The sequence below is a fragment of the Miscanthus floridulus genome, chromosome 15, assembly GCF_019320115.1.
Source record: "Miscanthus floridulus cultivar M001 chromosome 15, ASM1932011v1, whole genome shotgun sequence".
NCBI lineage: Eukaryota > Viridiplantae > Streptophyta > Magnoliopsida > Poales > Poaceae > Miscanthus > Miscanthus floridulus.
In genome coordinates this window covers 73,154,529-73,225,945 of record NC_089594.1, presented here as the reverse complement: position 1 = coordinate 73,225,945, position 71,417 = coordinate 73,154,529, and the positions used below count along the sequence as shown (strand labels likewise).

General features: G+C 48.6%; 3 protein-coding genes, 1 long non-coding RNA gene and 1 pseudogene across 7 annotated transcripts; 4 read left to right on the top strand and 1 right to left on the bottom strand.

Annotated features, from left to right (window-relative positions):
* The first annotated feature begins 16,741 nt into the window (after positions 1-16,741).
* LOC136508345 (uncharacterized) lies at positions 16,742-22,028 on the top strand (annotated as a pseudogene).
* A 2,414-nt stretch (positions 22,029-24,442) lies between these two features.
* LOC136506574 (uncharacterized) lies at positions 24,443-34,704 on the top strand. 3 transcript variants are annotated; one of them, XM_066501485.1, is made up of 7 exons: positions 24,443-24,735; positions 25,270-25,528; positions 25,665-25,741; positions 25,838-26,020; positions 26,114-26,185; positions 32,259-33,661; positions 33,896-34,704. In XM_066501485.1, exons 6-7 carry the CDS (start codon positions 32,305-32,307, stop codon positions 34,438-34,440), a joined length of 1,902 nt encoding a protein of 633 aa, XP_066357582.1. In that variant the 5' UTR covers positions 24,443-24,735; positions 25,270-25,528; positions 25,665-25,741; positions 25,838-26,020; positions 26,114-26,185; positions 32,259-32,304; the 3' UTR covers positions 34,441-34,704. The 3 variants fall into 3 exon arrangements, with proteins under 3 accessions (XP_066357582.1, XP_066357581.1, XP_066357583.1); XM_066501484.1 differs by having other exon boundaries at positions 32,231-33,661; XM_066501486.1 differs by lacking the exons at positions 25,270-25,528; positions 25,665-25,741; positions 25,838-26,020; positions 26,114-26,185 and having other exon boundaries at positions 32,231-33,661.
* LOC136507653 (uncharacterized) lies at positions 29,456-30,595 on the bottom strand. Its single transcript, XM_066502310.1, has one exon. It carries the CDS (start codon positions 30,593-30,595, stop codon positions 29,456-29,458), a length of 1,140 nt encoding a protein of 379 aa, XP_066358407.1.
* Positions 34,705-35,424: 720 nt separating the features above from the next.
* On the top strand, positions 35,425-43,086 carry LOC136506573 (putative disease resistance protein RGA1). 2 transcript variants are annotated; one of them, XM_066501482.1, is made up of 6 exons: positions 35,425-35,747; positions 37,417-37,581; positions 37,710-37,793; positions 37,886-37,959; positions 38,213-42,073; positions 42,503-43,086. In XM_066501482.1, exon 5 carries the CDS (start codon positions 38,252-38,254, stop codon positions 42,023-42,025), a length of 3,774 nt encoding a protein of 1,257 aa, XP_066357579.1. In that variant the 5' UTR covers positions 35,425-35,747; positions 37,417-37,581; positions 37,710-37,793; positions 37,886-37,959; positions 38,213-38,251; the 3' UTR covers positions 42,026-42,073; positions 42,503-43,086. The 2 variants fall into 2 exon arrangements, with proteins under 2 accessions (XP_066357579.1, XP_066357580.1); XM_066501483.1 differs by having other exon boundaries at positions 35,425-35,772.
* A 773-nt stretch (positions 43,087-43,859) lies between these two features.
* On the top strand, positions 43,860-65,149 carry LOC136506551 (uncharacterized). Its single transcript, XR_010771660.1, has 3 exons — positions 43,860-44,105; positions 64,541-64,894; positions 64,933-65,149. It is a non-coding gene; the product is annotated as an uncharacterized lncRNA (long non-coding RNA).
* Positions 65,150-71,417: the final 6,268 nt, after the last annotated feature.

Sequence of the window (71,417 nt, the reverse complement as noted above, 5' to 3'; positions counted from 1 at the left end):
TCCTAAAACCGTCTTTTGCCGACCGGACGCGTCCGGTCATGCTTGACCGGATACAGACTAGCGTCTGGTGCTTAACCCTAGTCACTGTGCCATCCGACAACATGACTGGACGTAGCCCTTCAGTGTCTGGTCGCTGGGTGATTCAGTGTCCGGTTAGTTTACCGACGCCAGCATCTTTGTGACCAACTCCATTTCACTTCAAACTTCTTCACCCTTGCTCATGTGTGTCAACCACCAAGTGTATCACCTTGTGCACATGTGTTAGCATATTTTCATAAATATTTTCAAGGGTGTTAGCACTCCACTAGATCCTAAATGCATATGCAATGAGTTAGAGTATCTAGTGGCACTTTGATAACCGCATTTCGATACGAGTTTCACTCCTCTTAATAGTATGGCTATCTATCCTAAACGTGATCACACTCACTAAGTGTCTTGATCACTAAAACAAAATGGCTCCTACATTTTATACCTTTGTCTTGAGCCTTTTATTTTTCTCTTTCTTCTTTTCCAAGTTCAAGCATTTGATCATCACCATGCCATCACCATCATCATGATCTTCGCCATTGCTTCATCACTTGGAGTAGTGCTACCTATCTCATAATCACTTTGATAAACTAGGTTAGCACTTAGGGTTTCATCAATTAACCAAAACCAAACTAGAGCTTTCAATCTCTCCCTTTTTGGTAATTGATGACAACCCTTTCACAAAGATATGAATTGAGATTTAATTGAATTCACATTGCTTGCCCAAGCATATCTACCATGTGTAAAAGATTATGGATAAGTTTCATGAACTCCAAATGGTAGTAATTGCTCCCCCTACATATGTGCTAAGAGTTTGGATTGTAGCTTGCACATATGCTTAGATAGGAAATATAGGAGTCAATTTCTACCAAATGATGCTAAGGTATAAGAGATGGACCTTTGAAGCGTGATACCAATCGGAGTACACCAATATACCATCCTTAGCACCATTAGTAACTAGACATACACAAAAACTAAAATACCCCATGAGATCAACATTTAGAAGCAAGGGTCTAGTTTTTCATAAGATGAACATAGGTCTAATTACTTTAGCCTTTGCATGCTAGTTTTTCATTTCAACATTCAAACCTACAACTAGCATACACCACACAAGCATGGATATTGAATTTTAAAACTTATGCCATGCAAGCAAACATATGTAATGCACATTCAAATGCACCATACAAGTTCATGAGCTTGCTCCCCCTATTTGTATGCTCAAAATTTTAATTTATCTCCTTCCTTTGTCATATTTTATCTCTCCCCTTTGTTTCTTTGTTGTCTTTTCACTATCTTATCTCTCCCCCTTCACTATCTTTGTACACTATTTCTCTCCATTTGTCATCAATGATCACAAAGGCTTAAAGTATAGATAGGGTAGGATTATCAATGTCAACAATTTGCACAAAAGGTGACCTCAAATTATAGATAGGTTGGGGTGAAACCAAGTGAAATGAGGATCATTTTTCTTAAATTGGTTCAATCTAGATTACTTGCAAAAGATATTTAACTCGGTTTGATCCAAGGACAAGCTTCTTCACACGTCCAAATAAGGGTTATCTTGTACCATGTTGAGTTAAACACTTATAGCTCATTTTCTAAATCAAACACTAGGTTTAAAAGCCCACAAATATGTCATATGTACCACTAGATCATTTCAAACATACAAGCAATAGTGATACCATACAAGCATCAAATTCATTTGATTTTTATGAATGAGCCTAGGACATGATAGGAATGACTAGATGCACTAAACAAGTCCTTAGCAATGGATGGATGGATAACATGTTAATCAATTTTACCTTGCTTTGCTCGAAGGAGAGGCATGTCATATAGTGGGGGTGCATCAACACATATTGGAGAAGTCAAGTATGTTTAATTCATTCCTTAGCTTGCAAAACCTCTTCTCATCAAGTGGCTTGGTGAAGATATCAGCAAGTTGATCTTCGATGCCCACACTCCCAAGGCAAATGTCCCCTTTTTGTTGGTGATCTCTTATAAAATGATGGCGAACATCAATATGCTTTGTTCTTGAATGTTGCATCGGGTTGTTGGTGAGCTTTATGGCACTCTCATTGTCACATAGCAATGGCACTTGCTTGAATCTAATTCCAAAGTCACTAAAAGTAGCCTTCATCCAAAGTAATTGAGCACAACAACTACCGGCCAAATACTCTGCTTCGGCGGTTGAAAGTGCTACACTATTTTGCTTCTTTGATGATCAAGACACAAGTGATCTTTCCAATAGTTGACATGTGCCCGATGTGCTCTTTCTCTCAACTTTGCATCCCGTATAATCGGAGTCCGAATATCCAATCAACTCAAATCTTGCTCCTTTGGGATACCACATGTTGTGTATGCTTCAAGTACCTCAATATTCTCTTTGTTGCTTTCAAATGACTTTCTCTTGGTGAAGCTTGGAATCTAGCACACATGCATACACTAAACATCACATCTGGCCTTGATGCGGTCACATAGAGTAGACTTCCAATAATGGACCGATACATCTTTTAATCCACCATGTTGCCACTAGCATCACTATCCAAGCTTCCACTTGTCCCCATTGGTGTACTAATAGCTTTACTCTCATCCATTTCAAACTTCTTGAGCATGTTCTTGATATACTTGCCTTGACTCACAAATATGCCATTCTTCATTTGCTTGATTTGAAGACCAAGGAAGTAACTAAGCTCTCCAATCATAGACATTTCGAACTCACTTGCCATTATCTTGCCAAACTCCTCACAAAATTCTTGATTTGTTGATCCAAAGATGATATCATCAACATAGATTTGCATTACAAACAAGTCATTTCCAAGCTTTTTGGTGAAGAGAGTGGTGTCAACCTTTCTCGTCTTGAATCCCTTAGAGAGTAGGAAATCCCTCAATCTATCATACCATGCTCTAGGTGCTTGTTTCAATCCATACAAAGCCTTTCTCAACTTGTAAACATAGTTGGGTTTCTTTTCATCTTCAAAACTGGGAGGTTGCTCAACATACACAAGCTCATTGATGTACCCATTGAGAAATGCACTTTTCACATCCATTTGGTAGAACTTGATATTGTGGGCACAAGCATAGGCTAACAAGATCCTAATTGCTTCCAATCTTGTAACCAGAGCATATGTTTCTCCAAAGTCAAGACCTTCAACTTGAGTGTAACCTTGAGCCACTAATCTTGCTTTGTTCCTTATTACTATCCCATCTTGATCTTGCTTGTTCCGAAAGACCCACTTGGTTCCAATCATATTATGATCCTTAGGCCTCTCAACTAACTCCCATATATGATTTCATGTGAAGTTGTTTAACTCTTTATGCATAGCATTGACCCAATCAACATCCCTCAAAGCTTCATCTATCTTCTTAGGTTCAATAGATGACACAAATGAGAAATGCTCACAAAATGAAGCCAATCTTGATCTTGTTTGCACACCTCTTGAAATATCACCAATGATAGTGTCCAATGGATGATCTCTTGCAACATTGGTTGGTTGAAGCACTTGCACTTGATTGCTAGCATTTGATTGATCACTTGGTTGAGATGATGAACTAGCCATTTGTTGATCTTGCACATTGCCATCACTAGTGCTTACTTGGATTTGATCATGAGAACCACTAGCTTGCACATTTGAGTTAGAGAGCACTTGATTCTTGTCATCTTCAATATCAATCACCTCTCTAGGCCTTAACTCACCAATGTCCATGTTCTTCATTGCATTGATCAATTAAGTGCCTCTTACATCATCTAGATTCTTATCTTCCTCTTGGAAACCATTTGTTTCATCAAACTCCACATCATGAACCTCCTCAAGAGTACCACTAGCTAAATTCCAAACTCTATAAGCCTTGCTAGTAGTAGAGTAACCAAGCAAGAAACCTTCATCACATTTCTTTTCAAACTTGCTCAATCTAGTGCCTTTCTTCAATATATAGCATTTACAACCAAAAACACAAAAGTATGCTATGTTGGGCTTTCTTCCATTCAATATCTCATAAGGTGTTTTCTCCATCATGGGGTGACAATAGAGTCGGTTGCTATAGTAGCAAGCCATGTTGATTGCTTCGGCCCAAAATGAATGACTCACATTGTACTCACTCAACATTGATCTTGCCATGTCAATCAAAGTTCTATTTTTTCTTTCAACTAAGCCATTTGATTAAGGAGTGTACTTGGCCGAGAATTGATGTCTAATTCTAAATTCATCACACAACTCATCAATTCTAGTGTTTTTTTAACTCACTTCCATTGTCACTTCTAACTTTTTTTTATTGTTGTTTCAAACTCATTGTGAATACCTTTGATAAATGATTTGAATGTTGCAAACACATCACTCTTGTCAACAAGAAAGAATACCCATGTGTATCTAGTGAAATCATCCACAATCACAAATCCATATTTATTTTCTCCAATGCTAGTGTATGTGGTTGGTCCAAACAAGTCCATGTGCATTAACTCAAATGCCTTAGATGTGCTCATCATGCTCTTCTTAGGATGTGTATTACCAACTTGCTTTCCAGCTTGACATGCACTACATAGTTTATCCTTCTCAAATGTGATATCTTTCAAGCCTTTAACTAAGTCATGCTTAATTAATTTATTCAATTGTTTCATTCCAACATGACCAAGCCTTCTATGCCATAACCAACCCATGCTAGACTTAGTGATCAAACATGTTGACAATTGAGCTTCTCTAGCATTGAAATCAACCAAATATAGATTCTCATATCTAAATCCTTTGAATATCAAGTTAGAGCCATCTACACTTATAATCTCTACATCATCCACACCAAATATGCACTTGAAACCAAGATCACACAATTGAGCTACCGATAATAGGTTGAAGTTCAAGCTCTCTACTAGTAGCACATTGAAAATGCTCAAGTCATTGGATATTGTAATCTTACCAAGCCCTTTGACCTTGCCTTTGCCATTGTCACCAAATGTGATACTATCAATCCCATTGCTCTTGTTTTCATTGATTGAATTGAACATTCTTGAATCACCAGTCATGTGTTGTGTGCACCCACTATCAAGCACCCAATGCTTTCCTCTGGCTTTATAATTGACCTACAAAAGAAAGTCAATTCTTTTTAGATACCCAAACTTGCTTGGGTCCTTATAGGTTAGTTATCAAGGTCTTTGGTACCTAAATGGCCTTCTTCTTTGGGCCTACAATTGGTGTACCAATGAACTTAGCCTTCACACCATTGGCACCCTTATAAAGCATGTAACAAGAATCAAATTTGATTGATGATACATTAGGTAGCTTGTTCTTGTTAGTCTTACAATTTTGCTCTATATGCCCAACTTACTTGTATCTATTGCAAAACCGACCATTGCCCTTCATAAAGCTAGTTTTGGGAGTGACAAAGGCCACCTTGTCTTTCTTGGGGGTATAGCCTAATCCCTCTTTGTTGAGAGAAAATCTTTGGCTATCCAAGCACTTTAGCAAGTGGGCTTCTCTACCATAGGCATTGCCTAAGGCACGAGTGAGCTCATTCACCTCCTTCTTGAGGTTCTCATTTTCCACCATAAGTGAGGCATCACAAGTGAGACCATCACTCAAAGGTGAAGTGAAAGTAGTAGTGCTACAAGAAGTGTTAGTGGAAGCAACTAAGATGGACTCATGAAAAGATTCATCAATAAGATCAAATGTTAGTCCCACATCACATGTTATGATCACTTGCGCCTTCTTGGCTTCTTCTATTTTGACTTGCTCAATGAGAGAGGAGTGAGCCTTTTCAAGCTTAGAGTGAGCTTTGCCAAGCTTCTCATGGGCTTCCATTAGTCTCTCATGAGTGGCATTAAGCTCATCAAGGGATTGCTCAAGAAATTTGACTTTCTTGTTTAATTCCTTGCACTCCTTTCTCTTCATCTCAAAGCAAGTATGCACTTGCTCACACATGTCCATGAGCTCCTCCTTGGAGCACTCCTCATCATCATCATCACCACTCCTACAAGCATCACTTTCACATTCATCATCATCACTCACATCATATTTTACCTTGGTAGGTTTTGCCATGAGGCATGTCGATGGAGTGTCGAAGATGGAGGGCTTGTTGTTGATGGCAATGCTTGCTAGTGCTCTCTTGATAGATTTCTTATCATCATCACTAGAGCTATCACTATCTAAAGAGCCATCACTATCCCAAGTGACTACATAGCCTCCACCCTTCTTCTTTTGGAAGGTCATTCTCTTCTCCTTCTTCTCCTTCTTTTCTTTCTTATCCTCCTTGTGCTTCTTCTTCTCATCCTCATCATTGTCACTATTGTATGGACAATTTGCTACTACATGATCGGGGCTCTTGCAATTGTAGCATCTTCTCACATACTCTTTCTTCTTGGTGTGATCTCTTCTCTTTCTTGCACCATAGCCCTTCTTCTTCATGAATTTTCTCATCTTGCGCACAAAGAGAGCCATAGCTTCATCATCAATATCACTAAGATCATCATCACTTGATTCTTTCTTGGACTTGCCCTTGTTCTTTGATGATGATGAGCTAGCCTTGAATGCTATGCTTTTCTTCTTCTTGTCTTCTTCTTCCTTCTTGTCATCCTTGTCATCCCCCTCTCTTTCCACACAGTATGTCTCTTGTGTCATGACATCACCTAGTACTTGGTTGGGGGTAATATCCTTCAATCCTCCTCTTATGATGAGTAATCTCAACATCTCAAATCTAGGAGGTAGGCACATCAAGAACCGATGAGAGACATCATCATTCTTGATCTTCTCTCCCAATGCCTTCAAATCATTGACAATCACTTGCAAACGATGGAACATCTCCGGAATACTCTCATCTTCCTTCAGCTTGAAGCTTGTCAATTTATCCTTGAGGATATACAACTTGGCACTCTTCACCGCTGGTGTACCCTCATATGTTTCCTCCAATCTTTTCCACACCTCATTCGCTCTTTCACAATCCTTGATTTGCTTAAACACCTTGGAATCAATGGCATTGTATATGGTGTTGAGAGCCATTATATTGCATTGCTTGTTGATATTATCTTAGTTGGTTGGATCATCGGGATCAATGATAGCATAGTCATTCTCAGTCACTTCCCATACTTGATCATTGATTGAACCAAGATACATCCTCATCTTTCTCTTCCAATAATCATAGCATGTGCCATCAAAGAATGGTGGTTTGCCCCCCAAATGGTTAAACACAACTTGAGTCATAATTTGACACCGAGGTTATTAAGCCTTTAATCAAACGGTGACCACGGCTTTGATACCACTTGAAAGGTTCTAATATGGCTAGAGGGGGGTGAATAGCCTATTTAAAAATCTACAAATGAACTAGAGCAATTTGATTAGTATGACAAATAGCGAAATGCAAACTTGCTCTAGCTCTACAAGGGTTGCAAGCCGCCTATCCAACAATTCTAGTTGTAATGATTACTAGACACACAACTTGCTATGATACTACTCACTAAGAGCTCTCAATCTTGCTACACTAAAGAGCTCCACTAGATGAACTTAAATAATAAATCAAGCTCTCAATTCTAGTTACACTAAAGAGCTTGCCACAACTAGTTTGCAAGAATATAAAAGAGTGAGTAAGATGATTATACCAACGTGTAGAGGGATGAACCAATCACAAGATGAAGATTAAGCCAATCACCGGGAGAATGCAAATGACAAGAGACAACTAATTTTTCTCTCGAGGTTCACGTGCTTGCCAACACGCTAGTCCCCGTTGTGTCGACCAACACTTGGTGGTTCGGTGGCTAAGAGGTGTTTCACAAATCTCGTCCACACGATTGGACACCGCAAGAACCTACCCACAAGTGAGGTAACTCAATGACACAAGCAATTTACTAGAGTTACCTTTTGGCACTCCACCGGGGAAGGTACAATTCCCCTCACAATTACCGGAGATGGCCACGAACAATCACCAACTCGTGCCGATCCTCCACCACTACACCGAGCCGTCTAGGTGGTGGCAACCACCAAGAGTAACAAGTGAAATCTGCAGCGCAACACGAATACCAAGTGCCTCTAGATGCAATCACTCAAGCAATGCACTTGGATTCTCTCCCAATCTCACAAAGATGATGGATCAATGATGGAGATGAGTGGGAGGGCTTTGGCTAAGCTCATAAGGTTGCTATGTCAATGAAAATGTGCAAGAGAGTGAGCTTGAGCTGGCCATGTGGCTTAAATAGAAGCCCCCACAAAATAGAGCCGTTGTACCCCTTCACTGGGTACTGATCAGGGTGACCGAACACTCTGGTCCAGTTGATCGGACGCTGGATCCAGCGTCTGGTCGCTCGATGTAAGCCACATGTCATTTTGAGTTAAACCTGAGCCATCAGATCTCAATGGTTATTAACTGACCGGACGCTCTGGCACAAGTGACCGGACGCTCAGACCCCAGAGTCCGGTCGTTTCCAGTAAGCTCCCAAAACTGTCTTTTGTCGACCAAACGCGTCCGGTCATGCTTGACCAAACATAGACCAGCGTCCGGTGCTTAACCCTAGTCATTATGCCATCCAACAACACGACCAGACGCAGCCCTTCAGCGTTCGGTCGTTGGGTGATCCAACATCCGGTCAGTTGACCGATGCTAGCATCTTTGCGACCAACTCCATTTCACTTCAAACTTCTTCACCCTTGCTCATGTGTGTCAACCACTAAGTGTATCACCTTATGCACATGTGTTAGCATATTTTCACAAATATTTTCAAGGGTGTTAGCACTCCACTAGATCCTAAATGCATATGCAATGAGTTAGAGTATCTAGTGGCACTTTGATAACTGCATTTCGATATGAGTTTCACTCCTCTTAATAGTATGGCTATCTATCCTAAACATGATCACACTCAGTAAGTGTCTTGATCACTAAAACAAAATGGCTCCTACATTTTATACCTTTGTCTTGAGCCTTTTGTTTTTCTCTTTCTTCTTTTCCAAGTTCAAGCATTTGATCATCACCATGCCATCACCATCGTCATGATCTTCGCCATTGCTTCATCACTTGGAGTAGTGCTACCTATCTCATAATCACTTTGATAAACTAGGTTAGCACTTAAGGTTTCATCAATTAACCAAAACCAAACTAGAGCTTTCACTGGACCACTTGTTGCCCTTCGCGTCTCGCTTTACTAGAGTTGCTCTTCGCGGCTCGCATGGGGCAAGCACAATGCCCCTCACAAAGCTCTTCTCTGGAGCACTGCACAAGCTTCTTGTGGGCTTCGACGGAGGCCATGAAAGGTCCTAATGGCTAGAGGTGGAGTGAATAGCCTATTAAAATTTTTTACAACAATACTTAACAAACTGGTTAGACAATTATGAGGCGAAGCAAGTATTGCGCTAGCCTACTAAAAAATCAAGTCACCTATCACAATTTTAGTTTAAGTAGTTTCTATACACACAATAACTATGTCACTACACTAAGTTAGTGTGCTCTCAAAGGCTAACTAAAGAGCCACACTAACCAAACTAACAAGCTCTCACAACTAGCTACACTAAAGAGCTTGACAATTAGTTTGCGGTAATGTAGAGAGAGTGAGCAAGATGGTTATACCACTATGTTGAGGAAAGAGCCAATCAATCACAAGAATAAATATCAATGAAAAACAATCACCTCAGAATCAAATAATGACACAATGATTTTTTACCGAGGTTCACTTGCTTGCCAGCAAGCTAGTCCTCATTGTGGTGATTCACTCACTTGGAGGTTCACACACTAATTGGCATCACACGCCAAACCCTCAATAGGGTGCCACACAACCAACACAAGATGAGGATCACACAAGCCATGAGCAATCCACTAGATTACCTTTTGGCTCTCCGCCGGGAAAAGGTCAAGAACCCCTCACAAGCACCACGATCAGAGCTGAAGACAATCACCAACCTCTGCTCGACGATCCTCGCTGCTCCAAGCTATCTAGGTGGCGGCAACCACCAAGAGTAATAAGCAAATCCCGTAATGAATCACGAACACCAAGTGTCTCTAGATGCAAATACTCAAGCAATGCACTTAGATTCACTCCCGATCTCACAAAGATGATGAATCTATGATAGAGATGAGTGGAGGGCTTTGGCTAAGCTCACAAGGTTGCTATGTCAATGCAAATAGCCAAGAGAGTGAGCTAGAGTTAGCAATGGGGCTTAAATAGAAGCCTCCATGAAATAGAGTCATTGTACCCCTTCACTGGGCACAACTCGGGGTGACCGGACTCTCTGGTCAGATCAACCGGACACACCCTGCCAGTGTCCAGTCAACGGATGGTTGCCACGTCATCCCTCTCTTCAAATACTGAGCACCCAATCCCAATGGTCAAGTGATGACCAGACGCAGCACAGTGCCACGACCGGACATAGGACCCCAGCGTTTGGTCACTTCTAGTAAGGTTCCAACTACGACCGAACATGTCAGTTTGATCACGACCAAATGTAGGACCCCAGCGTTCGGTCAATTCCAGTAAGCCTCCACTCTCGACCGGACGCGTCCGGTCATGCTTGACCGAACTCACCCAGTGTCTAGTCACACTCTATCTCCTCTGTGCGCTACCATGTCAGTAGGACCGGACACACCCTGTCAGCATCCGGTCACAAAGTGACCCAGCGTCCGGTCGAAGACCGACGCCAGCATCTTCACTGCTTCCACTGACTAGATGTGCCAGTCCAGTTGAGACCAGTGTCCGGTCCACTCTGTGAAATCTGGTATAGGGCGTCGGTGAAGTTTCTTACCCTTGCTTTCAAGTGCTAAACACAATGTGTATCACCTTTGTGCATGTGTGTTAGCATAATTTTCACAAACATTTTCAAGGGTGTTAGCACTCCACTAGATCCTAAATGCATATGCAATGAGTTAGAGCATCTAGTGGCACTTTTATAACCACATTTCGATACGAGTTTTACCCCTCTTAATAGTACGGCTATCGATCCTAAATATGATCACACTCGCTAAGTGTCTTGATCACCGAAACAAAATAGCTCCTACCATTTATACCTTTGCGTTGAGCCTTTTGTTTTTCTTTCTCCTTTTCCAAGTGCAAGCACTTGATCATCACCATGGAATTTCCATCATCATGTCATGATCTTCATTTGCTTCACCACTTGGAGTAGTACTACCTATCTCATAATCACTTTGATAAACTAGGTTAGCGCTTAGGGTTTTATCAATTTACCAAAACCAAACTAGAGCTTTCAGACCACCACCAAGCCATCTAGGAGGTGGCAACCTCTAAAAGTAACAAGCACCACTGGCTTGCAAGACGACCACCTAGTGCCACTCGATGCAACCTCATGATACAATTGCACTAGAATCGCTCACTCACGTAATCGGATGATCACTATCAAGCATATATGAGATGCAGGGCTCCTAAGCACTCTCAAGCATGGACACAAAGTCCACCGAGGTGCTCAGCACAAGCCATGGCCGAGACCACCTTCTATTTATAGCCCCATGGGCTAAACTAGCCGTTACCCCTTCACTGGGCAAATTTTGGGATGACCGGACACGTAGATCGTTTGGACCAGGCGCGTCCGGTGGTGACCGGACATGTCTGATCTCCTACGTCTGGTCACAGCTGACCCACCATATGTCCCATTCAAACTAGTCGTTGCCGCCAGTGGCTCTCTCTGACATGTTGCATCAGACGCACTGTTCAGAAAGACAGGACGCTGAGTCGCAGCGTCCGGTCGAGTCCAGTAAGCTCCTAGGGCTGACCAGACATGTCCAGTCACTTCGTACTGGACGCAAGAGACACAGCATCTGGTCGAGTCTAGAGAGCTCGCAAAGCTGTTCTAGGCCGACCGGACATGTCCGGTCACTCCGTACCGGACGCTCCCAGCGTTCGATCAACTGTTAGCTGAACACCGACACTCGCTGATTCATATCGAACGCGTTCAGTATGGCGACCGAACGTGTCCAGTCGCTAACACTTAGTCGCTCACCTCAGGTCTAAATATCGAACGTGTCTGGTCACCATACCAGATATGTCCGGTCACTTCCGTCTGACAACTTGAAGTCTAGATAGAATACCGGACACATCCGATAGACACACCGGACCTGTTCGGTCACTCTGTGACCAGCGCGATTAACTCCTTTTCTTTACCAACTTATTCTCCTTTGCAAATGTGCCAACACCACCAAGTGTACACCACCATGTGTATGTGTATTAGCTTTTCATAAACATTTTCCAAAGGATTAGCCACTCAACTTGCCACGCCACTCGATCCTAGCGATGATGCAAAGTTAGATCACTCAAGTGGCACTAGATGATCGATATGCAAACAAGTTTGCCCCTCTTGATAATACAACCATCTATCCTAAACCTGGTCATCAACTTCTCTACACACCTATGACCGGTGAAATGAAATGCCCTAGGTTATACCTTTGCCTTGCGCATTCCATTCTATCTCCTTCAATATCGATGCAACACATACACCAACACGATCAACAATGATATGATCCACTTCATATCATCATGTGATCATATTAGTTCATCGATCTTGACTTCACTTGCTTTTCACCGTTGCCTTCGTCCATCGGCGCCAAGTCTTGCTCAAGCTTCACCGCCACGCGGTCCATCGCTCCACAGCCTCCGACTTGCCCTTCACGCTTGCAACTGGTCCATCAAGCTAAGTCATGTCTTGATCTTCTCCACCTTGATCACATGACTCAATGTCATGTCTCATTTGCAATGAGCTCCTTCATCATCACATGTTTGAGCTTTGCAACATCTCCGAGCCATTTCCACCTCTATGGCATATGCTGCTCACACACACGTACCTATAGGCTAATCACCTATGTATCTCACATAAACACAATTAATCCACCTAGGTTGTCACTCAATTACCAAGACTACACAAGGACCTTTCATCCCACCAAACCCTAATTCACTCTCTCCCTCCCCCTTCTTTCTCAATGCTGCAAGCAGTAGTGGCAGCCACCCATGGTGGCCGGAGGAAATGGTAGCATCGCCGTCGGTCCCCTCGATGATGCGCACGCTCGCTCTAAGTGGAGCGCGTCGTCATCAAGCGGTCTAGGGACAATGCCCTAGGTGCTCACACGTCGAGCATCGAAGCGCCATCGAGCCCACAGCTCTGATGGTCTTCCCACGCGCCAACGAAACGGTGACACGATCTTTCTTCTCGCTCGGTGTCGACGACAGCTGGCGGTGAGGGAAATCAGGTAGGTCCCTTCCTTCTCCTACTTTTCTGCTAGGGCTAGGGTTAGGGTTTGAGGAATTCCCGAATCAATTTGAATCATCTCCTTCTAAATTCTTCCTCGGTCTAGATCTACACGCTAGGTAGGCAAACTGATACCATTGATAGAACTTAAGATCACTAGGAGTAGATCTAGCGGGCGCCGCATGGGTCCTCGTCGAGCCCCACCACCCCGCGAACAAATCACGCCCCCCCCTGCGCGACCTACCTCTAGCCTGTGTCGGCGCCGACGGGCAACCACGACCTATTGTCGTGCGTAGTCCCGGCGGACGTGGGAGCACACATCTCGCCATGGACGCGAGCGATGCGATGCCAGTATATGTTGGCGGCGGCCGCGGCGCTCGCCGCGCTCTGCGACGTGCTCATCGTGTGCTCCGCTTCGCCTGCGCGTGCGCGCCTTAGCTCCAGCCTGTGTTGGCGGCTGCAGGCACCTGCAAACGCTCGCCTCGCTCGCCCATCAGTGCATGCCCGTGCGCGTGTGCCCACGCGTCTGTGCCCCACTCGCCTTGTGTGTGTGTGGCCGCGCGTCTGCACCCCGCTTGCCCTCCTGCGGGAGCAGGAACGAAGGAACGACGTGCCGTGGGACGAACGGACGGACCTCCTGGCCCCACGTAACAGACGAGTCCGTTGCGTGGTGATTCGCTTGATGCCCACACGTAACAACGTGGCCCATTAGTCTACCACGTCCACATAGAAGAAGGAAAACCTGGAGCATTTAGAAATAGTTTACGGGTCCAAAAGCAAAAGTATTTATTAAATTTTGAAAATGTAAAAAATAAAACACACAAATAATTATTGAAAAACGAAACCAATTTTATTAGGTTCTATAAACCAAATCTACACGATATAGGTCATAAAGATCATAAAATATGCTTTATGTAATCAAATTTGTATATTTCTTAATATGTTCGTCGAAAACATAAGCCATGTGCATCGTGGTAGACATGGATAAAAATTTGTTAATATGTTCGTCTAAACCATAAGACACGTGCATCATTATACACATGGATACAAATTCATTACCCCGTGCAATGCACGGGCATATATATATATATATAGTAAGATACTATTGTCCTAGGTGATATAGTTTTAAAAATAGTTTCTTAGTAGTAGTTATGGAAACTATCAATAGTTAGGATTATGACTGTCATTATATTGGAATATAAAATAGGTGGCCACCCAATCTTCAACAATTTGGACGAGTAATTACTCCATCCGTTCTAAAATAACTGCACACTTTATTCTTTGTAGTCAAACATTTTAAAAATTAACCAAATATAGATATAAAATATTAATGTTTATGATATGTAACAAGTATCATAAAAATGATGATGGGATATATTTTATAATGATTTTTTAGAAATATAATTACTAGCAAATGTGCCCATGTGTTGCAATGATTAGTTATTTTCACTCTTAAGTTGTTAACACCTTCCTCACACTCACGGCTCTATCATCTTTAAATCCATCAACAATAATATATATCGACACTCTTGAGGACAATATGTATTGGTACCCTTGAAGCATCTTACAAACATATAGGTTAGTGGTGCATCTTCACCGGAATAGCCATGAACAGGCCACGGGTGGTTCTGCATTATACGGGGCGCGTGCGGCCGGCGGGGCCAGAGAGTCTAGGCCTCTCGGCGCATGCATAGCTGGTAGGGCCCGGAACCCGTGTAGTTGAGCGGCATGCAGCCTGTTCGTTTGGCTGTGGCTTGTCGTAAACGATCGTAAATTTTCAGCCGGAACAGTATTTTTCTCTCACACAAACCAGCCAGCAGTACTTCTTCACGAACCAGCAACGATACGGACCAGCCAACCGAACAGGCTGATGGTGAGGGCACGAAGCCGACAAGGTGCGGACGTGCGGTGCACAGGACTGACACAACGGACTTTGAGGAGCGTGGTGCGAAGGCGGGTGGGGGGTGCGCTGCTGGCGAAACACGTGAGGCCAACGAGATGGAAGTGCGGGTAGGCTCGGGAAAAAACGAGACGAAGAAAAAGCGGAAGGAACTGTGGACTGTCTGAAAAAACCGGTGAAACACGATGGAGTCAGGTGACGTGGGTAACAAACCGAGTTGGATAGAAGAGGTAGAAGAAAATTACTTCGACAGAAATATTGACTTTTTAAATATTAATAAGGTGTATATGTATATATATTCGTTATTATATTTTTATTCGTCTTTCTATTTCTATTATAATATTTATTACTTGAACATGGAAAAAAGAAAAAAAAATCATGAAAAATCCAAACACGAGTTTATATACTTAGCTTGAGAATTGAGATGTGCAATTATTTTTGAAATGAGGGAGTACACGAACCTATACGAGGTGGTACTACCTTCCTGCTACAAAAAGAATGAAAATCTTAGTTTCCGAGGAGTTAAAAAATCTCAAGTTTGAACATATATACGCGAAACGACAGTGCTCTATCGAGGACGGACGCGGCTTCCCACTCACTAGGGCGCTATCCGTTGGCTCCCGTCCATGCCCCTTAAAAAAAATCTCTCTACCCAGCGGTGCTCGCCAGGCAGGGGTGCTCGCTAGGAGGGGGTGCTCGTTGAGCAGGCCGCTGAGCTCGCCCGTCGCGGCCTCGTGCACGTGCTCTCCCAAGCCACCGTGCTCGCCCAGGGTGGCGTAGTGCCTCCGCTAGATCACCGGTGAGCTCTATGCGCCGCCATCGCGAGCTCCGCAACGACGAGGCCTCCATTCATCCAAGCAGCCTGGTGACATTGCGCTGAAAGCGTATGATGCAACCGTATGTTTCAAGTGTTTCAGATGTTTCAGTCGTGTGTTGCAAGTGTTTTCACATCGATATTACAAAAGTAGATTGAGATGTTGGATATGTGTTCCATATGTTGCAATGGTCATACACACATGTGCAAGCGCATGTTACAAATGTTTTATCTGTTTTTTCAGAATCATGTTGCAAGTGTGTTTATTTATTTTGGGTGTTGCTATCTGGATATTGCATACGTTTTGCGGTGGTTTTTTCAAAGTGTTTTTTAGCAGTTCCCTAAAAGGAACGAAAATCTCATTTTCGAAGGGTCCAAGAATCTCAAGTTTGAACATATATACATGAAAAGAGTGGTAATGTTTTATGATATGCACTAAGTATTATTACTAGATTAATCATAGAATATACTTACTAGATTAAGTATAGAATATGTTTACTAGATTAATCATAGAATATACTTACTAGATTAAGTATAGAATATGTTTTAATAATAAATCAATTCGAAGATACGATTGAAATTGGCAGACTAATCGTGAAGAGCGAGACTCCTATTTTTTTTTTTTACACGGAGGGAGTGTATTTGAAATTTGGTCTTGTTGGAGGAAGATTGCGCCGTCCAACGGTCTAAGAAGGACTACGCGCCAACATAATGACATACCCCGCGGCCCGCATCGCGAGGGCAATCAAGGCAAGTGACCTCTCGGGAACAGTAGCAGAGCGCAGGAGCTTCCCAAACGGCCAAACCCCAACCCAAACTGGCCTGGCGTCGAAGCGAAGGAAGGGGCTTGTTTCAAAAAAAATCACCGCAGCAGCTTTCTCCCTCCCTCCGCCCACGCCACCGCACGACCCCTACCTCGCCCTCCTCCTCCCACCCCGTCTGGCCGTCGCCCCCTCCACTGCCTCCTCTTCGTCGAGACGTCTACCATCGCCCCTGCCTCCTCCTCCTCGTCGTCGGCCGAGCGAGATCTGGGAGAGGGGCCAAGATCCATTCCAGGCGGGGGGAGGTCGCCGCGCCCGCGCCTCGTCCTCGTCGTCGGCTCCCGAGGAGAGTAGGGAGGCACTTCCTCCTCCTCACCGGCACGGCACGCCCCTTCCTCTGTTCCTCTTCGCGGCGAGTCGAAGCGAGCAGGCAGCCCGCGCCCCTCCGGCCGGCCAGGATCCGTGCGAGGGGTCGGTGGCGCCGGCGCCGGCGCCCCCTCTTCCTCCTCTTCACTGGAGCCCGAGCAAGGACGGCGCAACCTCTTTCTCCTCTTCGCCGGAGCCTGAGCAGGGACGCCGTGCCGCACCCGCTGCCGGTGTGTGTGGCGGTTCTCCTTGGTTCTTCTCCCTAGAACTAGGTATGCCAAACACGAAACTTCTTCTCCCCGTGATTCCTTTGGAAGCCAGTTGCGGGAGAATACTAGCTTTGATTCAAAGCGTGGTACTAGCTTCGGAGCTTTGAAGATTTTCTTCTTTGTTTTTTTTTCCTTTTTTCGAGAATAAGATTTTTCCTGCTTGTTGCCCAGAACCAGAATGGTGAGGGGGCTCGGCCCTCAACGCCGCTACTCGGCGGGCCCTTATCCCGCCGCAGCCCGTGGCGATGAGAATGCGCCGCCGGATGGATTCAACGCCGCGCCGTTCACATGGGGCCCCACGGGGCCCGGCGCCGTCTCCCGGCACCCCTTTCACTCCAGCGCCATACGACCGCCATTGGCGTCGTCCTCGTCCATGTACAACCGGAAACCCCAGTTGCCAGCGCCGACGCCCAAGAAGGTTTCTGGGGTTAGGACGGCAGGCAACACACCGTCGCGGCTGAGGGTGGCGAGGACTTCCCTTGAGCTGACGAAGAAGCCTTCGTTGAGCTTGGGGGCGAGGTCTGCGGATGTGCCACCTTTCAGGGTCAATGAGAGCATCTCGTTCTGGGAGGGGGAGGTGAACTACAAGGTACAGGTCAAATACATATACTGATCCCTGTCCTATTTTTTTCTTTCTAAAATTAAATTGAGGTTGTCCATTGCAGTTTTCAACTCATATATGACCTCTAACACTCTTTGAAAGACTGCATAACTTAACCCTACAACACCGTAGAATAGCTATATAAAAAACAGCAAAACTCATATAGGCTTTGGCTTCCATTACTATCCCTGCAAATCGCACCTCCATATTGCATCTGTTAAGTTTTTGCTATGAGAAATATGCTAACATTATGCTATTTGATTTTATCGACAGAATTCTTTGTCCAAATATGTCCCTGTTACACCTGCAAATCTAGAAGCCTGTTCTGATGAAGGTTTCATGAGGAATACAGAAAGTAAGTTAAGCCTGGAGCTGGAATGGGACATACTTAAAACCATTCTCGTGGAAGAATTGAAACCCCGTGCGAAAGTTGAGGACAGGACAGCTGCTTTAGGCGATGAGCTGAAAGCAGCAAATTCTCGTATCCTTGAAGCTTGCAGGCAGAAAGAAGCCATACAAGAGGAACTGAATAACACAAGAGAAACTCTTGAATCTAATCTGTTTGATTTGATACAAGAATCAAATAAGCTGAAGAAGGCTAATGACAAAAGCCTAGAGCTTCTCCTGGAGAGGGATATGGAAATCCAGAGACTAAACAGTGAGCTTGAGAAAGCAAACTTCAATAGCAAGTACCAACAAGATCATGTATCTTGCAGTTCTGCTGAGCAAGAAAAGAATGTCGCTAGGCAGGTTGAGGTTCAAACTGAGCTGATTGCATACTTAGCAACAGAGCAGTCATCAATCCAGCTGCAGCTAGAAGCCAGTAAGAATAATGAGTTGTTGGCCAAACAAAACCTTGGTGAAATTGAGCTTTTATTGGATGAAGCCATTGAAACGATTGTGCAGAAGAAGGTTCTTGCACAAAACTATGCTTCATTGTTGGAGTCACAACAAGAGCAGTCAAAGAGTTACTATGAAGGTAGACTTAAAGAACTGGAGATAAGGATGCAAGAAATGAATGATCAGGTTGCTGCATCACTTATTTCAAGGAATAAAGAGGTAACCCTTGAAAGGCTATTAGGCTTACTTTATTGAAACTTTTGTCTTTTCAAATATTTGTTTGATTTCATTGAACAACAAACTATCTTGTTTCTCAGCTGCATTGTAATTTAGGATATTCACAGTAGAACCTACTTGGTTGCTGGCTTATCATGTTTCCCTAATATTGCTTATAACCTTTATACTTATTATTATTTTTCAGATGAGGAAGACACATGCTGAAGAGAAGAATGAAATATTGAAAAAGAATGAAGTGCTGGAGAGGTCTATTGAGGACTTCAAGGATACTATGTATTTATTGGAAGAGGAAGTGAGTTTGCCACTGCTTTTGTTTTATTAGTGTTAACTAGTCATTTATTGCTCTTTCTCAACAATGAATTTTGCCATTTCTCCATAGGCTAAGAAATTCGAAGAAGAAGCACAGCAACAAAGAAGGCAGCGAGAAAAACTAGAAGTGGAGCTGCATAATCTCCGACAACAATCGCTAGTTGCGCGATCCTCTGGGAAAACAGAGAGCTCCTTGAAAGATGGAATGGCTGATCTAGCTGACTCAACCAGGTTTGCATGGTCATGAATTTTGCTAACATGCATCTATGTTTACAGCTGTAAGGCAACATTTTATCACTCACACACTCTGTCTCTCTCTCTCAGGGTCCTAAGTTATAGAAATAATGAGCTGCTGTGTTCAGAAGAGAGTCGGAGAATATGTCGAAAGGAGGTTTCTGATATGGAATCAGTGGTAATGACATATTTTTCTAACCATCTATGAGTTAACATGCTTGTATTTTTTTTATCATTGTGACTTCCGTTATTATTATTGGTGATAGTGGTGCTTTGCAACATGTTCATCACAAAACGGAAACTGTTTGCATCTAATTATCAAGGAGCTATACCTCCTGGGATTAGTTTCACAAAACCACAACTATTTCTACATGCAGGTTGTAGGCCTGTGAAACTTAGGGCAGAAGTAGTTTTAGTTCCACATAACTGATCCTCGAAGTTGTGTTTCCTTGATAGTTAGGTGCAAATAATCTTCTATCATCTATGAAATTATCTTTTGCCTCATCTAATGGGCACATTGTTCATTTTTATAGTTGTTAGTTCATTGATCTCATAGAATTTTTAATGCTGTTTATAAATAATTTACCAAAAATATCTGTCTGGTATTCTTCTTTGCGAGTGTTTTTCTTTTTCATCCATTTCTTTGGGTGCAGGGTATGTTAATATCTCACATGTTCCACTATGTGCATATTATATGTTTCCATTCATGCAGGTGGCTGAGCAGTTAGAGGGGGAGATGTCGCAGCCGCATTTATCACATGAGGAATACCAGCCAGAGAGCTCACAGTTTGAGCACCGCAGCCCAACTGAGCAGCCTGAGTTTTACAGTAATGGCGCTGACAGTGATCAGGCACCCTCAGAGTCTGAGTCAGGGGAGCAAGTGCCACCTCAAGCCTTAAAGCCAATAATAGAGGTTGTGGAGGAGAAGGAGTTGCCCCCAGTTGCTCCAGTGCAGGACCGAAAGCCCTTTAACTATGCTCTGGCACCTTCTGATGAGCTTAAGAGGCTCAGAAGTATTAATCACTATGAGGGGCAGAGGACAGCGACAGACAGGAGATTCTGGTCCATTGAGCAGCAGGACTTGTACACCTCCATGTATAAGAATGCTAAGATATTTGAAATGAAGTGGATTGACTGGGAGCATATTCGTAGCATAAATCAGTTTGCTGGTATCAGGGAGCGATGTGCCTTTCTGGGGCTTGAGCAGATCATGAGTTATCCCTGTGCTTGGGACGCTGAACTAATTAGACAATTTTACTCTACGGTTCATATCAGCACGGACAAGAGCTCCATAACTTGGATGGCAAATGGCACAAAGATCACTACCAACAAGAGAGCATGGGAGGAAATGTTTGGCATTCCTGGCGGTGTTCATACTGAGATTCACTCGCAGTTTTGGCTTGATGATGATGACAAAAGGATCCTGTACACAACTGCAGATTGCACACCTGGCCAAATCAGTGGTCTCTCTCCTTTGACAATCATAGCCAAAAAGATTGTCTGGTCGACCATATATCCCAGGTCTGGAAATAATATTGATGGACATAACTGGAACCTCTTATATCATATTGTGAAGCAGCATCCATTTGACATCATTGCTTTGCTCTTCGGTGAGATAGATTTGATTATTTCAGGTCGCAATGGCACTAAGGACCTGCTGTTTTATGCGCCATATATCATGGGGATGATTATGAGCGCTTCTGAATATGACGGGCCTAGAGAATCCAGGCACAACTCATACAAGCCCAGGCCTTCCTATTCCTACAAGCAAAAACGGAAGAACATATTTAGTTGTCCCCCAGCACCTGCAGTAGCTGCTCCATTTGAGCCACTTCAGCCAGAGATTGTGGTCGATGTTGATGCAGACAACCACCACCAGTTCGATGCAGCTGGACATCAGCCCCAGGGAGAGGCAGTCCATGGGCAAGCTGAGCAAACCATCACACAAACAGATCTTCAGGTTGTGGAGGACGGACTCAGGCCTATAAGGCACTCACTAGCCGATGTTTCAGCTCAGCCAGCCGTTGTGAGGCCAAGTCCGTTTGGGAGATTTCCTTGGTATCAAAGGGAGAAGTGATGGCTGTAGGTGTGGATAGGGCAGTAAGTTCCTGTGCTATTCTTGATGTCTATCTTGCACTCATTTCTCAGTTATTTTGTGTATATATCACTGACTTGCTCACCATGCACATTCAGAGCTTCAGTAATTTTCACATGCAACTTGTGATGTGAAACATTGGGGATTATGGTGTTCCTGTGATTCTGCATTTGTATAATGACTTGATTTTCATTCAAGTTACCAGATGCTGACTAGATTAAGCAACTTCATGTTTTTTATAATGTTTGACTTTCTGGCATCACTTATAATATAGTAAGATGAGATGAGACCCACTTTTTAACTACTTAAAGTTGAACTTATCTGTTTATGATCATTTTGTTTTGTTACTCTCTTATTTTGAATCAGATTCCTTGAAATTCATTTAGTTTCAGTTCTGTGGGCATGCATATTTTTTGTTTGGTTTGAGAGAATAGACATGAAATTTTTTTCCTCACCTGCTCTGTGGACACAGCGACCTGAGCACAATGAACAGGCACTTGAGTCCCATGGCCTCCCCTGTGCGCCGGTCGGTGGTGGCTTGGCTGGAAAACTGGATACCACCAAGGATGAAAATTGTCTCTGGATTGGGATTCGAGAGGTGAATCCCAGTTTTCACAGCTTTTTTCTTAGTTACTGCCTACTGGCAACACTGAAACTCTTATCTGCAGTATATGGCCATATGGGTGTTAGTATCCAATGCTTGTTTTACAGATTCTGGTGACACCTGAAGGTTGTACAAAATGAGAAAGGCCTTATTTACAGGAGGAACATGCATTTTGCCATATGTTTCTGGGTTCCGTACATATGCTTCTGGAGAGCAATTTTCTTTCTTATTAGAAAGAATGATACCAATAGAAGATGCTGCTGCCATTTTGAACATCTACGATTTCTTATGGCAAATGAAGTCCCCTGTGCGAGGTGTGGCGCCATGTAAACCTGTTTCAGTTTCAGTGTTTGAAATCTTGTTTGTATGTGTATGTCTGATGATAGTTTCATAAATCGTGTTCACTACCACTACCAGTATGACAGTCTCTAGTCACAGTTACAGTATTTTCCCTGTTTGATTGACCATGCCTGGCAAGAGAGATCTGTCAAGGCCGGCCCGCCGCCCTGCTCTCTCCGGCTTCAGTTCTGCTGGTGCTGGCTCCACCCGCCGCTGCCGGAGGTGGACGGACAGTCCTGGGGTCGCCTTCAAGGGCACCTGAATACCTGATCCATTGGCCTTCTTGAGCTGGCCGACGCACGAGAGGGCTGCTGGTGTGGCTATAGGATGTCTTTTACCTTGGTGACGGACTGACGGCACCATTGACGTGTATGTAAATTTGCAGCCGGCCCACCTCCGCAATGCTGGCGCTGGCCATCGTTATGATCGGTGCTGTAGAGTCCATGAGCGAGCAGAAGTTTTCCATGAATTTAGCCATCTAGTCGTAGACTTGTAGTTGGTGCAAGGAAGACAGGTAGACCCCAACCCAAGGCAAGCAATGTTGGGTGTTAGGAGCAATTGGAAGTCTCATGCCGTCATGCGTGAGGCACGGCATGGCGCCGTTTTTGAACTTTGAAGTCTGCTTGGCGCACGAGTCTGCGCCTAGCCTCGGATCATCACCGTCAGCTCTGGCTTCTGAGCTTTGTGTTGAGTCAACAGAGTGTATGCATGAATGATGGAACCAGTTGCAATGGAGATGACAAAGACGCGATGCCAACGGGTTGTTCGGCAGATGGTTTCTGCGGCTAATAAATCGGCTGATGCTGTTTTGTTGTGAGAGAAAACACTGTACTATGGCTGATAAGTTGAAGCGAACAGGGTGCTAATTGCGGAGGAATCATCGATTTATCAACTCGTGAATGTACACTGACACGTTGGTAATCAGACTCTGCTCCTAACTTTTTCAGCTCGACACCTGGATGAGCTCTGCTCCAGAAGAAGGGATGAAGCTGGTTTCAGCATTCTTCGTTCAGTCCCAAACAGGCCTTAAAAATATGTACGGTTCCATTGAGGTGGGCTGGGCCGTTTTATCATTTATCACTTGTCAGGGCTGTTTTGTCTTGTTCATGGGCTGGGCCAACTCGATCACCGTTGTTCACGTTAGGATTTTTTTATATTTTAAATCCTTTTTTTATTAAATATTTCAATAATAATCACGTCTATTTTTTTTTAAGATCTAACTCTTTTGGTCACGTCAGTCGTCCAGTCCCGCTGGCGTGACCAAATAACGTTGTCGTGCCACATGCGTTGGCGCGATAAGATATGCCACATTGAACGGCGTTTCCGACGTGGAAAACCTTATCGCGCCACTCCCGTTGCCGCATAACAAGACTAAACATTAGAAAATTCATAATTTTTTGATGCGACGTTGGATGAAGATGATTTTTATATAAAAATTGTAGAGTTTGATGAGTTCTATAACTTTCTAGTTTTGAGTTTTTTTTTCATTTAAGGACGGATGAAGATGATTTTTATATGAAAATTGTAGAGTTCGATGAGATCAACAATTTTCTAGTTTTGAGTTTTTTCATTTGAGAACGTTAAGATGCTCAAAACGATAATACAAAATTTCAGCAGCATAATAATCACGTACTCGCGCTTGTCACACTAGAAAAATAATATCTTTTTTTTGTACGAGGTTAAATGAAGATACTTTTATATCAAAGTTGTAGTTCTCATTGAGATCTACAACTTTATAGTTTTGAGTTCTTACATTTGAGGTTAAATGCTCGAGGAAATAATACTTTTTATAAAAAGGTTAAATCTATAATTTTTTTTGACGCTATTATTATTAAAATATTGAATAAAAAAGATTAAAATATAAAAATTCTCCTTCAAGTTACGAAGCTGCCTGAGTAGGCCGGACAGAGCTAGTGGGCCAGACTCCACTGGACTGAGACGCACCACCTAGAGCCTCCTCGTCACGTGGAGCGGACAGCGGAGGCCGGACTGCCGGAGGCCGGCCGACCCTCCTGGCTCCAGCAGCTCTTCTTCCTCTTCGCCAGCGATGGTGGGCAGCGGTTCCCTCCTGGCTCCAGCACCAGCAACTCTTCCTCTTCGCCGGCGATGGTAGACAGGGATAGCAACAGGCGCTGGCTCCGCGAGCGTTGAATCCAGATTCAAGGCCGACTACTGCTCCTGTCAAGCAAAGGTGAGCGAGCGGCTGAGCGCTTTCTGTTCCTTCTATCGCGCGTGCGTCCTCGAGACGGTCTTAATTACTGCCGGAGCGGTGTGTGCGAGTGCGACATAGGGGAATAGGCACGCCCGTGCTAGTCTAGTGCCATGGCATGGAAAGAACGCGGTCGATCGTGCCCAGTGCCCAGTGCCCACAGCCTGTTCGTGGAAATGTCCTCAAGCAGAAGCAGTCGTAGGGATGAACGGCAAACGTGTTCGACGTTGACCTGCACGTATTGCTGGAGGCTCAGTGGTGCTGTTGCTGAAGAACGGCGCCTGTAGTTTCAACTCTCGTCATTCCCCTTTGGAAATTCCTTGCTGCTTACTTCTGGCTTAACAAGAATTTGCACCAACCGAGCACATGCGGACATTTCCTCATGTCTGGCATGGGTGATTGTGGTTGAGTTCTTCAATTTGTTTTAAACACGATATACCTTCTGGCTGAGATTCCTCATTTAACTTGCATTTCTTATTGACTGGGACATCTCACCCTCTTGTTTTGTCCTTTTAGTTGACCTGACTCGTCTGAGTCATCGCCCATCCCTTCCTCGAATTCTCGTTGAGGATAATATATACCTGTTTGAGACAAGCCTATCATTTCAGCATGGGTTCAAGCGAGAACATATAGATGTCAACGAGGCGTTACAACTACTGAAGCACCAAATTTTCAGTATGCGCCTAAAAAGTTCCTTTAGCCCAAACCCTGCAAACTCAGTTTTCCATTGAGAAGATGTCTGGAGATTGCAGGGTACACAGCTGCTGATGAGGAGGTATCTACTGCCTTTTAGACCAGATTATCCTCTTCATTTATTTGTTTTTTGCTCAGGTCATGCGCGTCTGTTCTTTCTCTGGCATCAGCCTTTTCCTTCAGCAAGTAAATTTACATTCGTTTTGCCTCTTCTCTAGGAGGACTGTACGACGTACGGAAGACCCAATCAGTAAAAAATAACATAGATTTTTATCCTTCTGTTCTAGAGGCTTTGGTATGTCAGTTTCTCTATCTTTAGAAAGTACATTTTCATGTAACTGTCACAGCTTTCCTTTCCTCTCACATGCATATTGCTTCCTGTTGATGTTAGAAACAACAAGAATAGAGGAGTTTGCTTGGAAAGAAGCACTTTAGGAGCCCAAAAGTTTGTCCTGTCTATTTTTCTGCCTCTTCTAAGTGGGACTCTATATGTACTGAAGGTTGAACACACGACCAGTAGAAGGACATAACTTCTTTTTCTTCATTCTTCCCTGTCAGTCTGTCAGAGGCTTTGGTATGTTCCTAACCTTCAAATAGCTCATTTGCATGTATATAGCATATCCTGTGTTTCCTCGATCTCACGCACGTTGCTCACTGGTCATGTTAGAAACAAGAAGTATATAAGAGTTGCTTGCAGAGAAATACTTCAGGATCACAAAAGAAGCCCAATTTTTCCAAGGTCAGATGCTGTGAATACTACCTCCCACCAATCTTGCACATCCATATCCATGCCATGAGATTGTTGTCGGCATGAATCATACATGATAGCAAGTTAGCATCAACAGGATAATTAAATAAATAATCCATGAAATCACCGTGTTTCTTACTATTACTAATTAGAGACTTCCTTTGGAGCCTCCACGCTAAAGCTTATGAGACAAGCTAGAAAAAGAGATAAATCTTAGAAATTCTTGCAAAAGAATAGAAACATCCAGCCATGAGCCATCTATTCGATAGCCATTGAATCTATTATGTATTCTATCTAAAAAGTTATCCACCTCTGTCACTATGAAAAATACTCTAGAGTAACCCCCTAAATTAGAAACACCTTCCTTTGATTTACTACCACTGTCCCAAAAAGAATGCAAATTCTAGATATGGTCTGAGTCAAACTATTCAAGTTTTACTAAGTTTATAGAAAATAGTTTCAACAGTTATGATTCCAAATAAGTATACTAGGAAAATATATTCCATTCCAATTAGATATACTAGGAAAATATATTTCGTGATGAATCTAATGATACTTATTTGATATCATAATTTTTTTTGTACAAAGTTTGTCAAACTGAAGATGGTTTGACTTAGTACTGTAGCTAGAATTGCATTTTTTCCTGGGACAAAGGGAGTAGCAAGTTTAATTCCACCCACATTATATTCCTCCAAAGAACAACCAAGGAGAGTTCAGTTCTGTATTAGAACTCTCTTGATACGGAAAGCATTCTTGAAGCTCAAATATTGCATTTAAGCTAGTTTTATTAATGTCTAGTCCTTGAATCCTAGGATTCAACTCTACAGAGTTGTTTCGACTTGAGGCCCACTTTGGATCCTTGCATTGGTGAAGCCCAATTTTTCTCTTCAAACTGACTCATTCTGTCATACTATTATACTGGTTATGCTTTATTTCCTACCATTTTACAATGTCAACTGCTCTTGATTGTAACTGGAAATTGACATCTTAATTCTACAAGAAAATAACCTGTTTGATAATTATCCAATATTTTATTCAGTCGTCAAACTTCTTAGCAATTGAGGACTATGTAAAATTTGAAATCTCTGCTAGTGTATCCTTAGTCCTGTGGGGGGTACGACCCCGGATACCCACGACAGACTACATGGGCTGTGCCGCCAGGGGTGGTCCAGCCCACAAGACGAAGACTTACGGTGCACGGTACTGCTCGGCGTGTACCGCAGGACATCAAGGGCGATATCCTGAAGATGCTACGAGATCTGTTAGGATATGCTCGATCCCGTGATTCCTGTAATCTGTTATTACTTACCGGTTATCTCCTAGATCTAACCGACTTGTAACCCTACCTCCTGGCTATATAAGGCGGGTAGGGGACCCCCTCAAAACACACGCAATATCATACGATAGCCAATACAAACCAACATACCACAGGAGTAGGGTATTACGTCGTGCAGATGGCCCGAACCTGTCTAACTCTTGTGTCTCTGTTGCATTCTTGTTCTTGATTACGTGCACCTCTGCCGATCAATCTACCTTCGTGGGATACCCCTCGGAGGACTGCCGACGATATTCCGTCGATAGTTGGCGCGCCAGGTAGGGGTGTGCGTGCTTTTTCCAAGACGAACAAGATGGTACACTTTTTAGGCTCTTCGTCCTCCTCAAAGCCCGACCATATCTTTACGGTCGGATCGATCTCCTGGGTCATCAATGCTGACGGAGACGGAGAGATCATCGAGCCGGTGTAGATCATTTCTGCGCCAACCACACCAACACCTGCAACGGCAGATCCGATCTCGGAACCGCCTCCGAGGTCGTCTTCACCAACAACTCGCCGCCTGCTGCCCCGCTACTCGAGGAAGCAGGTCGACAACGACGATCTGATCGCCTCCATTGATCAGGTCGGCCAGAAGCTCGCCGACTGCCTCTCCCTCGTGGAATCAGCTCTGAACACTCTGGTTCGGCGCCCACCACCCTCTGGTTCCGATCTATCGGAGGCCGATCCGGAAACTCCAGGGGTTACGGCTACCGTCCATCAGGATGCCCTAAGGGACAAATTCACCGACCAGATTGGAGACATCTATCCTCTCGCCGACCTGATCGTCGATCAGCTCTCGCCGACTATCAACATGCTGCAAATCGGCCAACATCCCGAAGAATCCCTCCACACCATCCTGGAAGAAAATCCAGACTCTGAGCCCCAGGGCTCTACGGAGATTGTCGTAGAAACCGCCGCCGTCCAACCTCCCTTTCCACCCTTCCGTGGAGGTGGGATTTTTAATGTCAGCATCGACAGCCCTCCGCGGGATGGAGAAACCAATGAGGACCGCGCAGCTCGTGTCAACAGAAACGCCAACCGTGCGCTGCGCCGAGCGGATGAGGCCGCCATTGTGCTAGCCGAGGTTGCTCACAACGGAGAACAACTCGACTCGCAAGGGAGGCCACGCCCGCTCCGCCGCAACCTCTACGACGAATTCGTCCGTGTCGACGGCCACGATGTCTACAAGACCCCAAGCGCCAACTTGGCCGTGGCTGATAACGAGCTCGCTCGGCTCGAACAAACGCCAGAGGTTGCCATGGTTGCCGCAATGCTTAAAGTTACGCACTGCCAGGTCAACGAGATCCGCCAGGATCAGGGACCTTCCTACTCGACAAGCTCGAATCGTCGATCCGCTGCGCCAAGATCCAATCGCCGCCCCGACAGAAGCCGTTTCGCCGACCAACATCGTGTTGATGGACAACCCCTCCAGGGGGAGCTAGGGGGAACCGTATCAACAACCCTCGCCAACACGACCAAGAAGTCGATCAAGATGTCCGAGCGCACATCAACAACCTCTGGGATGCACGACGTCATATCAATGGGCGCCGTTTCTCTCGGCATGAGGAGGAAGTACGCTGGTGTCAAGAGTACGACCAAGAATTTGGTAATCCGGATGCAGCCCTGCAGCCACTTAACGCCGGCAATGCCCCCGATCCCGACGGTGACGATCCCGAAGGGCCCCGAGCATTCACGAGAGCACTTCGAATACTCCAGTGGCCCCGTGGTTTCAAAATCACCGGAGTCGAGCCCTACGAGGGGCGGATGAACCCCACACAGTGGCTACCAGCTTATGCCACCGCTGTGCGTGCTGTCGGGGGAGATACCAGTGTCATGGCGAACTATCTTCCCGTCATGCTCACGCCGACCGTAATGAATTGGCTCACGAGCCTCGCCCCAGATTCCATCGAATCTTGGGAACAGCTGAAGAAGGTCTTCACCGACAATTACATGGCCCAGAAGGAGAAGTCGGAGGGGGTGAGGTCTTCTACTCCAAGGCCCAGCTCCTGTAGGGCTCCGGCGAAGAGGAGATTCAGGGCACTTCCGCCGTCGACGAGTACTTTCCTGAAGAGTACTTTCTTGACGGTTGCATCGAGAACGAGGGGGAAGCGCCCTGTATAAGGGATGTCCGCCCACTGGTCGTCCCTGCTGAAGGTGATGGGGACCTCAGACCAAGGGCGATGGCTGGGTTCGGCGATAGCGTCTTTTGCGTTGACGGCGAGCACCCGGCGGGCGGTGAGTTTTCGATCTCTTCTGTTCTCGGCGGCGGCGAGACCCCCGAAGATAGTGGCGACCACTTTGTCGTGATCCTGGAAGGCGTTATTGTTGTGCCCTAGTGGTCGGCGACCTCTGGCTCCGTCGTCGTTGTCGTCGTCCTTTTTTTTGTCCTGGAACTCTTTAGCTAAGCCGAGGCAGTCCTTCATCTTATGCTTGCTGTTCTTGTGGAGGGAGCACGGGCCTTCGAGGATTTTCTTGTACTGCTCGTCGTAGTTACGTTTGGCGCGAGGTTCGTCAATGATGGCGACGATGTTGTCTGGTCGGTGGCGGCGATACTGACCAGCTTTAGACCCTTCCGGCCGGTCGCGGCCACTGTCCTGATGGTGGCCGCGGTCGTCGTAGCGGCGGCCACTGTGGCGTCGTTCGTTGGGGTGCTCGTCGCTGCGGCGAGTTGGGCGGTGAGTGCCCGCATCCTCGTTGAAGCGAACTTCGGCCTCTTCAGCGTCGGCGTATTGATCGGCGGTCATGATCATCTCGCCAATCCCCATTGTCGGCTTACGATTGAATTTGGAGCGGAGGTCGCGGTGATGGAGTCCTCTGACAAAGGCGGTGATGACTTCTGCTTCCGTAATGTTGGGAATAGAATTTCTCATCTCGAAAAATCGTCTGATGTAACTACGGAGGAGCTCGGACGGTTTCTGATAAATGCGATTCAGATCGTGCTTGGTGCCCGGCCGAGTACACGTAGTCATGTAATTGTCGGTGAAGACCTTCTTCAACTGTTCCCAAGATTCGATGGAATCTGGGGTGAGGCTCGTGAGCCAGTTCATTGTGGTCGGCGTGAGCATGACGGGAAGATAGTTCGCCATGACACTGGTATCTCCCCCGGCGGTACGCACAGCGGTGGCATAAGCTTGTAGCCACTGTGTGGGGTTCATCCGCCCCTCGTTGGGCTCGACCCCGGTGATTTTGAAACCACGGGGCCACTGGAGTGTTCGGAGTGCTCTCATGAATGCGTGGGGCCCTTTGGGATCGTCACCGTCGGTATCGGCGGCATTGCCGACGTTAAGTGGCTGGAGGGCTGCATCCGGATTACCGAATTCTTGCTCGTATTCTTGACGCCGGCGTACTTCCTCCACATGTCGAGAGAAACGGCGCCCATCGATATGACATCGTGCATCCCGGAGGTTGTTGATGTGTGCTCGGACATCTTGATCGACTTCTTGATCGTGTTGGCGAGGGTTGTTGATACGGTTCCCCCTAGCTCCCCCCCTGGAGGGGTTGTCCATCATCACGATGTTGGTCGGCGAAACGGCTTCTGCCGGGGCGGCGATTGGATCTTGGCGCGGCGGATCGGCGATTCGAGCTTGTCGAGTAGGAAGGTCCCTGATCCTGGCGGATCTCATTGACCTGGCAGTGCGCAGCTTTAAGCATTGTAGCGACCTTGGTAACCTCTGGCGTTTGTTCGAGCTGAGCGAGCTCGTTAGCAGCCACGGCCAAGTTGGCGCTTGGGGTCTTGTAGACATCGTGGCCGTCGACACGGATGAATTCGTCGTCGAGGTTGCGGCGGAGCGGGCGTGGCCTCCCTTGCGAGTCGAGTTGTTCTCCGTTGCGAGCAGCCTCGGCTAGCACAATGGCGGCCTCGGCGCTGCGCACGGTTGGCGTTTCTGTTGACACGAGCTACGCGGTCCTCATCGGTTTCTCCATCCCGCGGAGGGCTGTCGATGCTGACATTAAAAATCCCACCTCCACGGAAGGGTGGAAAGGGAGGTTGGACGGCGGTGGTTTCGGCGACAATCTCCGTAGAGCCCTGGGGCTCAGAGTCTGGATTTTCCTCCAGGATGGTGTGGAAGGATTCTTCGGGATGTTGGCCGATTTGCAGCATGTTGATAGTCGGCGAGAGTTGATCGGCGATCGGGTCGGCGAGAGAATAGATGTCTCCAATCTGGTCTGTGAATTTGTCCCTTAGGGCATCCTGATGGACGGTGGCCGTAATCCCTGGAGTTTCCCGATCGGCCTCCGATAGATCGGAACCGGAGGGTGGTCGGCGCCGAACCAGAGTGTTCCGAGCCGATTCCGCGAGGGAGAGGCAGTCGGCGAGCTTCTGGCCGACCTGATCGATGGAGGCGATCAGATCGTCGTTTCCGACCTGCTTCCTCGAGTAGCGGGGCAGCAGGCGGCGAGTTGTTGGTGAAGACGACCTCGGAGGCGGTTCCGAGATCGGATCTGCCGTTGCAGGTGTTGGTGTGGTTGGCGCAGAAACGATCTGCACCGGCTCGATGATCTCTCCGTCTCCGTCAGCATTGATGACCTAGGAGATCGATCCGACCGTAAAGATCTGGCCGGGCTTTGGGGAGGACTGTCGACGATATTCCGTCGACAAGTCCCCTAGAAAAATACATTATGAAGTTTATTTAAGATGTTTCATGGGTGCAAGTACTATATCAATTTGTTTCCTTTGAAGTACTGGTCTGTAACTCTTTCCTGCATTATGTGCCTTTCAGGTGATAATTATCATCTCTTCTGTATCAGATGTTATCAAGATTTCTATAGTCGGTGTTTTTACTACTGGAATAACATGGATCTGCCTGAAAATGAGCTACGAGGATACATTGAGGATAATGGCAGACCAATGTGGACAGCACATAACAATCACAACAGAAGGTATTTCAAAGAAGAAGAAATAAGAATAATCACTAACAACTATGACACTCTCCTTGGGAAAGGGGGATTTGGAGAAGTTTATAAAGGGATTCTTGATGATAACAGTTCAGTTGCTGTAAAGAGGTACATCCATAATGTAAAGGAGAACTTTGCCAAAGAAGTGATTGTCCATTCCGAAATCAATCACCGGAATGTAGTTAGACTCATTGGCTGTTGTATCGGTGAAGATGCACTAATGATAGTGACTGAATATGTCTCTAGAGGAAACCTCAGTGACATTCTTCACTGCAGTGAAATTTCCATATCTTTGGAAACACGATTGGATATTGCTATAGGGTGTGCAGAAGCTTTAAGCTATATGCATTCGCAAATGTATGGGCAAGTCATCCATGGAGACATTAAGCCTGCCAACATACTTCTCGATGACAACCTCAATGCAAAAATATCAGACTTTGGGATATCAAAGTTACTTTCAACGGATAATACCTTATACGCCTCACATGTAATAGGGAGTATTGGGTATATGGATCCTTTGTTTGCTCGAAACGGGCGTCTCACCTCAAAGAGTGATGTTTATAGTTTTGGAGTTGTTCTCTTGGAACTGATTACTAGAAGAAAGGCTGTCGATGATGGTAAAATTAACCTTATTGAAAACTTTACTCAAGCTCTAGCAAAACGAAAGAAGATACGGGAATTTTATGATGTACAAGTTGCAGATGAGAACAATTTGAGGATTCTTGATGGAATTGGGAAGCTAGCAGCAAAATGCTTAGCAATGGACCTAGAGAAACGTCCAGAAATGAAAGATGTTGCAGAAAGCCTTCGGATGTTTAGAAAAGCTCAATATCAGTCACAAGAGAAAATACTTTTGTTTGGCTGGGTACGGAGAAGCAAACGACCACCCCAAAATATGGTTCCTACTGACAAACACTTACATGGAATGAGAGAAGGGAGTCCAAGACTTTACAGCTTTGGTTCATCGCAAGGGATAGAATTAGAAAAGCTGTTGGTAGCATCTTCCGAGGTTCTTGGGAAAGGCAAATATGCATCGACTTACAAGGCTGTACTGGATGATGGTTTCACGTTAACTGTAAAGAGACTGAAGAACACTATAGATGTGCCAGAGGCAGTGTTCAAGGAACGAATAGCAGCAATAGGAACAATTGAGCATGAGCTTGTAGTCCCACTACGACAGTACTACTACAGCAAGGATGAGAAGATACTGGTGTATGATTATTTTCCCAATATTAGCCTAGCTTCAATTCTTCACGGTAATATACTGTTCATGAGTTGAATCCACAAAAATAGGCTTTGGTTTTTATAACTATGCAGTAGGTCATGTCAAGATTCATAATAAAAATCATCAAGAAAATTTGTGTCTATTACATAATGAATTTGTTTTCAGCAAAAGGTTCTGTTGCAAAATATTGTCTATCTAGTTTATGTTATGCCACGATTGTACTTTGAAGATTATGCTTTATTCACACTGGAATAACTTTTTCCAGGAAAACATCATCCTTTGGTGCCGGTACGCTGGGAGACTCGGTCAGCCATTGCACTATCTGTAGCTCGTGCTGTTACCTTCATCCACTCAACCAATGCTGCTGCAGCGTCCCATGGCGACCTCAACTCCTCCAACATTCTTCTTACAGGGAGGAGCTATGAGGCACGGGTCTCAGAACACGGCCTCAAAACTCTTGTCAGTGACCCAACACTAGTTATCGACAACAACATTACACAAAAGGATGATGTGTACAGCTTTGGTGTCATACTGCTTGAGATGCTCACAGGCAAGTCACCAGAACTCAAGCCAGATTTGCTCGAATGGGTTTTAGCACTCATCCGTGAGGAGTGGGTATCGGAAGCATTCGATGAGAAGCTCCTTACAGAAAACACTGCGGTAGAAGAGCTGGTTCAGTTTCTCAAACTCGCAATTCATTGCTGTGACAAGAACCCCACATTGAGACCAACAATGTCAGAAGTTGCTCAACAGATTGAACCCCACATTGGGGCCTGTTCGTTTGGAGGAATTCTGGAGGAATTTGAATGATTTGGAGGAATGCTGGAGGGATTTGTGAGAAAAAAACACGGTTCCGGATGAAAAAAGAAGCAGATAAGCCGGGTTTAAGGGCACGCGAACGGAGCAATGCAGGGCGAGAGGAACAAACTTTCAGCCTAGGAACATGAGGAAACAAATTGTATTGTGAGCACGCACTACTGTACAAGCATTTTTCGTCGTCTGAAAAAGATATTCACGTTCCATCACTTGGGTTGTTTCCGATACCATTTGAATTCCGGAGCTCTATTTTTACCATCTTTTTATTTGTTCATAGCACACATGCTGTATATTGAGGATGCTATTTTGCTGCAATTACCGTCTGCTGTTAAATTGGTGCATTTTGGTTGCCTTCTGAATGTTGTTAGAGAATGTAACTCAATGTATTCCAAAGCCCCAAAGAGGAAGTAGTATGTAAAAACTGCAGAGAGCACCCTATAATGTAGGTAAATACACATACATGTATATACATCTAACAAAAGTAAGCAGTCTTCTTTAGAGAAACTATTGCTGTCAGCTCTGCAGTCTGCATACCACTTAACCTTCAGAGGTTCATTGTAGAATGGCATACCTTTTAGTGGCCATCAAAATTCTGATTTCAGTTCTTGTGTCATGAAGATTGTGCCTCTTTATCACAGTAACTGTAGATGAAATATTGGCTTGGAAATATTCAGTGGTAAGCTCTCTGCAAAAAATTGCCTAGGCACAGGGAGTCTGTACACTTAGCCCATGTAATAGAAGGAACCACCATCCAGCCCATGATCTGCACAGTGGGAGTCTGTCCATTACCACTTAGCCCATGAGCGGCATGTGGATTTCTAGTAAATGGGCCATGACCCGAATCCATTTGAGTCCACGCAGCTGGACCATGTAATAATGCATTCACTGTCCTGACTCCTGGGGAGAGGCAACGATTATGACTGAACTATCGAAGCTGTTCTTCTTTCCCAAGCCGTCGCTGCCGCCTGCCAGCGACGCAAAACTCTGTCCGAAGCTCGCCGGTGCCGCCAGCATAGTTAGGACCGCTACAGTGAGGTGCTTGTAGTTGTCGACATGCTCTTAGTTACCAGAGCCACGGCGAGGTGGCCGGGACACGCCACGGCGCGTACCCACCAACTGTTTGCGACAATGTCTCCAACAACATTTTAAGGAGAGGGGCGGCCGAGGTGTTCGACGCAGAGCTGGTGTGGCTCTAGCACTTCTTGGCGCTGATGCAGGAGAACCAGGCGCATCAATTTGCTGACGGGCGGCAGCTAGTCCACCTCCCCCTCCGCAAGGTTGGGCACGAGCATGGCCGCAGGGTACGTTTGGGTTGCAGTCAAACAAGTATGTCGTTCAGACTTACTCCCTCATTTACGGATGCTAGCGGGCTTGTACTCGAACTTGCAATCAGAGAAAAAGTCATATTTTCCCCAAAGTTTAACCAACAATTAGTCAATTTTTGCATGTTTATATGGTCTATAAAAGTTGCATCAATATGTTTGTGCATAAAGTGCCTATGAGATAATATTGACATATTATAAGAGAAGTTAGGGGTCAAAGTCTAATTTATATGATTTTTCCTCTCGTAAAATATCTTTATCATTTCTGGACAGAGGGAGTAATATAGAGAGGAGGCACAATTTTGATGCGCTTCTTTTCTTTACAGGAATGGATAATATTAAGCCTGGGCGTTCGGGTTACCCGATTTTTTTCGGGTCGGGTAATTCAAAATTCGGGTAATGAAAATTGCTACCCGATATTACCCCCGAAAAAACACTACCCGCAAATTTGGGTACCCGATAATTCGGGTTCGGGTTCGGGTATTACCCGATATACCCAAATTTACAGAAAACAACAAACTACACTAAATTTCAGTAGCGATCTATACATAATTTCAGCAGCAATTTGTATAGAATTTCAATAGCAATTTGTAGAGAATAATATATTACAGTCACTCATTCAAATAGAGAGAATTATATTCTAATAAAGTGATAAGTTAAATGGTTCAGCTAACAACACATGATAAATACAAAGACAAAAACAAATCTTTGGGTAGTTCGGGTAGTTTGGGTACCGGGGGATATTACCCGAATTACCCAAACTAATTTCGGGTAATCAAAATCGCTATTCGAATTTGGGATCGGGTACCTCGGGTTCGGGTAATTCGGGTCCGGGTTCGGATAATTCGGGTACGGGTAATGGGTATGGGGTATTTTGCCCAGGCTTAGATAATATCATTGTGTCCAGTACTGAAGTGTCAACGAGGGAGCCTAGTTTTTATGGAGCAGTCCAAGGTACAGGTCCAGCAAATGGGGAAATTTCAGGAATCGCCCTACTACCAAACAGCCATCACCCATTTAACACCCTCCCAAAAGATTTCACAAAATTGCCACCCTCTCAACACTTTAGTGCCATGTCACCCAGTTTTTGGGTCAAAATCACCCAGCTTTTGTACTAAAGCTGGGTGATTTAGCACTTACTTTATCCTAAAAGCTGGGTGACATGACACTAAAGTGTTTGGAGGGTGGCAATTTTGTCAAGTTTTTTGAGAGGGTGTCAAATGGGTGGTAACTATTTCATAGCAGACGTCCCCACAACTTTCCACCTAGTTCTAAATCCTTGCTATTGTCCCTATTGCGCATACCCTGAAGATGGCTTCAAAACCGTGACATTTTTCAGCTAGGCATGCAGTAATGGCAGTATTCAAATTCCAAGTGGTACTTATAGTATGCTTTGAGTATGGGTTTCCAACTCAGCTTGTGGTACCTTAAAGGTTTTTAAGTCACTAGTGGTGGCAATCCTTTTCAATGCAAGTAATTCAACTGGCAACCGCATTGCAACGAAGGAACATTAGTGTCATTTTTTTTTGTATAAGTCTCTGTTCGATGGGGACATTTGGCCGTCCAGTTTTTACTTTTTTAACAGTAGACCTGGCAATTTTAAGTGCACATCTCTTTCTCGATAGGTGATAATATTTCTTATTGACAGTGACAAGCCATTGAAGCACCAAAAATTACGGAAAGTTCTCTGCAGGCCTGCAATCTGAGTTGCATTCCTTGAAAGTTTCGGCAACCCAAGCCTCGCATGCTCCGATCTGCATGGACAAAAACATTTGGAGATTGCACAGCACATGTCATCTGATCAGATCCCAAGGTATCTAGTATCCTCAAAACCAGAATAATTTCATTTCCTTGTTGCTCTTTTCATGCTTATCAATTTCTTCCTTGGCATATGCTATTTTCTTTGGTGGATAAATTTACTTTCCTTCTGCCTCTTCTCAGGGGAACTCTATTTACAGGAGGCTGGCAATCAGTCTGTACAAGAACGACACAGTTAATCTATTCTTCTCTGATGCCAGCGCTTCGGTATATTAACCTCTATCTTATACAGCTGACTTTCATGTATGTGTCATACCCTGTGTTTCGTCTCATTCATGTTAATTTCCTGGTGATGTTAGAAACAAGAAGAACATAGGAGTTTGCTTGCAAAGAAACATCTCAAGAGCGTGAAGTCTAAAGGGTGTTTTCCCAGGTCAGATGTCTATCACTATTAGCACCCACTAATTCATGCACACCATTTCTATGACACCAGAACATTGTCTGCACGAATCATACATAACAGAGAGTGCAAACAGAGAAAATAAATAAATAATCAGGCATTCAGGTGCATACGCACTGTGTGTAGCAACGAATTACAGTGGTTATAAGTTCTAACGCAAAGATTATTGTAGCTCATTTATACAAAATTTTTTAAGGTTGCAGCTCTTGGCAAATTTAATTTGCAGGGTACATGCAAGGGAGACACTTCGATAAATACGGGTGGGATGGAAGTTGCCTTGGTATCAGCTGTATTGAAGATTGTGGGGACGAAGTTAGCTCCTCTTGCAATCAAAGAGTTCAGATCTAAAGCAGATGTAGCCAAAGATATTCAGGAACTCCAGGATCTAGTTGAGGAGATCAACGATTGGTTGCATACAGTAGGTGATAAAGCAATACGAAATGGCCGATCATCTAAATGGCTCAAAAGATTGAAAGAAGCTGCTTATGATGCTGAAGATGTAGTCCATGAGTTCCACATCGAGGCTGAAAAACAAGACATAAAAGTTACTGGTGGCAAGAATACCATGGTCAAATACTTGTTGACAAAACCTAAATCAGCTGTGTCTGGATTTAAGATAGCTCACAAGATCAAGGCAATAAAGAGCAGATTTGATGCAATTGTGAAAGGAAGGAGTGACTATAGCACAATAGCAAATAGCATGCCAGTGGATCATCCTGTTCATCATACAAGAAAGACAATTGGAGAGGTGCCATTCTATACCATTGTGGACGAGACATCAGTATTTGGCAGGGACCAAGAGAAGGATCAGATTACATCTGAGCTGATGGAGACTAATAGCCAACAAAGAATAAAGATAGTTTCAGTCATTGGGCTAGGTGGATCTGGTAAAACTACTCTCGCAAAACTAGTGTTTAATGATGGTAACATTGTAAACCATTTTGAAGTTCTATTGTGGGTTCATGTGTCAAGAGAATTTGTTGTTGAAAAGCTTGTGGAGAAGTTGTTTGAAGCTATTGCTGGTGACATGCCTGAGCACCTCCCATTGCAGCATGTGAGCAGAACTATCTCAGATAAGTTAGCTGGAAAGAGGTTCCTAGCTGTCTTGGATGACGTTTGGACAGAGGATCGTGTTGACTGGGAGCGATTCATGGTACATTTAAAGAGTGGTGCACCTGGCAGTAGTATTTTACTCACTACTCGTAGTAGAAAAGTTGCAGAAGCCGTGGATTCTAGTTATGCATACGACCTACCATTCTTGTCTAAAGAAGATAGCTGGAAAGTGTTCCAGCAATGTTTTGGAATTGCCATGAAAGCTCTAGACACTGAATTCCTACAGGTCGGGATAGAGATTGTGAACAGATGTGGTGGGGTGCCCCTTGCAATTAAAGTTATTGCAGGAATCCTCCATGGAATGAAAGGAATTGAAGAATGGCAGTCCATAAGCAATAGTAATTTATTAGATGTTCAGGATGACGAACATAGAGTATCTGCGTGCTTATGGTTAAGTTTTGTTCATTTACCGGATCATCTAAAGCCTTGTTTTGTATATTGCTCTATCTTTCCAAGAGGCTATGTAATCAACAGGTGTCATTTGATTTCTCAATGGATAGCTCATGGCTTTGTTCCGACAAACCAAGCTCAACAACCAGAAGATGTTGGAATTGGCTACTTTGATTCTCTTCTTAAAGTGGGGTTCCTTCAAGATCAGGATCCAGACCAAGATTGGTCCACAAGTGATGAAGTAAGATGCAAAATGCATGACCTGATTCATGATCTCGCTAGACAAATTCTACAGGATGAATTTGTGTCTGAGATAGAAACAAACGATCAAATAAACAGATGCAGATACCTATCTTTGACTTCATGCACTGGGAAGCTTGACAACAAATTATGTGGCAAGGTCCGTGCACTCTATGTTTCTGGCCGTGACCTCACATTCGACAAGACAATGGACAAGCAGTGTTGTGTCCGTACTATTATATTGAAGTATATAACTGCTGACTCATTGCCTCTGTTTATTTCAAAGTTTGAATACATGGGACATCTTGAAATATCCAATGTTAACTGTGAGGCACTCCCAGAAGCTCTTTCGCATTGTTGGAACTTGCAGGCCATTCATGTGTTAAAATGCACAAGACTTGCAGTTGTACCTGAAACTATCGGTAAGCTTAAGAAGCTTAGAACTCTAGAATTGAATGATGTTTGGAGTATCAAGAGTTTACCACAATCTATCGGCGATTGTGATAATCTTCGAAGTTTATACCTAGAAGGTTGTGGTGGAATCAAAGATATACCAAATTCCTTGGAAAAAGTGAAAAATTTAAGGATCCTTAGTATTGTTAAATGCAGTGATTTACAAAAACTTCTGCCATCAGAATCGTTTGGGAAGCTTTGGAACTTACAAACGCTCACCTTAAAATGCTGCTGGAGTCTCCGAAACCTACCTCAGTGCATGACTTCTTTGAGTCATCTAGAATCATTGGACCTTGGATATTGTTTCGACCTTGTTGAATTGCCTGAAGGTATTGGGAATTTAAGAAACCTTAAAGTTTTGAATCTGAAGAGATGCAAAAAATTGTGTGGACTACCAGCTGGTTGTGGGCAACTAACTCGTTTACAACAGTTGAGCTTGTTTGTTATTGGAGACAGTACTAAGCATGCAAGGATCTCTGAGCTTGAAAGTCTTGATAAGTTAAATGGCGAACTGCGAATTAAAAACATTAAATATGTGAAAGATCCAGGTGAAACAGACAAGGTTCATTTGAAGGAAAAGAATGGCATACTGAAATTGTCATTGGATTGGTATTCAAGATGGGAGGTTCAGCCTAATGATGTGGAAGAAGAGTTATCATTAAATATGGAGAAGGACCTGCATTTGCTCAACAGTCTTGAACCACCACAAAAAATTGAGAAGCTGGGAATTTGTGGTTATCGGGGTTCGCAATTGCCACGTTGGATGACAAAGCAAAGTGATTCTTGTGGTCTAGCCGACAATAGGCATATCGTAATGCAAAGAAATCCACCTGAATTCTCCCATCTAACCAAACTAGTATTGGACAACTTACCAAACTTGGAGCATCTGGGGGAACTTGTGGAATTGCCACTGATAAAGATCCTTAAGCTCAGAGGAATGCCTAAGTTGGTGGAGCTGCTTATGACCACACGCTGTTTCGCAACTGGGGAGGAAGGAGTGGAATGTCGTTTCCCTCACCTATCCACTCTAGTAATAAGCGACTGCCCGAAATTGGTTGTGAAGCCGTACTTTCCGCTGTCTTTGCAGAGTTTAAAACTAGAAGGAAGCAATGGGCAGTTGGTTTCTTCAGGATGCTTCTTCCATGCACATCATCGTCATGCAGCTCATGCTCATGGTGATGAGTCTTCATCTTCCTCCTGTATTGTGGATGTGACGGGTACTCCCCTCAAGAGACTAGACCTTGGTCGATTGATAGGATCATCATCTGGTTGGGAGGTGCTGCAGCACCTCACTGGGCTTCATAACCTGCACATATACATGTGCACAGACCTTACTCATTTACCTGAGAGCATCCAATGCATCACCAGCCTCCGTAGACTGGGGATATCACATTGTGCTAATCTTCGTGTGCTGCCTGACTGGCTTGTGGAACTGAAATCTCTACAGAGTCTGAACTTACAGTCATGTAATGCTCTCCAGCAGCTGCCTGAACAAATAGGAGAACTCTGCTCACTCCAGCACCTCAGCATAATTTCTTTGCCTTCCCTGACTTGTCTTCCCGAGAGCATGCAGCGCCTCACCTCACTTCAATCTCTCAACTTGTGTATGTGTGGTGCGCTGACCCAGCTTCCAGAGTGGCTAGGCGAACTCTCTGCACTTCAAAGACTCTGGCTCCACAGCTGCGGTGGCCTTACATCCTTGCCCTGCTCCATACAACGCCTTACTGCTCTTGAGGAATTATTTATAATCAACAACCTTGAGCTGCTTAGGCGTTGCAGGGAAGGGGTGGGGGAGGATTGGCACCTTGTCTCACATATTAAAAATTTAAGGCTATTGGACTAGGGGCTTCAGATCATTGCATCATATTATAAGGCAGACAATGATGGCCAGGTGAGACATTTCTGTTCCTCTCTGGCGTGTGAGCACACGTTCGTTTTTTAAGGAACCCACACTTATTTTCTTCTGCTTGGGAAAATTGCACAGCTTAGATATTGGTACATGATTATATGCTGCCTTTTTTTTTCTCGGAAAATCGTATTACATGTTGTCGTGTGCTCGTGTTATATCACCACTATTTACTATATTGGTTCACAAGACCTACACTTTTCCTTTTTCTTCTCCTCATCTCTATTTGTTCTCAGCTCGGTATACATATATGCATTTTGCATTCTCTCAGCATACATACTTGTACAATAAAATAGCTTACTAGATAGAAATGTGGAACAGATGCACAGTCCCAAAAGGCTTGATACTAGTAATGTTTGTTGCACCGCTTCCCTGTGAGTCCTCTCGAAACTAATTGTTTCTCTTCTTTTTCAGACTCTGCAGTGGTTACATATATATGCATCAACTTTGGAAAACAGCCGCTTGCAGAGCTAAAGAACTTCAACAACGTATGCGCCCACTCTGTGTCTTCGAGTTAATGGAAACTTGTCTTTTGCCATTGCGGAGCTAACCAGACAATATGAAGGCAGATGCCACGGCTGATGTGCTACTGAAGAATGACAAGGCTGTCAGTTGGGTGGCATGCGCTGGGAGCTCAAGGCAAAGCGCTTACAAGAGGAAATTACAGTTGTTGGAGCAGTTCGGGGCTTAAGGCTGAAGCCATGCTAGCAAGAAGACAATGATCAAGGAGAACATTCAGAGAGGGGGATTGGTGTCTGAACTCTGAACCGGTTTTCAGTTTCTCTCTAAGTGCAGGTTAGCTGACTCCATTTCAGTTTCAGTCTCCCGTGTTAGTGTGAGGCAGAGCTGCTGTGTTTTGAATCATGTTATTACTCGTATAGAAGCTTGATCCTTTTGTAAATATCGATTTCTGCTTGCTACACACAAAGGTAGAGCTGGGATTATCGACCAGCTATGGATTCTGCGTGTATGTAATGCACTTGATCAGTTGATCTTAATTCTTCTTTTCATTGTAACGCGAATAGGAATAGCTAGCTACAGTCACAGCATTCCCTGTTTGAAGATGCTGGTACTAATATTCCTTGTATGATTGCGTTTACCATGAACAGCATCAGCATCAGGATGAAGTGTGTGTTTTTAGTGCTGCTACACCTTTCTGTGGATCACGCTGGGTAGCTTTGGATCACGGTCATGATCTGATGAAACCTGTACCAGCTCTGAACTTTGAGCTTCGAGTTGAGTCAACAGATTGCACGGCAGCAGCGACAGAGTAAGCAGAAGCAGCTAGACATAAACAGAAGAGATCGCAGAAGATTCTTGGCTCTGAAGTCCTGGTGCATTCTGCCATTGGCAGTGCACCCTAGATGGTTTGAGCGTGCAGTCTTAGCTCCGTTGAACAGGCAGGGAGAGAAGGCGAGCCTGCAGCCGGTTTTCCCAGCGTCTGTCCGGTGCCAGGCTTGTGTCGCATACAGCTCGCTGTTGTGTGTGATCTGGGACAAACTGCCGACATTTTGGGCCCAGTTAGTCGCGTATCCCGTCGGCCCGTGACGAGCTCAGGCCAGTATTCTCAGTTGTTGGGCCAAGATATTCATAATGGGCCACAACCTAACATGTGTTCCATGTTCAGAAAGAACTGTGCCCGGAGGTCCTCTATCTGGAGAAAAAAAAAACTGGGCCCGAGGCCTGGTGCAGCCGTGTCGATCTGCAGCTATTGCGAAGGAGCAGTAGTAATCCGTAACCCGGTCCAGTGTAAACTTGATTTAGGGGCTGCCACGGAGAGCTAGGCTGATGTTTGGTTCTCTGCCGCCCCAAGCCACGCCACAGATTGCGGCGTCCACCGGTTCCGCAGCTGCTGCTTGGTTCCTGTTATGCTGCCACTACTACTACCAGTACAAAATCACGCCACACCTGTGGTGCCAAAATTCGTCGCCTAACCTTCGGCGCTGCCGTGGTTGCGGCGTGGCGAGCCATGGCCAGAAACCAAAAGGCTTCGGCGGCGCCACATCTGGCGTGGTAGGCTTTGGTGGGCAACCAAACAGCCTCTTAGAACACAAGCAGCTAAACACATGTACTAGGAGTTTTTAGATAGTGATCGATCGGAGGAAATTGCTTAACTGGCTGAACAATAGCATGAAGCAACTAAAACATGATGCCAGTTATCTATCCAACAAGTGCACCAGTACTGTAGGTGGCGATGCATCGCAGCCTAGCTATAGCTAGCCGCCCCCCGGGTTAGTGGCTCAGACGCACAGTGCAGCTGCATGCAGCCAGCAGATAGGGACTGGCCACTTAGGCACTGAGCATGTTGTACTCCCTCGCGTACCAATAAAGCAGACATGTACTGTACTAAACACGCCAAGCTCACGTGATTTTCCAATTCTCATGGTTTTTTTTTTCGAAAGGCGGCAAAAAAGCTTTTGCTAGATTTTTATTAGACGATAGAAAGAAAAAAAAAGGGTGTTACAACGTTTTTACAACCTCAACAATAGACTCAACTCTACTAAGGCGTACAGACCAAACCATTCTACTGAGGAAAGAAAACAAAACCTGTAGAAACTCTTAAAGAGAAAGGGAATAGAGGAAAAAATAAACGCTACCGATGAGCTTCTGCATTTGATCTTGTGGCCAACCGGAATTGATCGATCTCCTCCTTGCATAAGAATGCCACCTCCCTTGGCTGCAAGCTTTTGTTTTGGAAAGTTCTTCTATTTCTCTCTTTCCATATGTTCCACCAAAAATAGATCATGAGGCCATCAAAGTTTCTCCTGTGAGGTTTATCTATCCGTAGACTGCATCTGCGCCAGTAGCCATGGAGCGACCCATTGTCTCCCACTGTGTCGATTGCTGAGAGCCCAAACCAAGTTTTCAAGATGGACCATACTTGTTTTGAGAAGGGACAACCCTTGCACAAATGCGTGGGGTTTTCTAGATCAACTCCGCATAGTTTGCATATAGGGTCATTTGGCCAATTTCTCTTTATCAAATTGTTCGCCGTGAGAATCTTCTTATGTAGCAACGTCCACGCGAAAAATCTGCATTTCGGCTCAGCCCTAGCCTTCCATATCGATATGATTCGTAGCTTGCTGTATGACCCTTCATATTGAATGCGGTATGCGCTCTTGGATGTATACTCTCCATCTGCCGTCAAGCGCCATATTAAGCTGTCCTCCCTACTAGCTTCAAGCTGGACTTGCTGTACAGCTTCCCACAGTCAGACGTGCTCCTGAATTTCGGCAGTTGTCAGGATTGGGGTGATGTGAAAAATCCACTTATTGTCCTGTATTTCCTTTTGCACCGTGACGTTCTTCCTCTTGGCTTTCTTGAATAAGGTTGGCGCAAAGCTCTTAGGCGCCATTCCTTGCACCCACGATGAAGTCTAGAATTTGGCCATTTTGCCATCGCCGATCGTTACTATCGTCGATGCAGCGAAGAAGTCCCTGTCGCGGCCATCACACGGTAGTTCTAATTTGTTCCATGCCCTTTCCTTTTGGCGCCATTGGAGCCATAGCCAACGTAGGCGAAGCGCTCGTGCGAAACATTCCAAATCTAGAATTCCTAGCCCTCCCTTAATCTTGGGTTGACAGGATGTAGGCCAGTTGACGATCGAATGTCCTCCATAGACCTTGTCAGGCGTCTCTCCCCTCCAAAGAAAGCTTCTTCTCATTCGATCAATCCTTTTTATAAGCCATTTGAGTTTGGGGAACACCGTCATGTGGTAGATTGGTTGAGAGGAGAGCACCGTTTTTACCAACGTCTCTCTCCTAGCTGAAGATAAGAATCTCCCCTTTCCACCCCGGCCATCGTGCACCAATTTTATCCAAAAGGGGTTGCACATCTATTTTCCTCAGTTTCCGCACATGGAGAGGGAGGCCGAGGTACTTGCCAGGGAAGTTGCAAATTTTGCCAGGGAAGTTTTGAAGTAATTGCACGACTGTGTTGGTGTCTAATCTGATCGGGTAGATTTCTGTTTTGGAGATGTTGATTTTGAGTCCCGGGCATTCTCCAAAGAAACTAAAGATTCTATGTAAATGATCGATTTCCAGGTTACTGGGGGAAGCAAAAATTGCCGCATCATCCGCATATAGTGAACACCGAAGGTTCGCTGCCCTTGGTAAAACTGGATTCATAATGCCTCTATTCGCAGCGACCTCGATGATGCGCTGTAATGGATCAATAGATAAGATGAACAACAGTGGTGAAAGGGGGTCCCCCCTGCCTGAGCCCCCTCTCATGTCTTATCTCCTTCGCCAACTGACCATTGATCAGAATTCTTGAGGTTGCCGAGCCAAGTAAAGCCGCGATCCAATCTCTCCATTTTGTGCTAAACCCCAAGTTTTCAAGTACCTCTAGCAGGAAGCTCCATCCAATGGAATCTAATGCTTTGGATATGTCAAATTTTATGAAGAGGGCCGGCTTCCTTCTCTTATGTAGTAGTAGGATCACCCGTTGCACATAGATAAAATTATCATGGATGCACCTCTTCTTTATGAATGCATTCTAAGCGTTAGACACAAGGTCATTCATGTGAGGCGCCAATCTGTTTGCGAGTAATTTCGTAATGATTTTCACAAAGCTGTTGATTAGGCTTATAGGTCTGTAGTCTGAAAGCACGGCTGCATACTGGGTTTTAGGCAACAGAACAATGTTTGCAGTGTTGATCGGGTGTAGTTTTGATGTTTGGTTATTGAAGAAACTCTTGATCGCTTGTATCACATCGTCTTTGATGACTGACCAACATTTCTTGTCGAAGCATCCTATAAATCCGTCAGGACCGGGCGCCTTTTCAGATGGCATATCTTTGATTACAACCTCAATTTCTTGCGTGGTGAAGGGTGAGTCGAGATCCTCCAGATCATGGTGTTCATAGCCTAAATCCTCCCAATTAATTACTCTGGTTCTTATACTCGGAGAGTCCATCAGGTTTGAGAAATGGTTGAAAGCCAGAGTTGATTTGTTTTCCTAAGAGATGACCGGTCCCGAGTCTCCATTCGGGGTGGCAATGAATGATTTCTTTTTCCTCATGTTTGCATGCAGTTGGAAGAAACGCGTGTTGGTGTCTCCCTTCCGAATCCAAGTTAGCCTTGAGTGTTGGCGAGCTCGTGATTTCTGTATAGCTGCGATCCCCATGGATTTTGTTTTGAGATACTTCTTGAACTCCCATTCTTCCTGTGTGAGGGATCTTGCTTCTTGTGCCTTTTCCAGGTTTGCCAGGGTTAGAGTTAGAATGGCCCAACTCAATTTCCAACCACCAAGGGATTTTCGCCGCCAATTCTTTAGAGCTTTGGCTGTCCATAGCATTTTGACATGGAGCCAAAGGATGGCGTCTTGAGTGTTCACCAGTTTGATCCATGATTCTTTAATTGTATCCAGGAAATCGGGTCTATGCGCTCAGTGAGACTCAAATCTAAAACCTCTGTAAAAATCCATGCTAACATCCCCTTGTAAAAATAAAGCGCTATGGTCCAAGCCAAGCGAGGCCAACGCTCGAAGGTCGGTTCTTGGAAACAATTCAAGCCAATCCGCAGATGCAAAGAAATGGTCAATTCTTGTCATTGTCGGAGATTGCTGATCGTTGCATCAGGTATACTTCCTCCCCCTTAGATCAATCCTAGCGAGTTCTAGATTGTCTGCTGTTGATCTGAATCTATTGATCATTGGCAGGTTAAGACGTGCATTGTTTTTCTCTCGCGCATTTAGGATTAAGTTGAAGTCTCCCAGCACCAGCCAGGCTGGTAGGCAAAGTGTGCACAAATCCGTGATCTCCTGGAGAAACAAAAGTTTATCCGCATCACTCTATGGTCTGTAGACCCAGGTTATGGTCCAAGTTTTATTTTCTGCTAGCATCGTTATCGTATATTGTGTGGGCGGTGTGGTGCGGTTGGCTTATGTTGAAAAAAATGATCGGATGCAGCAATAAGTATTCCTCCGCTGGCACCCACGGAAGGCAGGAACGCTACGTTGTTCGCCAATTCTGCCCCGATTGTCTCCACTAATAGACTATGTGTCCAAGTGCTGATTTTTGTTTCGTGTAGACAAGCAATTGCAACACCATAGAAAGGGGTACCCTAAGCAAGAACCGAAAAAATTGCTTAGACCTTGTAAATATCGGAGCCAAGAGACAACCCCGAGGCCTCGGCCGATTCTCCGATTCACCCGAGGCCCACGCCACAAGGCCTCGGACGAGGTACCAACTCTCTACCTTGCCCGAGGCCCCCTCGCCCGAGGCCCTGCCCCGCAAGGCCTCGGACGAGGTACCGATTCTCTGATTCGCTCGAGGCCCCGCGCCACGAGGCCTCGGACGAACTCTCATTTACCGACTCGCTCGAGGCCGGCTCGGCATCGACCCCATCACCGCTGCCTTGACCAATTTCCCTGACAGGATGTGACACCCAACCAACACGTCAACCACTCCCGCAACGTCAGCCACATGCCGGCGTAGTACAGCGGAGTGGCCGACGGGACGGGAGTCACATCAGCGCCATGCAGTCCGGGACAGGACGGGGCAGGGGTTACCGTCCGCTGTGCTCGGCACTGTGCCCACGACTGACACCCATGCGGCACTGTGCTGCCTAACCCCACCTGCTCCAAGGACAGTGCGGCGTGGAGAGTCAAGTCCAGGTCCCTGTAGCCTCGGAATCAACGAACAAGACCAACTGCCCCCTCCGAGCCTCGGCTATCCGCTTCCGGGCTCCTGTAGCCTCAGGACTCGCGCCCGCCGAGCCCCCACGATGGTCCAGCCTCTGCATCGACTAGGCCTCGGCACATCGCCCGCAAAACGCGCCATACCCTACGTCAGGCTACAGGAGCTCCCACATCACGCACAGGGCCAAGCTCCTATATCCTCGGAGTCAGCACACCCGCGCCATCGCATCAACCCGGCCTCAGCACTCTGCGCCGGTCAAACATACAGCAACCAGCATGCTTCCAACACGCCTGCCACCACAGGAGCTCCCACATCGCACAGGACCAGGCGTGACCGGCACGTCGCTCCAGAGTACCAAGGACAAGACCGCTCCATCGACCATACCGCCACAGTAATGAGCTGTAGGACTCGGACATACCACCTCCGCTCACAAAACACCACGTAGCGAACGCATGTACCGCCCCTGTCCTCTCCTTCAACTATAAAAGGGGGTGACCGGGGCCGTTTCTAGGACGATCAGGCACTCACGGAGACATCGCTCAGATACACACACATGCGCAAGCAACGAGCAACACTCTATAATACGCACGCTCCCTCACTGCAAGAGATCAACATCTCAAGCAACCCACGCCGCTCCACGTAGAGACCTGGGACAAACTCCCTCTCTCGCCCTGCTTGTAAACCACTACTACAAGCACCTCGGTGCAAGGAATACAAGATCACTCTCTCAGACTGGACGTAGGGCACCTATTGCCTGAACCAATATAAACCTTGTATCTCTTTGCATCACCATTCCGGATTAGGGACACGCAGCACACTTTCACTAGTTGGTTGAGGATCCACCGATCCAAAACACCGACAGTTGGCGCGCCAGGTAGGGGACATACTGCGTGTTAGCTTAATCATCCCAACAAGTTCTGGATGGCAGACCCCGTGCGACCACTGTGTCTCGGCACGGTGATCTGGTTTGGGAGCCTAGAGTTCATGTCTCTAGGATGTGAGCATGATATGGTACTCCTCACACCTAGAGCCCCACCAACCGACGACGACATCACGTACCAGCAGCCCAGGTGCAGACGGTGCCTGGGCCACCGCTCGCGTCACCCTCGCCAGGTACGATGCGGGCGGGACCACCCTGACACCCTGCGAGCTCAAGGCGGTGCACCACGCTCTACCGGTATCCCACACCCGGCTGTTGGTACAGAGTCCCTGGTTGGGGACCTGTCCAGCTTAAGCCTGGGCAAGGGAAAGATGTCGGTGGCGTGCAACAACGCCTTGTCATCAAGCTTTGCCCCATCACCTCCTGAGGAATCGACTCCGATGGAGCGGAACCCGGCGATGGCACCATCCCCGTACCCCTTCGGGTTTAGCAATGCCACCGCCGCATACGCTTCCACCTACGCTTCCGCTCACGCGGAGCCCTCAGGACGCCACCAACGTTTCGCCCTCGTCCTCTTCGCCACAACCTCGACCCACACCCACACTGACTCCTTGAAAGAGGACGAGGCGTGGGCCAAAGCGGACTTCTCTAGGCTTCACGACCCTGAAGCCATGCGCCGCTTCATGGCCGTAAGCGACTATTGCTTCGGCTACTCCGACTCCGACTCCGATGATGAAGGCACTTACGATCCCACTCGTGAGTGCTTCCACGTTAAGCTCGGGATGCCGAGAGCGGGCGATGAGGACGAAGGGGCAGGCAATCTCTCCCCGCCCCGCAAGGGGGCAGGCGATGCCACACCCCCTTGCGTCAAACCCCCGACAGCGCAAAACGAGAACCCCGCCCATGAGGAACTTCGACGCCTAGACCTGGAGTAGCTCCGTGAGCTTCAGGCCAAGGTCGAACAAGACCGACTCCTTCTGCAGCAGCTCCGAGACACTCTCGAGCGAGAGCAGCGGGGTCGCGGAGCAGCCCGGCGGAGGGCTCGCGATGTCAACCACCGCATCAACAACGATGAAGGGGGCGAGCAATCCCCTATCTTCAATCGCGCTAGCCAGAACATCGTGGCAGCAGCAATGCTACTCCGGACAATGCCCGGGCCCTCTACCTCGGAGGGGCGACGAGTCCACGGTGAGCTCTGAGACCTCCTCGAGACTACCACGGTACAGCAGGCCGAAAGTTTCGCCTCTCGACGGCGTGGGGGCGCCTCGGAACTACCCACAGCACCGCATCGACAGGATCGAGAGGCCTCGGTTCGTCCCGAGCCTGCTTGGGCACCAACTGCCAACAAGGCCCCCTCGGTGCACAACCGCCTCGGCGACCGACGCGAGGCGTAAGGCGACCATGATGTGGTCAGCAGGCGACGGCGCCACAACAACAATGGGCCCGCTCGAGGCTACCACCTGCACTAGGGCGGCCGCTATGATAGTGGGGAGGACCACAGTCCTTCTCCTGGGCCACCGGGCCCTCGAGTCTTCAGCAAGGCCATCCGCAGCGCTCCATTCCCTGCCCGGTTTCGGCAACCGGCCAACCTCGCAAAGTACAGCGGTGAGACCAACCCCAAGCTGTGGCTGGCCGATTACCGCCTGGCTTGTTAGCTAGGTGGCACGAACGATGACCTGCTCGTCATCCGCAACCTCCTGTTGTTCCTGTCAGACTCGGCGTGAGCCTGGCTCGAACACCTCCCTCCCTTGCAGATCCACAACTGGCGTGACTTGGTAAAGGTCTTCGTTGGGAATTTCTAGGGCACATACGTGCGCCCCAGGAACTCCTGGAACCTCAAGAGTTGTCGCCAGAAGCCGAACGAGTCTCTCGAGACTTCATCCGATGCTTCTCCAAGCAATGCACCGAGTTGCCCTGCGTTGGTGACTTAGAAATTGTCCAGGCTTTCCTCTCTGGCACCTCCTGCCGAGACCTAGTTCGAGAGTTAGGCCGGAATGTACCGACCACGGTGGCCGCACTCCTCGACATCGCCACCAACTTCGCCTCAGGCAAAGAGGCTGTCGGGGCCATCTTCCCCGACAATGACTCCAAGGGGAAGCGGAGGGACAAGGCCCCCGAGGCCTTGGCCCCCCACCTCCCCAAGAAAAAGAAAAAGGGTCACCAGGGGAAGCAGGAGGTCCTCGAGGCCGGTATAGTCACAGCCGCAGATCGCAAGAATCCCCGAGGCCCCACCAGAGGCCCTGGGCTCTTCGACGACATGCTTTAGAAGCCCTGCCCTTACCACCAGGGCCCAGTGAAGCATACCCTCGAAGAGTGCACCATGCTCAGGCATTACTACGCCAAGCTCGGGCTCCCCAACGATGAGGCCAAGAAGAAGGACGCCAGCGATAGGGACAATGACAGGGACGACGGGTTCCCCGAGGTGCACAACGCCTTCATGATCTTTGGCGGGCCTTCAGCGTGCCTCATGGCGCGTCAGCGAAAGAAGGAGCGCAGGGAGGTCTTCTCGGTTAAGATGGCCACTCCCCGATACCTCAACTAGTCTCGGGAGGCGATCACCTTTGATCAAGATGACCACCCCGATTATGTCTCGAACCCCGGGCAGTACCCACTCATTGTTGACCCAATCATCGGCAACACCCGGCTCACCAAGGTGCTGATGGATGGAGGCAGCGGTCTCAACATCCTCTACGCCAACACCCTAGAACTCCTGGAGCTCGACCAGTCACGGCTCCGGGGCAATGCCGCGCCCTTCCACGGCATCGTGCTAGGAAAACGCACGTGACCCCTCGGGCGCATCGTACTTACCCGTCTGCTTTGGCACTCCCTCCAACTACCACAAGGAGATCCTCACCTTCGAGGTGGTTGGGTTCAAGGGGACCTATCACGCCATCCTGGGGCACCCGTGCTACGCCAAGTTCATGGCAATCCCCAACTACACCTACCTCAAGCTCAAGATGATGGGCCCCAACGGCATCATCACTATCGAGTCCATGTACGAGCATGCATATGACTACGACGTCGAGTGCATCGAGTACGCCGAGGCTCACGTGGAGCCCGAGACCCTCATCATCGACCTCGACCGACTTGGTAGCGAGGCGCCTGACACCAAGCGTCGTGCTGGGACTTTCAAGCCCATAGAGGCCATCAAGCTTGTCCTGGTTGACCCCGCCTGCTCCAACGACCGGGCATTGAGGATCAGCGCCACCCTCGATAGCAAATAGGAAGCCGTGCTCATTGACTTTCTCCATGCGAATGTCGATGAGTTTGCGTGGAGTCCCTCAGATATGCCAGGCATACCGAGGGAGGTCGCCGAGCACGCCTTGGACATCCAGGCCGGCTCCAGGCCGGTGAAGCAGCGCCTGCGCCGATTCGACGAGGAAAAGCGCAGGGCTATCGGCGAGGAGGTGCAGAAGCTTTTGGTGACCGGATTCATCAAGGAAGTATCCCATCCCGAGTGGTTAGCTAATCCTGTATTAGTTAGAAAGAAAAATGGGATGTGGAGGATGTGTGTAGACTACACCGATTTGAATAAAGCATGCCCAAAGGTTCCATTCCCATTACCTCGAATCGACCAAATCATCGACTCCACTGCGGGATGCGAGACCCTATCTTTCCTAGATGCGTATTCCGGTTACCATCAAATCAAGATGAAAGAGTCTGACCAGCTTGCGACCTCTTTCATCACTCCATTTGGCATGTACTGCTATGTGACTATTCCATTCGGCCTTAGGAACGCAGGGGCCACATACCAGCAGTGCATGACCCAGGTCTTTGGCGAGCACATCGGGCAAACCATCGAGGCCTACATGGACGACATTGTGGCCAAATCTAGAAAGGCCAATGATCCTATCGACGATTTGGAGATAGCATTTAGATGCCTTAGAGAGAAGGGCATCAAGCTCAATCCCGAGAAGTGTGTCTTCGGGGTCCCCCGAGGCATGCTCTTGGGATTTATAGTCTCGGAGCGCGGCATCGTGGCCAACCTAGAGAAGGTCTTGGCCGTGACCAACATGGGACCAATCCGAGACCTCAAGGGAGTGTAGAGGGTTATGGGATGCCTTGCGGCCCTGAGCCGCTTCATCTCGCGCCTTGGCGAAAAAGGCTTTCCTCTGTACCACCTCTTGAGAAAATCTGAATGCTTTTCTTGGACCCCCGAGGCCGAAGAAGCCCTCACCAAACTCAAGGCACTGCTCTCCAATCCTCCTGTCCTAGTGCTGCCGACCAAGGGTGAGGCCCTCTTACTCTATGTCGCCGCAACGACCCAAGTGGTCAGCACGGCCGTAGTAGTCGAGAGGCAGGAAGAGGGGCATGCTCTACCCATCCAACGACCTATTTACTTCATCAATGAGGTGCTCTCAGAGACTAAGACACGCTACCCCCACATCCAGAAGCTGATCTATGCCATAGTCTTGGCTCTACGCAAGCTGCGCCACTACTTCGAGTCCCACCCGGTGATCGTGGTGTCGTCTTTCCCTCTGGGGGAGATAATCCAAAACCGAGAGGCCTCAGGTAGAATAGCCAAGTGGGCCATCGAACTTATGGGGGAAGCACTGTCTTTTGTGCCTCGGCAAGCAATTAAATCTCAGGTCTTGGCTGATTTTGTGGCTAAGTGGACCGACACCCAACTGCCACCTGCTCAAATCCAGGCGAAATGCTGGACCATGTACTTTGATAGGTCCCTGATGAAGACCAGGGTAGGCGCATGTCTGCTCTTCATCTCACCCCTCAGAGTGCATATGTGCTACATGATTTGGCTCCACTTCGCCGCCTCCAACAACGCAGCCGAGTATGAAGCCCTCGTCAACGGCTTGCAGATCGCCATCGAACTTGGAGTACGGCGTCTCAACGTACGGGGCGATTCGCAGCTCATCATCGATCAAGTCATGAAGGAGTCGAACTGCCATGACCCCAAAATGGAGGCGTACTGCAAGTTGGTACGTCGCCTAGAAGATAAGTTCGACGGTCTCGAACTCAACCATATTGCGTGAAAATTCAATGAGGCCATGGACGAACTGGCAAAGATGGCGTCGGCGCGGGCCCTGGTCCCCCCGAACATCTTCACTAGAGACCTCCACAAGCCTTCCGTCGACTACGCCTCAGCAGCGGTAGAGAGCCCATCGGTCGAGCCCACCGCAGAGCCTGAGGCCCCTTCTGTCACCGAGACCCTCGCGGCCGAGCCCGAGGTCATGGAAATCAACGCGGAGCCTCCCGAGGCAAACCAGGGCACGAACTAGCGAGTCCCGTTCCTTGATTGCCTCATTCGAGGAGAGCTTCCTGCAGATAGGACCGAAGCCCGACGGCTTGCGTGATGAGCCAAAACTTACGTCCTCAGCAACGGCGAGTTGTACAGGCGAAGCCCATCTGGCGTCCTCCAACGATGCATCACCACCGAGGAAGGCCAAGCCCTACTTTGGGACTTGCACGCGGGAGCCTGCGGGCACCATGTAGTGCCTCGGACGCTCATCAGAAACACCTTCCGCCAAGGGTTCTACTGGCCAACGGCGGTTGCTGATGCCACCAAGCTGGTACGCTCCTACGAGGGATGCCAGTACTATGCGCGGCGGACGCACCTCCTGGCCCAAGCCCTCTAGACCATCCTCGTTACATGGCCATTCGCCGTGTGGGGGCTAGACATGATTGGGCCTCTGCAGAAGGCCCCTGGGGGCTATACCCATTTGCTGGTAGCGATCGATAAGTTCTCCAAGTGGATCAAGGCTCGTCCGATCGTTCGAATCAAATCCGAGCAAGCGGTGCTGTTCTTCACTGATATCATCCACAGGTTCGGGGTTCCAAACACCATCACTGACGATGGGACACAATTCACCGGCCACAAGTTCCTAATGTTCTGCGATGACCACCACATTTGTGTGGTCTGGTCAGTCGTAGGACACCCTAGGGCAAACGGCCAAGTAGAGCATGCCAACGGCATGATCCTACAGGGCCTCAAGCCAAGAATATACAACCGGTTGAAGAAATTTGGCAAGAAATGGCTTGCCAAACTCCCATCGGTCATTTGGAGCCTGAGGAACACTTCGAGCCGAGCCACGGGGTTCACACCATTCTTCCTGGTCTATGGATCCGAGGCCATCCTCCCCACTAACTTAGAGTACGGTTCCCCGAGGTTACAAGCCTACAACGAGCAAAGCAACCGCACTGCCCGCGAGGATGCCCTCACCAACTGGAGGAAGCCCGAGACGTTGCGCTGCTACATTCAGCCAAGTACCAGCAAGCCCTACGACGCTATCAAGCCTGGCACATTCAAAGCTGAGACCTGAAGGTAGGCGACCTGGTGCTGAGACTGAGGCAGAGCAACAAGGGCCGCCACAAGCTGACCCCGCCATGGGAAGGGCCGTACATCGTCGCCCAAGTGCTAAAGCCCGGTACCTACAAGCTGGCCAACAAGAAGGGCGAAATCCTCACCAACGCTTGGAACATAGAACAGCTACGTCGTTTCTACCCTTAAATTTCCAAGCATTGTATACATTGTTTCTCGAAATACATTAAAGAAGCGTTCTTTTGTTGTTCTAATTTTTCGAGAAACCCCCCGAGCCCATCGATGGGGGATCGGCATTACGATAACGCTAAAAGGGAGACTCGGCTCTGCCTCTACAGAGGTGCCCACCGTGGGGCTTGAACAAGACTCGGCTTTGCCTCTGCAGAACCGAGCCTCCCTCGGGGGCTAAAAGGGGGGGACCCAGACCCCCTAAGTCCCAGGCACCATTTTTAGTCGCTTTTCGAAAAAAATTCTACGCCAAACTCTCTCGCGTACTCTGACAAATCGATTGTAAAAAACCTAAGGACCGAAAGTGTGCCTCGAGGCCAAAAGGCCGACCAAGCCGTGAGACTACCTACGCCTCTGGGCTATGGCAACTCCCTCACCACCTTTTGCCCGAGGGGCAGCTTAGGCTCCAAGGAAGTTTTTTGCAAGTGATATGTTCAGAAACGAGACAGAGGGCAGAGGCTCGGAAATACAATAAAAACAATTAAAAAGCGTATACACACGAGTACTTTAAAAGGCCTCGACGGCCACAAGCGTTATGATAGGGTAACATAAGTCCTAATCTGTTTACATGACCCCTTTGGCCTAGGTCAAAACTCAGGGTCGCCAGCGTCGGCAGACGGCGTGGGAGGAACCACCTCCTCTTCGAACAAACTGGCTAGCGCCATGCCAGGGGCCTCAACCACCTCCTCCAGCTTCATGACCTCCTCCTCAGCTTCCTCGTCATCCTCAGCCACGACGTAACCGTCGCTGATGGCCACGAGGTTGATGCTGGCGTAGTGCGAGGAGACGACGGCTAGGGCATGTTTGACGCCCGTATGCAGTGCCCCCCGGAGTCGCTCGTGGACTCGGCTGCTCAACATGATCAGGTGGCTCCTGAGGGAGCTGCTCGGCTCGACCCCCCCCAACCTCCAGGGCCTCGTAGGCGGTACGGGTGGCACTCTGCAGCGCGTTGTGCTCCCGGATCTCGGCCTCGAGCACCGACTGCACTTCGACGAAGGCCTCGGCTGTCTGGGAGACCTCCTTCTCCAGCCCTGTGCCCAGATAGGTGGGATGGGGTTAAGAATGAAAGAAAAACAAATAAAACAAGGGGCGCGGTTTAACAGGACTCACCCTCGGACTTTTTCTTCCAGGCTAAGGCCTCGACCCGGGAGGCCTCGACCACCTTGAGGGCCTCTGCCAGGGCACCTTTCATCAGCGGATGCGCACCTTGCTCCGCACCCAGCTGCCCAGCGATGGCCTTGGCGGAGGCCGTCGCTTCTTTAGCCCGAGACCTGAAGGTGTTCCGCTCGCCGGCCACCCGGGTCAGCTCCTCCTCTAGCTCCTTGATCCGCGCCGCCAAAGGGACAGCCTGCTCCTAGGCCATGGTCGCCTCGGCCTTCATATCAGCACAGCGAAGACGGAGGTCCTCCACCTCCATGCTCCGCGCCGATAGAAGCTCATTAGCATTGGCGAGCAAGTCCTTCTGCTGCCGCAGCTAGTCCCAGATGTCCCTCTCCTGCCACAGGAACATCGACTTCCCGAGGGACTGGGCCTCGAGCTCCTGGGTAGGCAAAACAGGGGTCAAGTACTATGAGAAAACTCGGAAAAAGATGACACAGCACCAGGAAGGAAAGCGCGCACCTGGGCAACCCCGGGCAGATCGTTAGCCACGATGGATAGCGCTGTCCGCAGCGACCGCTCCGCCAGCTGGTGAAATTGCTCGAAGGAGCCCCAGCGCCCCCCCTCAGCCACGTCCTCAAGGGCGCACAGAGGCTCCCCCTTAGGGTCGTCCCGGCTCTGCCACAAGACACGCGGGTGATCCCACCCGTGGGACTTGAGTTGTACCCGCACGAGGGCCGAACTCCCCTCGGCAGGAGTTAGGACTGGCTGCTCCACGGTGCTGGCCGCCTCGGCGTCTGCCACCTCCTTCCCCCGGGAAGTATCGTCGGAAGAGATTGCCTGAACCTCCACCTCCCGGATGCTCTCCTGCGACGGCGGCGGGTCTTGGACCGGGGGCCGCACCAGAGCTTGCCCCGCCCTCGTCTCCGCATCCTGGACCGACGGCTCTGCCATGCCCAAGCTGGCCTCTGCCTCGGCCTCGATGGCCTCATCGGTTGTAGGCGCCTCAGCCTCAAGAGCCCCAGCCTTGTGGGGCGTAGGCGCCTCATCCCCTGCCTGTTTCGCGGCCGCCTTGGTGGCCTCTTCTTGGATGACTGGCTCCTCTAGGTCGGCCCTAGCCGACGCCGCACCACGCTGCAAGGCAGCCTGCGCCTCCACCACCCATTGAGCGGTGGAGCTAGCGCTCACCTTGAGTGCCTTACGCGGCGCTAGGGCGGGCGCCTCCGCCTGACGCTTCTGGCTAAAAGCAAAAGCACTCACAAGGTCAGCATACGACCAAGGGGCGAGCAGGAGATGCTACAAACTCCACTGACAAAACACTCACCTCGAATGGGGACACAGCCGCTTTGGCACTGCGTCCCTCCTCCTCTGCAACGGCCATGGCGGCGGCGGTGGCATGACCTCCATGTCCGCCGATGCCGACCGGCCCTCGCCGGACTCCGGCGCCCCCTCGACCCTCTGTGGAGGTGGTTGCGTTGCCCCCGCCGTTGCTCGCTCCACCTCCACTGTCGAGCCCACCGGGTTGATGGCGCACTTCACCAACGCCCGTGCCTCGGGCGTGTCGGCCTCGGCCCTAGGGTAGGCGATCGCCAGCCCCGAGGCGTCCTCTCCTCCTCCTCCTGGAGACGCCGAGCCGCTCGCCGACGCCCCGGAAGCCGTCCCCCTGACATCAGGGAGATGGTCCAGGGGACCTCGCCCCACCTCGCTCTCATCATCATCGCTCGAAGGGTCCATCGATGACGATGATAGAGACGGCTCCACCGGGAGACCATCGTACCTCTGCTGCCGGCGACGTTTCTCCAGTTCGTCGCGCTTGAGGTTCTTCCTCTTGCGCCTTGCCTCTGTGGCGTCCTTCTGCTTCTTGTACGCCTCGGTGGATGCCCTGTTCTTGGCTCGCCGCTCTGCGTCCTCAGGAATGGGCGGTGGGGAGGCTCGCACATCCCTCATCCCCTATAGGAACGGCGAACGCAAATAAGGGAACAGGAAAATGCAAGGAGCAAGGAGGCCTCGGGGGCCGCAGCGGCGTGTGACTCACCAGAGAGATGTACCCCCGTGACAGGCACATCGGGAACGGGGACAGACCACTGCTCTTCAGCTGCCCATCCACCGTCTCTTTCACCCGACGTAGAATCTCCTCGTCGGAGAGGGCGACGGCAGACAACCGGATGCCATCGATCGGCTCGTTCGGTGTCATCTCGAACAGGCGCCACCGCCGAGCCATCAGTGACAGCACCCTCTAGCAATGGAAGGCCGCCACGACCATAGCCGCCGTAAGGCCACAGTCGCGCAGCCTCTCCAGTGCCTCTAGAAGCGACCGTAGCTTGGGCTGATCAGGCGTCAGGACGTCGTACCTCCACTTCTCCGGCTGGTACTCCACGACCCGCCCGGTATAGGGGGGAAGTCCGCCATCGTCATTGCGAAGGTAGAACCAGCTATTGTACCAGCGGCGGTTGGACGACGCGAGCTGGGCTAGGATGTAGAGGAGCTACCGGTCTTGGCGCACCTGGAGAGTGCAGCCGTCGGCCCTCATCGCCTTCCGCGTGCCCGCCGTGCCCGCCGGCTTGGTGGTGAGCCCCGCCCGAAAGAGGTGGAGCCATAGCTCCCAGTGGGGGGCAATGCCTAGGTACCCCTCGCAGATGACGACAAAGATGGCCGCCTGCGCAATGGAGTTGGGGTTGAAGTTGTGGAGCTCCACGCCGTAGTAATGCAGGAGCGCCCGCATGAACCGGTCCACCGGTAGGCCAAGACCACGCTCGTGGAAGGCCACGAAGCTCATGATGTAGCCATCACGCGGCCTCGGCTCTGGCTCGGCCCCCAAAACAATCCACTCCGGTCTGTTAGGGTCGATAACCGGGCGGAGGAGGCCGTCGTCGACAAGTGACTGCAGCGTCTCCGCAGACACATCGGACGGACCCCAAGGATCCGCCTGAACAACAATAGCACCACCGGCCATGGGTGCGGTGGAGAATGTGGCTATGGCGGTAAGGCGTGCTCTCGCTATCCCTCTCTCTCTCTCGCCTTTCCTCCCCCTTCTCCCTTCTTCTTCCTAGCACTCTCTTCCTCTGTTCTTAGCAACCGCTCGAGGGCAAAAAGGGCGAACGTAGGCAGGCAAGGTAAGGAGGGACGGGGGAGGGAAGGGGGTGAAACGGACGGGTGACGAAACCGAGGAAATTTCCCTCAGATCTAGCGCAGTTAATTCGGATCCGATCAAACCACCCACGCGTCCACCTTTTCCTTATTAACTGCACGCGCATAGTAACGTCCCATCCACAGACATCGCGTCGCATCCAACCGCAGCGACAACAGGCGCTGTTCCATCTCCCCGAGAAACTGCCTCAAAAGGCGCGCCCGTAGTTGTCAGCCGATGGGAGGGGAATTTCCCCCAGCCGATTCCTTTCAGGCTAAGGAACTGGGCACCGAGCCCGTTATGGTCGAGAGGTTCGAAGGCTGGGCCCCCGAGGGTCTCGACAGCCGCCCTAGGACAAACAGAGTCAGGGATGACTATGGGCGAGCCCGTACATGGCCGAGGCCCAAGCAAGCAATTGCTTGGGATGCCCTAAGTCGTGTCCGAGACCGGCAGGGAGGTCTCTGAATGGGATCCCACCGTAGGGAGGCACCGAGCCCCCAGGGCCAATCGAACGGCCCTGGGACCCATTAGAGAAGCCCTCTGGTACTTTTGGAGCACGTCTCTGGACCGCTAGCTGACCCCTATCGAATGGGGCATGGGCCTCCACTTGGACTTACCCGATAACAGCTCACCAGAGGTGTCACTGCTCGCGCCCACCGAGGGTAGCCTGGCATACTCCACCCCTCCTTCTAAACAAAAAGGATGCGCGAGGGCCACCCAAAAAAGACAGGGAAACTCCTGATCGCCCTCTTGCTCCGCGCAGAGGCTCGAGGGCTCCTCCTGCAACCAAACCGATTCCTTTCAGGCTAAGGAACTGGGCACCAAGCCCGTTATGGTCTAGGGGTTCGAAGGCTAGGCCCCTGAGGGTCTCGACAGTCGCCCCAGGACAAACAGAGTCAGGGATGACTATGGGCGAGCCCGTACATGGCCGAAGCCCAAGCAAGCAATTGCTTGGGATGCCCTGAGTCGTGTCCGAGACCGGCATGGAGGTCTCTGAATGGGATCCCACCGTAGGGAGGCACCGAGCCCCCGGGGCCAATCGAACGGCCGTAGGACCCACTAGAGAAGCCCTCTGGTACTTTTGGAGCACGTCTCTGGACCGCTAGCCGACCCCTATCGAATGGGGCACGGGCCTCCACTTGGACTTACCCGATAATAGCTCACCGGAGGTGTCACTGCTCGCGCCCATCGAGGGTAGCCTGGCATACTCCACCCCTCCTTCCGAATGAAAAGGATGCGCAAGGGCCACCCAAAAAAGACAGGGAAACTCCCGATCGCCCTCTTGCTCCGCGCAGAGGCTCGGGGGCTCTTCCTGCAACCAAGCCAAGACCCAGCGACCCGAACTCGCACTCAGGGGCTCGGCAAACGCGATAAAACCCCTCACTCAACAGCGAAAAAGCCCCTGGAGGAGCAAATCCACTCCTCCAGGGCCTCGGGGGCTACACCCGGCGGGTACGCTCGCGCGCACCCGCCGAGGCCTCGAGCACAAAACACAATCTCGATGGGAGCCGCTGCGAGCCAAGTCTCGTCAAAACCTCAGGGAGAGTGCCTGCACTCCCCCCGAGGCTCGGGGGCTACTGTCGGATACCATAGAAAGGGGTACCCTAAGCAAGAACCGAAAAATTGCTTAGACCTTGTAAATATCGGAGCCAAGAGACAACCCCGAGGCCTCGGCCGATTCTCCGATTCGCCCGAGGCCTCGGCCGATTCTCCACGCCATAAGGCCTTGGACGAGGTACCAACTCTTCGCCTCACCCGAGGCCCCCTCGCCCGAGGCCCCGCCCCGCAAGGCCTTGGACGAGGTATCGATTCTCCGATTCGCTCGAGGCCCCGCGCCATGAGGCCTCAGACGAACTCTCATTTACCGACTCGCTCGAGGCCGGCTCGGCATCGACCCCATCACCGCCGCCTTGACCAATTTCCCTAACAGGATGTGACACCCAACCAACGTGTCAACCACTCCCGCAACGTCAGCCACACGCCGGCGCAGTACAGCGGAGTGGCCAACGGGACGGGAGTCACATCGGCGCCATGCAGTCCGGGACAGGACGGGGCAGGGGTTACCGGCCGCTGTGCTCGGCACTGTGCCCACGACTGACACCCATGCGTCACTGTGCTGCCTAACCCCACCTGCTCTAAGGACAGCACGGCGTGGAGAGTCAAGTCCAGGTCCCTGTAGCCTTGGAATCAACGAACAAGACCAACTGCTCCCTCTGAGCCTCGGCTATCCGCTTCTGGGCTCCTGTAGCCTCGGGACTCGCGCCCACCGAGCCCCCACGATGGTCCAGCCTCTGCATCGACCGGGCCTCGGCACGTCGCCCGCAGAACGCGCCATACCCTGCGTCAGGCTACAGGAGCTCCCACGTCGCGCACAGGGCCAAGCTCCTGTATCCTCGGAGTCAGCACACCCGCGCCATCGCATCAACCCGGCCTCGGCACTCCACGCCGGTCAAACATACAGCAACCACGCTTCCAACGCTCCTGCCACCACAGGAGCTCCCACGTCGCACAGGACCAGGCGTGACCGACATGTCGCTCCAGAGTACCAAGGACAAGACCGCTCCATCGACCATACCGCCACAGTAACGAGCTGCAGGGCTCGGACATACCGTCTCCGCTCACAAAACACCACGTAGCGAACGCATGTACCGCCCCTGTCCTCTCCTTCAACTATAAAAGGGGGTGACCGGGGCCGTTTCTAGGACGATCAGGCACTCACGGAGACATCGCTCAGATACACACACGCAAGCAACGAGCAACACTCTGTAATACGCACGCTCCCTCACTGCAAGAGATCAACATCTCAAGCAACCCACGCCGCTTCACGCAGAGACCTGGGACAAACTCCCTCTCTCGCCCTGCTTGTAAACCCCTACTACAAGCACCTCGGTGCAAGGAATACAAGATCGCTCTCTCAGACTGGACGTAGGGCAACTATTGCCTGAACCAGTATAAACCTTGTGTCTCTTTACATCACCATTCCGGATTAGGGACACGCAGTACACTTTCACTAGTTGGTTGAGGATCCGCCGGTCCAAAACACCGACAACTTGGTTTCGAATAGATGCGCGCTTAGCCCCGTCGTTCAAACCTCTCACATTCCAACACAGCAAGTTACAATTCTTAGCCGACATAATGAATAATTCTTACTACTTGCTCACAACTGAGAGTGGACGAGGGCAACAGAGCCAGCAGACCGTAGTTCTCTCCCGAGGTCCAAAGAGCGCAGATGGGGAGGGCCGAAGGCAACATTGCCGGTAGGTCCCAGTTCTCCCCCCAAGTCTTGATCATACATGTTTTCCGCGGAAGGCTCCAGGGCCAGCAGGCGCAGCAGGCGCACAACCAATACCGCCGAAGGCTCCATGGCCAGCAGGCGTGCAAACAACAGTAACCAAATCTTAAAAAGTTCAGGCTACATTTGGCACTAGCGACTACATGCAGATAACGTGGGCGCGCCGCCCAAATCCCCCTACCAGCAGGGGCTAACATCGATCATTGACCACTGAAGTCTGGCGCCTAGGCCACCAGTCCTGGTGCCCCGACAGCCTCACCCTGATTGCCGCTCTTCCTCTGGATCAAGGCGCCATGCTCGATGAGGTCCTGGATGGCGTCCATCGTGGTCTTCTCGATTGGCCTTGCAAAGTGCTGCGCATATAAGTCAAATTCATCAGGGATTGGAGGTTTGTTAGCACCTGTGTTATCAGTACCCGCAAGGTCCCCCGGTTTCTTCATTAACAAATCTTGTGCTATTTCAATCGTCCCCTTTCCCGAGTTGGCGATGGCCTTTTGCGCTAAGCGGGAACTTTGTCGTTTGATAGGTGGGCTGGCTCCATGGTTGATTAAATTCTGCCGTGGTCTTTGCGTTAACAAAGGTTGGGGGAGTGGTTTGGAGATGGATTCTAGAAAAGCATCTATGGGAGCTACTTGTTGGTTATCTGAGGTGCAGTGATCACTTTCATCTCCTACCGGAAGTTCTTGCTCTATGGTTGGGTTTTGCATAGGTGATGAGTGATTGGCGTTTAGGGGTGCCGTAGGTTGTTCTATGATTACAGACTCGTCATGCAACTCAGGCGGGGGGGGGGGGGGGGGACTCACTAGGATGTCCTGAAGGTGTTCGAGTACCATCCCCAGATCGGTCAGTGCCTCCTCGCCTGTTTTGCCTGCCTCCTGCTCTGTAGATGAAATAGGAGTTGTATTAGGCGTTGTAGCTGTGCCTGTACACGCGCAATTAGCAGTAACCTCAAACGCAGAACTATCAGTAGCATTAGGAGTAATATCAGGAGGTGTTGTTTCCTCACTTGGAGTGATGCCACAGTAATCACTGCTTGCGGCCTTGCCCTGCATCCCCTCATGTTCTGCCATCTTCGTGAAGGAGTTGTTGGCAGTGTGGCCATCCTGTCCCCCTTCCTTGTCCTTGTTGCTGCTCAGGGTGGTGCTGTTAGCCACCTTGATAAGCATAATGCTGTCATCAGTGATAGAGCATTTGGGGGGCCTCAACTCAGTTGCAATAGGGTCTGCAAAGGAGACCCTCTTTGCCTTCTTCTCCTTCTTGTGTTCCTTAACCTTCCAGACCTGGGCTGGCGCCTGGTAGGCTCCACCTGACGGCCTGTTCCTTCGGGGTGGTGATTCACCCCGGCCGCGCCACCTGTTGGATTTAGGGTTTAGGGTTTAGGGCATGGTTCCTCCTATCCCATCTAACTATTTTATTACCGACTTGTTCACCATGCACATTCAGAGCTTAAGTAATTTTCACATGGAACTTGTGATGTGAAAAACATTGGGGATTATGTTGTTCCTGTGATTCCGCGTTTTTTATAGTGACGCGATTTTTCTTTCTAAGATACCAGATTCACTAGATAAAGCAACTTTCATGTTGCCATGCTGGTTGTTACTTTCAGGTATCACTTATAATATAGTGATGAGATGAGATCTGTTTTTTGACCGCAATGAGATGAGATCTGTTGACGCAGTCCAAATTTATTCGTCAACAAGATCCACTTATTAACCACTTACCTCTGAACTTCTCTTTTTATGATCATTTTGTTTTGTTATAGTTTGATTTTGAATCAAACTATATCTAGAGAGGTAGAGGCCAGTGCATTGTGGAGTCATAAGCCAAGTTAATAATATGAGGAGAGGTAGAGGTAGACCAAAATTGACATGGGGGAGACAATCACCCTGTTCGTTTGTTGGTTTCAGCCAGGCTTATTCAACCAACCAACAGTGTTTTTCTCTCACAAAAAACCAGCACCAGCCAGCCCAAACCAACACCAGCACCAGCACCAACCAGCGAACAGGGTGATTAAAAAGAGATTTGAAAGCTTGGGATATACCTAGAGATCTATGTTTGAATAGGAGTGCTTAGAAAGCAGCTATTAATATGTCTGAACCGTGATTAGGGGCTCTTGATGGGTTTCAACTCTAGCCTACCCCAATTTGCTTGGGAGTGACATGCTTTGTTGTTGCTGTTGTTGTATAGTTTGATTTTGAATCAGATTATTTAGTTTCAGTTTTGTGGACTTTTGTTTGGTTCGGGCGAATAGAAATAAAAATTTTCCCTACCTGCTCGACGGACCTGAGCAACAGTGAGCAGGCATTTGAGTCCCATCGCCTCCCCTGTGTGCCTGTGCCAGCGCCGGTGGCGGCCTTAGCTGCAAAACTGGACAGCACCGGCCACTGAGGATTAAAATCGCCTCTGGATGGGGTTTCGAGAGGTGAATCCCTGTTTTCACATATTTTTCTAAGCTATATACTCAAAGAAAAATCTTCCTGTTATTCCAGGGTTAAAGGCGTCTTACGCAGTGTCTACATAGTACTTTATTATTCGTCGACTCAAAACAGAGTTGTTACGAATTTAGAGTATATATGTTGTACCCCAACGCCAAGACGTAAAACGTAACATACCTGATGATTCAACTAAAATAAAAAAGTGGACTCACAAGCCACGGCAAATTTGTCCTTGAAAAGATTATTAGGATGCTTGATGGCTGCCTCACAGGCGTGAATTATGTAAACCGGCGGATTATTGATTGGATATAAGTGAATTGGCTCTTCTCCTTCTGTTTCAGACAGAGGCTGCGGAGACCACCTCCTCATCGTCCTCGTCCTCATCCTCATCCTCATCCTCTGCCTCATGCTCTGCCTAGAATTAATATGTATATTATTGTTATTGTGCCGGAAAAGAGAGGAGCAGAAACCAATGCCCTTTAATAATATATATAAAAATGAGAACCTGAAAGCTGAGTGCAGTTTCCAGTTCCTCCAGCATTTGAGCCAACCGTGGATATTCAACCGTAAGTATCTCGAGCGCCTGTTCCATATCCTCAATGTCCTCCGTCTGTTGACAGCAGCATGCAAGCATTTGTGTTAAATAGATCTCGATGGATGGGCTAGTCAAGGCTTGTATATATGGAACTAAGTTTGCGCAAATGATATATAAATAATGAGTAATTAACCAGCACAAAGTAATAATGTACATTGAATGAAGCATCATAATAATGTGAGAGATGATTCTACATAGTCATAGCAATGGAGAACACATTACCACTCTTTTGAGATCAGGATTAGGTATATTTTCATACACCCGAAGTAGTTCATGTTGCACACGGACAAAGGTGGTATTGAAATGCTCATCAAATCGTTGCTTCTGCAAACAAGGTGGCCAACAACCACAAGGGTCAAAGAAGAAAAAAGAAAAAAAGAAGAGCAAGCAGTGAAGTTTGAAAGGTGTACAGCTACTTGATAGTATGATTATTTCCATTCACAATCCATGGGTTCAGAATTCATGGCCCTAATGATCATGTGGAGAGTACCTGATGTTCTGCATCACCGCTGAGATTCATGTCGGATTTCAGCTGAACCATCTCCAATGCCTCACGCCACGGTAAGTCATGAAGTTGCTTCTGATGCTCAATTTGTTCCCAGACTCTATAGCGCTGCTGTTAATTTTATTTAGCTGGTATAAGGCAGAGGTTGAGCATTGATACCGTATAATGCAAAGCAGGCAGTAACGTACCCTCCATTTTTGTCGTTCAAACATCTGCGAATCTGAATCAGAGTTCACCATTTTATCTTCACCGTATCTTATGATCTCAAGCGTCGGAGGGTTGCTGGCGTGGTGGATGTCGATCGCCTGCCTCAACTCGGCTTCCACTTCCTCCACCTCCGTTAGGAAGCAAGAGGAACAGATGACGTGGGCCTTGATTACCTGGAGTGGCGAGATCTTTCCTACTAATCCAAGGTCGAGACAACGGTTGTCGAGCTTAATGTCACGAACACAGATGTTCAGGTTGATGACTTGAGGACTTGGCATAGCTCCCTGTACAGACATTTAAAAAAAAAAATAGAGGCCAAAACCAGGCAATGATGGATTATTCCCCGTGCACGTACGAGAGTACCTGCAGGCTGAACATGTATTTCAGATCGTCCAGCATTGCGACCAACACTGGATAGCCGAAGGTGGCTATCTTCAACGCCAGTTCCAAAGCCGCGTTACCCTCCATCTGTTGTGAAAAGAGAATGCATTTCCGTAAAATACAAACTCATGCTGCTCTATATATGTGCATTAATGTGAAGAAGTGCATTGCAGCAGCGTGATGTGGGAGATAATTGTAACACGCACTGTAAGTAAGATAAATATATGGAAAATATAGTATCACCACTCTATTCAGGTCACGATGATCATGCATATGTGTATCATCAACTTGCGCCTCATGTTGTTTATCCCGCACGAGCTGAGCTATGGCCTTGTATTGCTGATGAAATCCTTCCGCCTGTTGCAAGCAAGAAGCCCAAGAACCTTCATAAACCCGGGGTCCCTCGAGGACTAGCTTCCACGTCCGGGCTCGGCCCAGGAAAACAACATATAGTTCATGGGCCGGCTCAAAAATCTAAAACACAGCGGGCCGGAAGGGTAGTCCGGTCGCCGACCGGAAGGTCTACCTTTAAGAACAAGCACCCGCTCGACAACTTCTTCGGCCCACCTCTCCGACCGAAGCGCTCGCTTCGGGCACCAGCCGTCTCCGAGCGGTTTCTCCAATCGGAAGGTCTGAAACGCTGCTTCCTACTCCGACACCGCGACTCCGACCCCGCGACCGGGGCTCGTGGGAACCCTGCTCACCGCTATTCTCCGACTGGCGCACTGAGAGCCGACTGGAGCCATCCGACCGGGGGCTCCCCGTTCGGAAGGAACCAGAAGACGTGCGGAGAAAGGCAAGGCATGGCTCACAAGTCAAAACCACTGTACCAGGGACTATACCCTGCACGAAACAGTGCTCTGCAGCCACCCTGACGCAAAGTATTGTAGGGGCCGCTAGAAACTCCCATACGGAAAGCCCTCCGCGTGTCTCTGGACATCGATCGCAGTATGGGCTCCAGGATTTGCCATACCGGGTGAACATAGCGCGGCTCCTCACATGCCACTAGGCATCAAGAAGTATTTGCAGGTACCGGCGTCATCCTTCCTGAAGAAGATAGCTCGACCTCCCGTGCACATCTGATATCCTACAGCGACATCGACAGTATTAGGGGGCGTCAACCCTTATCCAGTTTTCATCAGCGTAGGCAGCAAGGCTTAGAAACATCCGTACTCTCTTCCTCTCACATGTAAAGCCATCCCCTTCATCTATAAAAGGGGATGCGCTCCCTCCAATGAGGAGAGATCGACTTCTTCAAGCTCAGACTCACTAGATCGACATCAACACCTTACAACCGCAAGACCACCAAGTTCCGACCGCAACCCTTCCGGTCGGAGCCAACCGAACCTCTTGTACACCCCCTCCTTTCTCCTTTTCGTTTGTAACCCCACTACAGACTTCGAGCACCTGGGCTCAGGAATAAAGTCACCGACCGATCCTGACTGGACGTAGGGCACGTTGCCCGAACCAGTATAAATCCTGTGTCATTGAGTGCTAGGCCACCTCCGATCACAACGTACAGCAAAACTACAAATATTCACTAGTTGGTTATTTTCTGCATCGACAGTTGGTGCCGTCCGTGGGGAAGACACTGTATGTTCAACACTCTTTTGGTCATCGGATGGCCCATTTTTCCGCCACCCCCGCCGTGGCGGGCTCGGGCGAGACGATTCGTTTCGGCTCGCTGGAGTTCCCCGCACCCTTGCCCGCCGGGATGCGGGTTCCACCCGTCTTTGAGCCATCCCAGGCCTTCCGCTTCGGGAGCCTGGACTTCGTCGCCGACTGGCTCGGCGTACTCCACCTCCGCGAGGAGACTCGTGACCCGGCACCCATCGGAGGGACGTCCTCCATCGACTCCGGGACGCGCGACTTCGACGGCGCGGCATCTGCGCTTCATTCCGAGCAAACTCTCTGCTCAAACCCCGCTGTGAGTAATATACATGCTGTTGTTTACTTACTATGCTCTATCTTCCGCCAAATACCCAGTGGGTTACCGTTGTCCCCGTCGCAGCCGCCATACGGCCAGTTCCCCTATGGCCTCACGTCTTCCGCAGACGCATACGCCCGGGGACTCCAAAAGGTGCTGGCGCCGCACCCTCTCACGTCTAAGTTCGTGGGGATGGCGAGCTATGCTCCCACCTGTTTCCTCGACATCATGGATGACGACGTCAGGAGTGACGGCTCCAGCATCGACGATGTGGCGCCTAGCCACCGTCGGTCCCGGGAGTACGCTGTGGCGGACACCCCGGAACAGCCGCTAGGGGTAACGGAGTCCTTCTGGACCCACGCCCCGCCGGGCCCTCACACGGAGACCCCTGAGCTCACACGTGAGCACGGGGAGGATCTACGACGACAGTGGCCGCATCAGCCACCAACTGCACCAGCGCGCTCGGCGCACCACACTGCGCCCCGTGCGCATAGACCGGCGAGCGGCGCCCGGGGTCGCGCCCGTCAGCCCCAGCGCAACGCCCCGGTTTGGGGGACCGACCCCCCACAGTTCGCTCGGGCCAGTCAGAACATTGCCGCCGCGGCAATGCTCCTGCGTGACCTGCCCGAGCCGAACGACCCTCATGGACGGGCAATCCACCAGAACCTCCGGGCACTGTTGTAGACCGCCGCCGTTCAACAGGCGGAGTACTCCGTATCGCGACACCAACTCACGACCTCGCTCCCCGTCCGGGGAACAGGGACGCAACAGATGGGGCGCTATGCCCTATCACCGCAACAACCACAAAGTGCAGCACAAGAAGCCGCAACCGCACCTCGTCTTGACTTGATGACCGCCATGTGCCGATCGCCTATCTACGCGTGGCTCGGGCTGAACCAAGACGCGCGCAGCGTCGACCGGAGTCCCAGCCCTGACCACCTAGGACCACAGACCTTTGTCCAACCGCTCCAGCAAGCACCGGTCCCACCGCGCTTCAACGGAGGCCGCGACAAAGGTAAGGCCAAGCGCCAGGATCAAGACGAGGGCCCCTCCACGCAGAGGGGAAAAAAGAACAGAAACGATCGCCGCTAACCGACTAACTTCGCATCGGTCGCCGCGACCGATCACACAGGCACACAGCCCCAGCAAGACCCTCCGGGCCACTTCCACGATCTCATGGAGAGCCCATGCATCAACCATGACTACCCCGTCAAGCACCTCTACAAGGACTGCCAGCTCCTCAAGCGTCTGCTGAGGTAGGCTGGCAGGCCAAGGGAAGAAGAAGGCAAGGAAGCAGCAACCAAGGGCAGGGGCGCAGCGGGCAAGGATCCAGACGACTGAAGTCATCCGACTAGAAGCCTGCCGATTGAAGGACAACGACAACGACGCCCTCTCCGAGAACCTTGGAACGGCTATGTCTTTTCTTCTTTTCCTAAGTTTCAGTCTTACCTTTTACTTAGCGAACGCTCCTATAAGAGCACCCCGACCCGAACACTTTTCGGCTCGGGGCGCTCGGGGGGCTCCACTAGGGGGCTCTACTACCCCTCTATTTTTGTTTTTACCTTAAGTACTCTTTTACTTTTGTATGAAGAAATTCCTTCCTACCAGTCACCTGGTCCCGGAGCGTGAGCACCTCCCGATCCACCTCCGACCGGGCCCTCTGCTCCGCCTCCAGGGCCTTCTGTGCCGACTCTAGGGCGGCTCACTCCGGCTCAAGGGCTGCCAAGGCCTCTT

What these genes read in the sequence shown, in the direction of transcription:
- LOC136507653 (XM_066502310.1), bottom strand. Translation starts at nt 30,595, where the DNA reads ATGGCGAACTATCTTCCCGTCATGCTCACGCCGACCACAATGAACTGG.
- LOC136506574 (XM_066501486.1), top strand. Translation starts at nt 32,305, where the DNA reads ATGGATCTGCCTGAAAATGAGCTACGAGGATACATTGAGGATAATGGC. An exon ending in CCTAGCTTCAATTCTTCACG is followed by an intron (nt 33,662 to 33,895) that starts GTAATATACTGT and finishes AACTTTTTCCAG; the next exon opens with GAAAACATCATCCTTTGGTG.
- LOC136506573 (XM_066501482.1), top strand. Translation starts at nt 38,252, where the DNA reads ATGGAAGTTGCCTTGGTATCAGCTGTATTGAAGATTGTGGGGACGAAG.